The 72,089-nt window shown below is 40.0% G+C and overlaps 1 protein-coding gene and 1 pseudogene across 1 annotated transcript; one reads left to right on the forward strand and one right to left on the reverse strand.

Annotated features, from left to right (window-relative positions):
* Nucleotides 1-1,979: 1,979 nt before the first annotated feature.
* On the reverse strand, nucleotides 1,980-3,216 carry LOC130736187 (NAC domain-containing protein 83-like). Its single transcript, XM_057588032.1, has 3 exons — nucleotides 3,024-3,216; nucleotides 2,425-2,684; nucleotides 1,980-2,120 (listed from the first exon to the last, which is right to left on the reverse strand). The coding sequence occupies exons 1-3, from the start codon at nucleotides 3,214-3,216 to the stop codon at nucleotides 1,980-1,982; spliced, it is 594 nt and encodes a 197-aa protein (XP_057444015.1).
* Nucleotides 3,217-6,766: 3,550 nt separating this feature from the next.
* On the forward strand, nucleotides 6,767-42,284 carry LOC130736189 (probable 3-hydroxyisobutyrate dehydrogenase-like 3, mitochondrial; annotated as a pseudogene).
* Nucleotides 42,285-72,089: the final 29,805 nt, after the last annotated feature.

Genomic DNA, 72,089 nt, shown 5'->3' on the forward strand with positions numbered 1-72,089 from the left:
ATTTGATCACCATATTTATAAGAAATTTAATATATTAAAAATATTTTTTTTGACAACATAAACTTTATTGAATGTTATTTTAAAAATACAATGAATATATTTAATTTAAATTTGAATTATAAATATTCATGAATATATTAATTATTAAATTTATTAACAAAGAGTAATTAAGTTAATAATAATTTTTAAATATAATTCAAGTAATTAAAATTTTCGTATCAAAAAAATTTAATTTAAATTGTAAAATGATAACTTTATTTAATTTTGACATTTAGTTTTGAAATTTTTTTTTGTTATTTCTTTACAAATTTATCAAGTTAATCATAATTTTTCAAATTTGTACTTAAAAATAATTTTTTGACATTTATTTATTAATGTAAAAAAAATTAGTTATTGTTTTCCCAAAGTTGCAAAGTTAATACCTGTTAAAAAAAATTTGCAACGTTAATAATTTATTTTTAAAGTTTTTAATTTATAAATAAATATTTTTCTTTTTATCTACCAAAAAAAACTTTTTCTACTTATATATCATCAAGAAATTCATATTTTGTCTATTGTTATATCATTCCATTTTTATTTAATAAAAATTCCATAAAATAATTGTAATGGTAATAATACATTTTACTATTCTGCAACATTTAGTTGATTTTTCTTTTATAAGCAAAATGATTCATTTAAGGAGGTACTAAGGGTACCTCAACCAAAGAAAAAATACAATAGCCACCTGAACTACACAGGGGAAGCTAACGAATAAAAACCAGAGCCTAGGAGAAAACATAGAGAAGAAAACACCTAGACTGCTCAACAGATCCTAATCATGCCTACATCCTGAACTACATTTAGTTGAATTATAATTTAATGTATTTAAATGTTTCATAATATATCATATAAATATTATTTGTAAATATATTTTTTCCCAATTCTAATTTTAGACTAATTTAAATTAATTATTACTTTCAAATTTCCAACTTAACATGTTTCCAAATATATTTTACTAGTATTTAGCCCGCTGACCCGTGTGATGCACGGGAAATTTTAATTTGAATCAACAACTAATTATTATCATTGAGTATAGATGAGCATTGATATATATGGAATAATATAATGATGTATTTACTGATTGTTATTATTTTCTATTGATGTTTTTTACATATTATCTTTAGTGTGGACATTAATTGGATAGCTTTCCAACATCAATTGTGGTTCGCGTTGTGTGTTGTTTGGCACAATCTATTAGTAACATTAATTTATAAGTTTAAACATTAAATAATTTCCAAATTGATTTAATTAATATTAAGTACAACTAAAGTAAGAGGTTCAACTTACTTTAAAAATGATTAATAACTATTTAGAAATATAATTATATTTAAACTTAGAAAAATACAATTTTAGATAATATTTATAAATATATATGCTATATTTTATTTTACTTTAATTTATTATATTTATTTCAAAATTTGCAATTTGATTTATCTCTAAATTATACCACTTCCTGTTTACAAAAGTTTTGAAATGGAGGTAGTAAAAACATTTGTACCAAAAACAAATAGCTAATAATAACATCAAAAAGTATAATACATTTATACTTCTTGCGCACTACACGTATGTTGCACTAGTTTACTTATAGTTTTATATAAAACGCTTTTTCAGAAAAAAAAATGTAAAATTTATTATATTCTAAATATATAATACTTTTTTAAAAAATATGCATTACTTATTAATATTGCCATGTTTGACAAACTATGTTTAAGTGAGTGTTGGACAAACATGTATTTTAGGCATAGTAGCTCTCTCAAACCTTTTTTGCTTTAGAGGGTTGTGATTCCATTGTAATTTGAAAATTTAATATTATGTATCGTAAAAAGACATTTATTACACTAAACAATAACAAAAGATGACACCGAAAAAGAGCACATGAACAATATTTTTTTAAGGAGATTCGTTGCCCTTACTTAAGGAATGGTCATTAGGGAAGATTCTTAGAAACTGTCACCCTCAGCATAGAAATCAATGACTTCAATGCTACTAGCATTGGAGTTTTCCTCATTACACCCTCTTGCATTATTCACCTTCTTTGCATCCTTATTCTTTAAGATGCGGTAAATAGCCAAATTTATCATCTGCATTTTGAGTAAGAAACTTTAGTGACTAATGATGAATAGGACATAAAGAAACAACTAAGATAATGACATATCTACCTACACACCAACCATTCTCATGATAATTTAAAACACATTACTCTAAATATCTGCTCAACTGTCGTTAATTAAAATAGGCAATTTAAGAATTCAAGTTAGGTCTAATTGTACTCCAAAATATATGTTACAGGTGATGATTTCTCTACCCTTTATAAAGATTCATTTGGTTGTGTCTCTAATTAATGTGGAAATATAACTGTTAGTAAGACACTATTTTATTCTTTACCTTAGATGGGTTAGCAATTAACGCAAGACGGAACTCATGCATCACCCATTTAGTCCTCCTAGCATAGGCTCCTTGCACTTCCCAAAAATTCAGGGTGTTCCTCTTCCCAATCACCTGATTGTTTTGGGGGATAGGAATATCTTTGCTTTTTTCCATAACTCTCCATTGGCCACGCCCAACAACTCTTATGTCAATGTTCTCAAGATTACGACCCATGGTGTTGTAGAAGAAGCACTTCCGTTCATTGAAAATATTTTCATCTACAAACATAAATTAAATCCAAAACACCATCTTGGTTCAATTTCCACTTGAAATTAAACAACACATAAAACATTCATGGGACTTGGAAATTTTGATTTTCTTTCTTGTGATATGACACAATGCCTATTCTATGTAGAACAAGGGCCCTAAAAGATTAAAGGGCTCATGCAATAGTAAAAAAGATTGTTCCATTTCTAATTTATTAGAGCCCATTTGATTTTCAATCAATAAAAGAGATTATTTAAAAGAGAGTGTTAAAGTGAGAGTTGATAACACTTCTTGACTCATGGAATAGTGAAAAAGGAGATATTTCATTTTAAAAAAATCATTTCACCAACCTCCTCCTGGAAGGCCCCAAGGCTCAGTTTGAAACACATCAAAATCTAGGATGATGTGAAAAGGAAGAGGTTGAGCAAAGACCCTCCTCTTCATGTAAAAATCCACAAGAACCTCATCAGTAGGATCAAACTTATACCCAGGCAGAAACCTAACACTCCCATCATCATCAACATAAGTTATGAGGTCCTCCATGTCCTCAAGGATATTGATGTTACCCCAAGTGAAGAAGCGGCCGTCTGAACTCTTTGGGTGAATAGCTTTTGTAAAGTCATGTGGTTTGGACATCAACTTATAGTATATTCTTTAGCAATTATTGTATATTCTTTAGAAAAAACAATTATTGTATATTAATGTGCCAAATAAAGATGTCCAATAATAGTGAAAATAATTTTATTATATCTCTTAAATACTATAACAATTCCTTAAAATTATAGTATTTTGAAAATTCAAAAAATGTCTTCAGGTTGATTATTGATTATAATGTACTAAAGAAAAAGTCAAATTTAATTTCTTTAGAAACTATTGTATATTCTTTAGAAAATAATTATTGTATATTAATGTGCTAAATAAAGATCTCAAATAAAAGTAAAAATAAAATTATAAATTCTCTTTAATACTTACGTAATTCCTTAAAGTTTTAGTATTTAAAAAATTCAAAAAAAGTCTTCAGGTTGATTATAAAGACCTAATGTGCTAAAGAAAAGGTAAAATTTATTTCTTTTAGAAATTATTGTATATTCTTTATAAAAGCCAATTATTGTATGTTAATATGCCAAATAAAGATGTCAAATAATAGTTAAAATAAAATTATAATTTCTCTTTAATACTAACGTAATTCCTTAAAATTATAGTATTTCGAAAATTTCAAAAAAAGTCTTCAACGTTGATTATAAATACCAAATGTGCTAAAGAATGAGTAAAATTTAATTTCTTTAACAATTAATGTATATTCTTTAGAAAAAACAATTATTGTATATTAATGTTCCAAATAAACATCTAACAATATTCATTGCACCTGATTATTTTCTTTATTGTCATTTATTTCTTTGTTTTTCCAAAAACCCTAACCTTATGATTTCTCTTTGCGAAAAATAGCAAAAGCATCAAACTTAGGAAGGAAGTGAAGCTCTACCAATTTTGATTCAAATTACCTACTAGGTTTGTCACTTTCTTTAACTGTTACTTTCTTTTAATCTCTTCAAATTTTGAGAACATTTGATTAACTATTAATGATATATATATTTTTTATTTATTTACCCCTTTAATTCCAGCCGTGCATTACACGGATATAATACCAGTTAGTTGTAAACATATTTATTTAAAATTATAATTTTTGTTTAGCCTAAATTAATTTTCTAAATTTTCATATTAATTACTTTCCAAATATATATCAATTATATAAATTATAGTTTTCCAAATAATGTTTTTTAGCTTAGGCCCACCCTTTTCACCAAAAAATTTATTTTATTCTATAATAATATAATTACTTGAAATTTAAATAAATTAATAGATTTAATTTCATTTGAAAATAATTTGAGTTTAATATAAATGTAAGTAAATTTAAATATCCAATAAGTATAATCTTTACATTGTATTTATTCTTTTTTTGTTTCTTCTGAAAACAATTATTGTATCCAATCTAAACTCTAAAATGAATTTAATTTTCATTATATATATATATATTTATCAAATGAAAAATTTATTTATTTGCAAATTAAATTTATTAATGATATTAATTTATAATTTTCCAAATTTACTTATTGCCAAATATATTTAATGTACATCGAAACAATTTTAATTTTCTAGAAATATAAATAAATTTGAATTTCAAAATAATATTACATTTAGGATTATTTATTTATGTATAGAATCAGCATTATTTTTCTATATTATATAATTTATTAAATTATAAATGATTATTATAATTATTAGTTTTTTAAGTGTATTTTACTGATAAATACAAAATTAAAATTACTAATATATACTAGAGATTTTGCACGTGATATGCACATGTTTGTTGATTTATTATTCATGTTTTTTGTTACATCGGAAAATAATTGATTTATTATTCATAAACTTTCATGATAAATTTAAACATATGTAAAAAATTTTAATTTTTTAATATACAAAAAACATGAAAGAAATAGATTTTATGAATTATGAAGTAAAATGAAATCAAATATAGTTATATCGAAATGTTTTATTCAATAATTAAAACAAATATTCCAGAGGAAAAGCTTCTACATTCTATTCAGGAGCATCAGAATCTTCTGTTGCAGGTTTGGTCTTCTTCGCAGCCTTTTGCTCAGCCTCAGATGGTGTCTTGAACGACTCCTGTAGCCCCCGCGGTTGCTATTAATTGTGATGGCAGCTCTCTGGGTGTGTCGTTGTGTTCGGGTTTTGGTGGGTGCATTCGGACCTCTACCAAAGTTTGGCTTGCTGGTTTTATGGGATACGGTGCTCAAGGCTCAGTGTTTCGAATGGAACTTCTAGCCATCTTACATGGGTTGAAAATAGCTTGGAAACTTGGGGCATCGTCAGGTAGAGTGCTTCTCTGATTCGTTGTTGGCTGTCAACTTGATCAAACAATCTCCATCTCATTTTCATGTGGAAGTTGTCGTGGTTCGCAACATCTTGAAGATGTTGAACCAAGAATGGACTGTCCGGGTGGCTCATGTCTTGTGTGAAGGCAATGCGTGTGCGGATTTTTTGGGCTAAAGCGGGTACTTCTCAGGAGCATGCTCTTCTCCTCCTTCAGGACCCCCACCTAGAATGGAGGCCTTGCTTCTGGCTGACTCTTTGGGTTTTGTAACAGTTAGGCCGTAGGGGTTTCTTTGTTTTTCTGTTTTCCTTTGTTCTCTTTGTCGTTTTGCATAAAAAAAAAAGTTTAACAAATTTTTTTGGTTATTTAATGCATTTTCATTCAGAATAAATATTAATAATTTTTATTTCAAAAAAATTAATATTAATAATTGTTGAGTTCAAAAAAATATTAATAATTGTTAGTTATTTCGTAAAGAAAGTATTAAAAAAATATAATTTAATAGATACAAGTATACAACTATGCTAAATAAAACTGTTCAAAAAAAAGGAGATAGGTGTAGCGATGGAAGTTTTGACAGGGAAGTATTCCGTCACAAATTAGCAAAATGATCATCAAGCCGTAAAAAAAAGCAAGTCGTTTCTTGTAGCGAACAGATTGATTTCCCTCTCTAAACTATTAGAACTGGCGACAGAAAAGTAAGAGGATACTAATCCGTCGCTAATGAAGACGGATTTACCCACCTTGTGAATCTGTGACGGAAAAATGTCCTTTCTAAAATGTCGTCGCTAACTCCACCTCTTTCTACGAGTAGTTTTATTATCCTTTGTTTGAATCTTATGATTCAAATCTAATACTCCATCCGCCCCTAATTATAAGCTAAAGTTGAGACTTATGTTTTGTCACTAAATATAAGCTAAAGTTGTAAAAGCTAATATTTCTTTTCATATTTACCCTTGCATTTATTGGTTTTTTTAATTCCAACATTTTGAAATTAATACTCGCTTTTACTCTCTTTCCTCCTAGTCTACCCACTTAAATAGGCGTAAACATAGAATATTGTATAATTTTTTTAAAAATCAATACATCAATTAAAGCTTTCCTAATAAGCATGACTTTACCAACTTTAGCTTATAATTAGGGATGGAGGGAGTACTATCAGTCATTGATCAAAGGAAAGCGATTCCACTAGTGTGATGGAAACTTGTTATCCAAACTCCATTGCTCCAACCAAAACCCGTCACCATCTACGCTCGCAACCCATCAAAGTGTCTTCCCTTACAATCCCAAGGTGCCCATGTTGCCAATTCCCCATCACAAGTTGCACACTCCAGCGATGTCGTTGTCACCATGTTGGGTCACCCACCAGATGTTCGATCCGTGGACATGACCAGCAGCCACCCTGATCTTGCCAGGGAGATATTCACAGCAGCACGTGCGATCACGGTGCTAGAGATGGAAAGTTGGCAATATATGCATCTGGGGGGAGTGTGCAGTGCTGAAATGGTTACAGCCCTTGTTTGAGATTTTGGGGAAGGTTACTGTTTACGGTGATATTTGGTAAACAAATTGTAAGATCAAGATTTGGTCATGTGGTACAACTCTATGTTTTGATGATAACAAGTATTTATTTGTGGATGAACAACTATGATACTCTAATGTTTGTCTTGAGTGTTTTGACAAACAGGTTCTGATTCTGACACCAGAAGATATATTCGTCAGAAGTTCTGAAGATCAGAAGATCAGAAGATCAGAAGATCAGAGGATCTGAAGATCAGAGGATCTGAGGATCAGAGGATCTGAAGATCAGAGGATCTGAAGATCAGAGGATCAGAAGATCAGAGGATCAGAAGATCTGAGGATCAGAAGATCTGAGGATCAGAAGATCTGAAGACCAGAAGCTCTGAGGGACCAGAGGCTCTGAAGGTTCAGAAGCTCTGAAGGTCCAGAAGCAGAAGTTACGAAGGTCAGAGGATCCAAGCATCCCTCTGACTCTGATCACCAAGCTTCACAAGTTCCAACACGAAGCATAACTCTGATCAGAGGTCAATGGTTAAAGGCAAAGGTCTCTATCAAGAAGTACAAGAGCAGTGTACTATTCTGAAATGCCTACCTACCAAGGTTCAGCCACAGCAGGTTCTGGAAGTTCCAGAAATGCCCTCCAACGGTCATATTCTCTCAACAGAAATATCCTTTGCACCTTGGACTATAAAAGGCTGAAGAAAAGAAGAAAGACTAAGAGAGCGAGAAGAGCGAGAGAAAACAAAGAGCTGCAATACAAGAAAAGATTCAAGCCTCTACTTTCTTCATCTATTCTTATTTGGTTTACACTCAGCTTATTTAGAAGCAAACCTTTGTAAACACCAACCTCAAACAGTTGTTTGATTTTCCTTAAGGGACCGGGTAGGTCAGTATCCTTAAGAAGACTAAGAGAGTGAATCTTAGTGGTGATTCCTTTAGGAGATCAAGGTTGATCGGATCCTAGAGAAGACTAAGAGAGTGAATCTTAGTGATAGCTAAGTCAGTGTATTGTTAGTCACTTGTAGGTTTCAAGTGCAGTTGTAACAATTATCTGATTAGTGGATTGCCTTCATTCTAAGAAGGAAGAAATCACATTAACGGGTGGACTGGATTAGCTTGAGGGATTTATCAAGTGAACCAGGATAAAATACTTGTGTGCTTTTCTCTTCTCTCTATCTTTATCCGCTGCACCATCTATCTTAGAGAAACCGAAAAGATTTACTTTAAATCTTAAGGGGAAAGTTTTTATATTGAAAACGCTATTCAACCCCCCCCTTCTAGTCGTTTTTCACACCTTCAATTGGTATCAGAGCGCAAGTTCTGATTACCACACTTAACAGTGTTCAGTAGATCCGGGCCAGTGTGAAAAACTCATGGATTCCACCACTACTACAAGCAAATATCAATACAGTGCAAGACCACCTATCTTTGATGGTCAGAGATTTGATTTTTGGAAAGATAGAATCAAAAGCTTCTTTCTTGGCTTTGATCCTGATCTTTGGGATTTTGTTGTTTATGGCTACACCCCTCCTGTTGATGAACATGGTGTAAAAATCCCAAGGGAGAAGATGAGTGAAGATCAAAAGAAGGAGTTCAGAGATCATCACCGATCAAGAGCTATTCTACAAAGTGCCATTTCATATGAAGAATATGAGAAAATTACTGATCGTGATTCCGCCAAGGGCATCTTTGAATCCTTGCAGATGTCTCATGAAGGAAACAAGAAAGTGAAAGAGACAAAAGCGTTGTCTCTAATCAAGCAGTATGAATCCTTCCAAATGGAACCTGACGAATCCATTGAGGATATGTTTTCCAGATTTCAGTTGCTCGTAGCTGGAATAAGACCCCTCAGCAACAGCTACACCACTGCGGATCATGTCATGAGGATCCTTAGAGGTCTTCCTGAAAGCTGGATGCCTTTGATAACTTCCTTGGAGCTAACTAGAGATGTTGAGCAGATGAGTTTGGAAGAACTCATAAGCATACTGAAGTGTCATGAATTAAAGCGTGCTGAACATCAAGATCACAAGAAGAAGTCTATTGCCTTGAAATCCAAATCTGAAAAGGCTAAGACTCTCCAAGCTGGAACAGAAGAATCCGAAGAAGCATCAGAAGATTCTGATGAAGATGAGCTGACTCTGATATCCAGAAAGTTCAACTGCATCTGGAAGCACAGGCAGAGCAAATACAAAGGTTCATCAAAGGACGAAAAGTCAAAGAAGCATTTCAAACCAAAGAAAAGTCTGATGGTGACTTTTGATGAATCAGAATCAGAGGATGTTGACTCTGATGGTAAAGTCCAAGGACTCGTGGCTATTGTCAAAGACAAAGGAGCAGAGTCAAAGGAAGCTGTTGACTCTGACTCAGAATCAGAAGGAGATCCAGACTCTGACGATGAAAATGAGGTATTTGATTCTTTCTCAACTTCTGAACTTAAAGATGCTTTGTCTGAAATTATGGATAAATATAACTCTCTCTTGACTAAGCATAAAAGGTTGAAAAAGAATTTCTCTGCTGCCTCTAAAACTCCTTCTGAACATGAGAAAATCATATCTGATTTGAAAAATGATAACCATGCTTTAGTTAATTCTAACTCTGTGCTTAAGAATCAAATTGCTAAGTTAGAAGAAGTTATTGCCTGCGATGCCTCTGATAGTAAGCATGAATCTAAGTATGAAAAATCTTTTCAAAGATTCCTAGCTAAAAGCGTAGATAGAAGCTTAATGACTTCTATGATCTATGGCGTAAGCAGAAATGGAATGCATGGCATTGGCTATTCTAAACCAATTAGAAATGAGCCCTCTGTGCCTAAAGCTAAATCTTTGTATGAATGCTTTGTTCCCTCTAGTACCATATTGCCTGACCCTGTACCTGCTGAAGCTGCTAAACCTCCTCTTATAAAAGGAACTTTCTCTATGTCAAAATATCATGCTAAAATTCCTTTATATTATCCTGTTGAAAGACCCAAAGTTGTCAGAACTTCTGGGCTAACTAACAAGAAAGGACCCAGAAAGTGGGTACCTAGGGATAAGATTATATATGTTGCAGATATCTTCAATAGGTCCATCGAAACTCCAACCGTGGAACCTGGACAGTGGATGCAAGCAACACATGACGGGAGAAAGGCATATGTCCCAAGATCCAAAACTTGAACCTGAAGGTGAAGTTGATCTTGGAGGCATCAGTAGAGCAAGATTTGGTCAAGGAATCATTGGTTTTTGATATGAACCCCTCTGTTGATATTCTGAACGCTATTCATGTTAGAATTAATGATAAGCTTGACTCTGACAAGTCAAAGCTAGCTGAAAAAGCTTGCAGAGATGAGCATGACCGTTTCAGAAAGAAACAAAGACTCAGAACTTGACGAACCAGAAGCAACAACATCAGAAGATGCTACTACAACTTCTGACTTGCGTCATCAGAAGAAGAGTAGGTTCCTAGCTTCTCATTCTGAAGTATCTGAAGATGAAATTTTGTCCAGAACGGAGATGTCACCAGAACCACACTTCTGCTCTCATCAGAAGATATGCTAATCAGAAGCCAAGTATCCCTTGGTATTACTTCTGAGGGGGAGTATTTCGTCTTTTGCTCTTACTTTTTTTTTTCCACCTTCATTCTTTTTGCTTATGACAAAAAGGGGGAGAACTTCTTGACAACTCCTATATTATTTAGCTCAGAATCTAGATATTACTAACGTTGATATTAAGTACTAGATTCAGGGGGAGCTTAGCACAGAATCAAGCACGAGTCTTGGATTCAGAAGGAGCAAGATAAACTATACACATCAGGATAAGTTTTAACTCTGATACCTTATATTCTGAGTGTATTCAGTTTATTTGTTTAGAGTTGTTCATCAAAATACATGGTTTTGTCATCATCAAAAAGGGGGAGATTGTAAGATCAAGATTTGGTCATGTGGTACAACTCTATGTTTTGATGATAACAAGTATTTATTTGTGGATGAACAACTATGATACTCTAATGTTTGTCTTGAGTGTTTTGACAAACAGGTTCTGATTCTGACACCAGAAGATATATTCGTCAGAAGTTCTGAAGATCAGAAGATCAGAAGATCAGAAGATCAGAGGATCTGAAGATCAGAGGATCTGAGGATCAGAGGATCTGAAGATCAGAGGATCTGAAGATCAGAGGATCAGAAGATCAGAGGATCAGAAGATCTGAGGATCAGAAGATCTGAGGATCAGAAGATCTGAAGACCAGAAGCTCTGAGGGACCAGAGGCTCTGAAGGTTCAGAAGCTCTGAAGGTCCAGAAGCAGAAGTTACGAAGGTCAGAGGATCCAAGCATCCCTCTGACTCTGATCACCAAGCTTCACAAGTTCCAACACGAAGCATAACTCTGATCAGAGGTCAATGGTTAAAGGCAAAGGTCTCTATCAAGAAGTACAAGAGCAGTGTACTATTCTGAAATGCCTACCTACCAAGGTTCAGCCACAGCAGGTTCTGGAAGTTCCAGAAATGCCCTCCAACGGTCATATTCTCTCAACAGAAATATCCTTTGCACCTTGGACTATAAAAGGCTGAAGAAAAGAAGAAAGACTAAGAGAGCGAGAAGAGCGAGAGAAAACAAAGAGCTGCAATACAAGAAAAGATTCAAGCCTCTACTTTCTTCATCTATTCTTATTTGGTTTACACTCAGCTTATTTAGAAGCAAACCTTTGTAAACACCAACCTCAAACAGTTGTTTGATTTTCCTTAAGGGACCGGGTAGGTCAGTATCCTTAAGAAGACTAAGAGAGTGAATCTTAGTGGTGATTCCTTTAGGAGATCAAGGTTGATCGGATCCTAGAGAAGACTAAGAGAGTGAATCTTAGTGATAGCTAAGTCAGTGTATTGTTAGTCACTTGTAGGTTTCAAGTGCAGTTGTAACAATTATCTGATTAGTGGATTGCCTTCATTCTAAGAAGGAAGAAATCACCTTAACGGGTGGACTGGATTAGCTTGAGGGATTTATCAAGTGAACCAGGATAAAATACTTGTGTGCTTTTCTCTTCTCTCTATCTTTATCCGCTGCACCATCTATCTTAGAGAAACCGAAAAGATTTACTTTAAATCTTAAGGGGAAAGTTTTTATATTGAAAACGCTATTCAACCCCCCCCTTCTAGTCGTTTTTCACACCTTCACAAATATTCTCCAGATTCGATTGGAAAAAGTTTAAGATTAAGGGGTTCTTTTGGGAAAACGTCTTGCCAAAGTGTTGTGTGTGGAACGTGATTTTCGACAAACAAGTGTCAAAGGTTGAGTTTGTAACTTAAAACAAATATTCAAGATTACTGGAAATTGAATTTCATTAAACAAAGGGCAAAGTACACAAATAAAGTCGAAAAACTGAAAATTACATCAAGTGAAGAAAATCGACAGGATGGTTGAAAGCATTAAATGCAGGAATGGTAAATGGCTGGTTCTGCAACATACTCCCTCATGATCACGTTAGGCTCTTGGAGTCTCTTTGATGCGGACATGTGAGCTTTTTAGTGAATTTTTGGAGTTAAGTGTGGAAGCCCTTCTTCTGAATGATCTTCTCCTATTTATAGTGCTCCATTGCCTCACATGTCCTTGGCGGTTTTCTCCTCTGCTGGACGAGTTAGTGGGCTTGGTGATCCACGATCTCTTACTTGCTCCAAAAGCTTCTTGCATTGTGGGGGAGGGGTGCACTTCAACCGTTTGCCTACATCGTGGGTGAAGGTACACACTCTTAATCGTTTTTGTTGCATCGTGGTTTTTTGCACGTGCTCACAACTGCCCGCTTTTCCCGTAACTGCTTCAAGCATCATGTTTGTCGAATTCTGCATTCAACTTAACTTGTATTTTTCTGGCTCCTCCTAGACCAATTTTCGACAAGCTTGTGTCGACAAACCTTAAGCCAAATTTTGGGTTAACAGATCCTCCCCAAAAATGTTGGTCTTCGACTACCATACTTTAGAGAAACCAAGCATTTTTTGAGTCTAGCACTTTGATTAACTTGAATTCTGGAAATTCAAACGTCTTGCAATCCTGACCATTCATCTTTAGGTCCACTCAACTGTCATAACGTCTAACTTTCCTGCTGACATTCTTAGCCTTTTTGCTAGGGCCATGATTGCACTTTTGCCTAAAAAATTGGATAATGGCAGTTTTAATAATAAAATAACCGTTTGGACCTCAAATTTTATACATTCAGGCACAATGCGGCTTCAATTCCGCTTCTTCTTCAAGCCTATAAATACTCCATTAAAGCTCTTCTCAAGCTTTACGCATTTCAGACTTTCCACTTCCTCTTGAAATTTCCTGCAACTTTTATTCTTTGCCTTCCTCAGCGACTCTTTCAACCGTTCCTCATGGCTTCTGATCCCAGCAAGGTTGTTCCAATGGCTTCTGAACTCAAGCTGAGTGAATCTAAGCGTGTACCCATCCCCGATCCACCAAATGAAGAGGAGAAGAGGACTATCTGGAAATCTCAGGTACTGATTCCTTTCTCTATTAATGGTACTTTACGCGCCGTTTTAGGTCCTTTGAAAGTAGTGAAGCATGATAAACCCAATAGCCTTCTTGATGGGCATGAATCATTTCACCCCAGTATTCGAGGAGATGAGCTTATTTTAACTTTCCGATCCTCTTATCGTATGCCCTTCCTGACTGACCCTAAGAGGGATTTTCGTTCTGCTCCTCTCAATCCAACTGCCAACGAAGGAGCCTATCTCAAATGGCTTGATAGGGTAGAGGCTCACAAAAAGCAACATTGGAAGAACGTTGGGATTTTCGATTTGATCCAGCTGTCGAGATCGCCTATCTCGTATAACCCAGCCATGTTGTTGAGTTCGTTTTATTTTTTGGGAGAGGTTCACCAACTGCTTTCATGTCCCTTTTGGTATGATCACCCCAACCCTCCTTGATGTAGCTGTGATTGCTGGCCTATGGCCAATAGGCGATGACTATCACTCCACTCCTGCCCCAACTGAGCCAATTGCAATTTCGACTGAGAACGTTTCTTTTAGTCGATTTATTAAAGAGCATTGTGTCGAAGAGGGTGAGGTATCTGATGCTGAACATGTTGCCTTTCTTTTATACTGGCTCTCTGTTTATGTCTTTTGCACCAAATCTTTAAGAATTCCTGCCAAACTCTTACCTTTAGCCAACTTTCTTAACGAGGGTCGACAAATTGCTATGGCTAGGCTCGTTCTTGGCAATCTTTACCAGATTATAAGTGAAGCTGTAGCGGATCTTCAAAATCCTAGGGTTGCATCTTTGAATGCAGCTGGCCCTTTGTGGCTGCTTCAACTCTGGTTGAATGCGGTTTTCAAATCTTTCTTGCCAGTAAAGAAAACCCTCATGCAGTTTCTAACACCAGGATTGATGCCCACCGTCTTGAGACACTGACTCCACCTTATGATGCGTCTAACTTCAAAGCGGATTTTAGGAAGTACTTTACCATGTTTCTTGAATTGAAGCACTACCGGTCTAGTTTTTCTCCTTACAGCAGATCAACTCATGGCCCGTTTTGGCTGAGGAATTCTTATCCCAATATTTATGATCCAAAGCCACCCACAAAGCATCACATTGCACTTGGGCAGACTATCCTGTCTCCTCGAGTTTTAACCATAGGTTTCGCCAGTAGTGATCACACCTTGTGTGGCTATAACCCTCAATTGGCTTCTCGACAATTTGGATTAAGCCAAGCTTTGCCTAACACCCTATTCGATAAAAGCCTTGTCCTTTATCCTGACGTCATTACCAAAACCAGTGTTTTCGACACCACTATCCATTTCTACAACAAGAAGCTGCTCAACCTCAGTCCTTTTCCTTATACCCCTTCATACTACGTCACCAAAGCATTTAAGACATGGTGGTCTGAGTATTGGACCCAGATTTCGAGGCCTCTTGTGGATTGCCTTCAGTGCATTACCAATGCTTTTCTTTTGCAGAACCAAGCTTTGAAGAAGACCAGAGGTACGCACTTGGCTTAAATCAACGCTTCTCAAGAATTCTTTAGTGTGCTATATTTTCCAGGTCTTCGCCCTGAGCTGACATCTCGACAAGCAAGATGAGGACATATGAGTGGGTGGTCATGCCATTTGGATTGAAAAATGCTGGCGCGACCTACCAAAGGGTAATGAATACCATTTTCCATGACTTTATTGAAACTTTTATGCAGGTTTATATTGATGACATAGTGGTAAAATCTCCATCGAGGGATGACCACCTGTTGCATCTAAGAAAATCATTTGAAGGAATGAGGAAGCATGGTTTGAAAATGAACCCCCTCAAGTGTGCTTTCGGTGTAATTGCAGGTGATTTTTTGGGCTTTGTGGTGCTCAAAAAGGGCATCGAGATCAACAAGAACAAAGCCAAAGCTATTTTCGACACGGGTCCACCAACAAGTAAGAAGCAGTTGCAGTCATTGCAGGGGAAAGTCAACTTTCTTAGAAGATTCATTGCCAACCTCAGTGAGAAGACCAAGACTTTTTCCCCGCTTCTTCAACTTAAGAAAGAAGAAACAGGTCCGGTGGGAAACGGAGCACCAGAAGGCTTTCGGCGAGCTCAAGGAATACTTGTCAAGCCCACCGGTGATGATTCCACCCATAAAAGGAAAGTTGATGAGGTTGTATATTTCAGCCATAGACGAAACCATTGGAAGCATGCTGGCTCAAGAAGATGAAGATGGCATCGAAAGAGCCATATTTAATTTGAGTCACGTTTTAAATAACGCAGGAACTCGATATACTAGGATTGAGAAACTGTGTTTGTGCTTGTACTTCTCTTGTATGAAGTTGAAATATTATATAAAGTCAATCGATGTAATGGTTTTCTCTCATTATGATATAATTAAGCACATGTTATCCAAACCTATCTTGCGTAGTCGAATTGGTAAATGGGCTTTAGCCTTAATCCGAATGCTCACTAACTTATGTCCCTCTAAAAGCAGTCAAGGGGCAAGTAGTTGCAGATTTTCTGGTGGAACACACTCTGCCTGGAGAAACTATAACTTATGTGGGAATACAACCTTGGAAGCTATTTTTCGATGGCTCAAGCCATAAGAAAGGATCAGGGATTGGAATGTTCATAGGTTCCCCACGGGGCATCCCTACTAAGTTCAAATTCAGGATTAAAGATAATTGCTCGAATAACAAAACGGAATACGAAGCTCTGATTTCTGGCCTCGAAATCCTATTGGCTCTAGGAGCTAAGAATGTTGTTATAAAAGGAGATTCTGAATTGGTAATAAAACAACTTACCAAAGAATATAGGTGTGTTAATGAAAATCTAGCAAGGTATTACGTAAAAGCGACTGGCCTGTTGGCCAAAATCGATGAAGCCGGGATATGGCACGTACCTAGGATAGATAACCAAGAAGCCAATGAATTGGCACAAATTGCATCTGTGTACATGGTAGATAAAGTTAGGTTGAAAGAATTGATCGAGGTTAAAGAGAAATTGAATCCTTCGGATCTCGACATCTTAGTTATTGATAACATCGCACCCAATGATTGGAGAAAGCCAATTGTCGATTATTTGCAAAACCCTGTAGGAACCACCAACAGGAAAATCAAGTACAGGGCCTTAAGCTATGTCATCATGGGCAACGAGCTATACAAGAAAAACGTCGATGGAACGTTGTTGAAGTGCTTAAGTGAAGATGATGGATTTGGGTGATGGTTCAAATTCACATCACTCTTTCTCTCTCCGCGTGGGCCCCACTCCCACCAATCAGATTTAATTATTTTCCTCATTCTCCTCACTCTCTCACCATTCACTCTCCCTCATGCTCTCCCTCTTCCACTCTCGACATCTCTCTCTCTTTCTCCTTCTTCACTTCTTCTTCTCCATTTTGTTTCCTCTGCAACCCTAAGCCACACAACACCATCTTCTTCTTCATCCATGGCTGAGCAAACGCCGCCAGCAACCAAAACCGCCACCACCGCGTGCCAAAACGCCACCACCTCGTGTTTTTCCTCTGGATCCTAACGCACCACCACCATCACCTCCTCTGGGCCAAACCGCCGCCTCCCCCCTTCGTTCTCTCTGTCCAGAGCCGCGAGCTCCTCTGCCCTGTTTCGCGAGCCCCGCCGTGAAGGTATGAAAAACGGTAGAAAAGGGGGGGTTTGAATAATGTTTTCAGAATAAAACTTCCACCTTAAAGATTTTAACAAATATTTCGAGAACAAAGTGCTTAAGATAAGAGATAGAAAAGCACACAAGGATTTTATCCTGGTTCACTTGATGAATCACTCAAGCTAATCCAGTCCACCCGTTAAGGTGATTTCTTCCTTCTTAGAATGAAGGCAATCCACTAATCAGGTAAATGTTACAACTGCACTTGAAACCTACAAGTGACTAACAATACACTGACTTAGCTCACACTAAGATTCACTCTCTTAGTCTTCTCTAGGATCCGATCAAACTTGATCTCCTAAAGGTAACTAAACAACTGTTTAAGAAAGAATGTTTACAAAGAATTTGCTTCTGAAAAGCTAATAGTAAACACAATGAATTCAGATGAAAGAATGCTTAGAAGGTTTGAATATAGCTTGCGCGTGTGAGATTCTTCCAACCGCATCTTTCAATCTTCAGCCTCTATTTATACTCCAAGGATTAGGGTTTGAACGCTGCATGGGAATGCTACCGTTGGAGGGCAGTTCTGGAAATTCCAGCTTCTGCTGTGGCTGAGAATATTAGGTAGGTCGTCAGGATAGTACATTTGCCTTTTGTACTTTGGAAAGTGTCTTGACCTTTAACCTGGTAGACTTCTGATCAGGGGTCAGGATAGTACATTTGCCTTTTGTACTTTGGAAAATGTCTTGACCTTTAACCTGGTAGACTTCTGATCATGGGAATGCTTCATGTTGGAACTTGTGAAGCTTGTTGATCAGAGTCAGAGGGAAGCAGAGATCCTCTGACCGTTGTACCTTCTGATTCTGAACTCAGAGGGAAGTACTTGGTCTTCAGAGCCATCTTGCTTCTAGACATCAGAGTCTTCACTTTTCAGCTTCTGGATCCTCAGAGTCTTCTACACCGTCAGAACATCTGAACCTTCAGACTGTCTGGGTTGTCAGAACGTCTGGATCTTCAGAACTTCAAGTGACTAAGTCCATATCAGAGCTTGATATACTTCAGATCTTCTGAAGCTTTTCTACTGTTCAGACTGAACATAGATGTTGCGAAAGCGTTGCTTGGGTCACTCTTTAAGCACAGTGCTTCTGATTTGTGTGAGATAATATTGAGGTCAGAGCCTGTAAATAGCACACTCAGAAAAACACGTTAGAGTACCATAATTGTTCATACTAAAATGTTAACTTGTAATCATCAAAACATAGAGTTGTACTACTCGATCAAAACTTGATCTTACAATCTCCCCCTTTTTGATGATGACAAAACCAAGTAATTTGATGAACAATTCTTAAACAATAAACTGAATTCACTCAGAGTTTAGAGAAAAGAATTAGACTTATCCTGATGTGAATAGTTTATTTTGCTCATTCTAAATCCAAGTCACAGCTTGATTCTGAGCGTAGCTCCCCCTGAATCTAAGACTTAATGAAAACGTTAGAAAAGTCTAGATTCTGAGCTAAATAATATAAGAGTTTAGAGTGAAAACATATGACATATATGAATTGAAATAATCAGAGCGCATAAGTCTTCAGAGTCAAATAGAATCATTTCAGAAGAAGTGAAATGTATTCCTTGTATTTGTCCAGTGACACATCTATGGTCATAAAGGTGGAACTCTTAAATTCTCCAAAAGAAAAAATAAATCACACTAACACAGCTTACACATAAAAAACTGGGTGTACTCCCCCTTTTTGTCATAAGCAAAAAGCATGGGGTGTGAAAAAACTTAGCTTGAAGTACAAGGTACTCCCCCTTAGAGAAGGTCTAAGTTTCAAAAGGATGGAGAAATAAACGATGCATGAAGGAGAATTAAACGAATTAAAGAAGGGAGTTAATGCAAAAGAAGAACGTTTACCACCGGTCACGGGAGTAAAGAGAAGCTTCAGTTACCAAGGACTTAACCTCGAGAAACTGTATGAGCAATAACTTCCAAGGAGAGAATGAAGCTTATATAAAGCGATGTAGAAGAGGGTAAGCTTCACAACTCGATTAATACCAATTAAGAGAAAATGGCATCATACAGGATTGCATTAGAAGAACTCAGAAGGAAGGCTTTTGAGGAAGATATGTTCCTCAATATAAGGCATCCTGATGGTACAAAGACCATACAAGAGCTGACGAAGACACTGCTGGAAGAAGATCTTGGTCCAGAGATGGAGAAAGATCTGAAGGAGTTCCTCTGCTTCGTGGAGGAGATTCAGGAGCTGTGCCAGCTTGAGCTGAATCTGCTGGAAGAGAAGGAGACTGTTGAAAAGAGACTCAAGACGACAGAAGATAGTCTGGAGAAAGATGAGCTGAGCATCAAACTCGACAACATAGAGTATTCACTGGATCGTCTGGAGAAGGAGATAGTGGAGCAGCGCCAAGAATGCAGAAGAATGAGGAAGGATCCTCCATTCTAGATATAGGGGATAATGTATGATGTAATAAACATGATTAAAATGAATAAAGAAAAATTTTGCAAACACAATGTTATATATACATGCAAGAAGAAACGACGAGTAAGCAAAATATAGCAAATATCTTAAATAAAAGGTAAAATAAAGTAAGAAAGAAAAACGAAAGAAATCCTAAAAACTAGGGCTTGTCAGAGCGACGCAGAAGTTCTTGAATAGCTCGATTCATTTCCACAGCAGCAGAGTCTCATGAGAGTTGAGACGTTGTTCCATGATGTCAAGTCTAGAAGAACTTGGCTGTGTAGAGGTAGAGGGAACATCCTGAGCAGAGTGAGGAGCTTGAGTGGAATCAGAATTAGCATGTGTGAAAGGCACTGGTGCAAGAGCTTGACATCTGAGAGCTTCAGCTTCAGCTAGTAGTCTCTCAGCTTCTAACCTTGCATTTTCAACTTGTGCAGCCTCTTGACGTGCAACTTCTTCTGCTTGTTCTTGCTTTCTTCTTGCTTCCTCAACAGCTTCAAGTAACTTAGTTCTTTGCTGTTGTTCATGCAGAGCAACTCTTCTGTTAAACCGCTGCCCAGCAGCCTCAATCCTCTGATCCCTTTCCGCAGTGAGATGACTCATCATAACAGGAACTTGAGCAACTAACCAATTACTCAGACGATTCCATTCTTCAACAACAGAGTCAGAGTTCTCACTAAGGTCAGTGTGACCTTGCACATTGTGAATCATCAGTGATGCTTCATGATTAAAGACACTGATGCACTCAAGAAGAGAGTTTGGCTTGAGGTAGGTATAGGGAACAATGGAGAGATTGGTTTCAGGAGAAGTGGGGTGGTTGCTGCTATTGGCCTTAGAGGCATCTTGAGGAGAACCAACATCTAAAGTTTGGACATTTGAGGTGTGGGTCTCAAGGTTTGGTTCAGAGGTTTCAACCTGAGGGATTGGTGATCTAACTGAAGAAGGGTTAGATACCGAGTTTTCTGGTTCTGGTTGAACAGGTTGAGCTAAAGGGTCAGCTTGGATAGGATGATCTGGGTCAACTAGACGTTCTGGTCTAGTTCCAGGGTATCTCCTTGGGCTAGGTACTGTGTGGTAGTACTCAGGAATGACAGACTCTTTCTCTTTCGCAATTTGAACAAATTTGCGAACAGACTCAGAGTTGTTGGAGGGTGAGGAGTCAGCAACATTGGTAGGAAAAGATACAGAAGTATAGGGAGTTGAAGATCATGTATTAGTGGTTCTGCGAACAGGACGTTCTGATGCTCTGGGAACAGAGTGATTAGAAGTTCTGGGTTCAGGTCCAGATTGTTCGAGAATAATGGGTTCAGAGGTTAGTGGGTTGTATTGAATAGTTATGGGTGAGGTTGGTTCAAAGGGTCGTGGAGTCTGAAGCATGTTCCAAAGAGGTGCTTCTTGTTGGGAAGGTTGGAAAAATGAAGATCTAGGTGAAGTGGGTGGAGAGGTGGTTTGGTCAGCTGGTTGAGACTCTGGAATAGGAGTGAGTTGGGTGGCAGTGCGGTTAAGGAGTGCAGAGATGGGGAGTGCATCAAGCGAATTTAAATCATCATCAGATTCAATAACAACAGACTTACTTGATGATCGCACGGCAGACCGAGTAACTCTGGCAGAAGTCTCCATTCACCAAGAACCTGGAGTTCTTCAGGAGCAAAGACGCAATGAACGGAACAACCCCGTTCTGCAATAGGAATCATCTTCTCTTGAGCTTGACCTTGACTTTGAGTTTCAGGACCCGATTGATCTGTAGCTTGACCTACTACCATAACCGAAAATCTGGTTGCATCTGCAGTCTCACTTCTGTTGGGTCTTACCATCTTGAAGGCGATTGAAGGTTTTGGGTAGAAAAGAATAGGATGAATAGAGAGAGAGAGAGAGAGATCGTGGGGATAAGGATTTGAAATACTGAGGAGAGAGAAGGTAAAACCGTAAGTGTAGGAGAACGTGTGTGTATAATGGGTTTTTGAAAAATAACCGTTGTTGATCAAAAAGCAAATTAAAATCAACGGTAAAAAGTTAAAGACATCATAGTAACAGTTAATACACATATCACACGAAGGAGAGAAGCACATCAACACTCATTACGACAGACTGTCAGCACGGGCACAAGGAACTATGTATCAGAGATACTGACACATGTTTATTGTCTCAGCTTCAGAGTCAGCACCAATGGGTACTTAAACTCTGATAGAGTTACCTTCTGAACTAGACATCTTCTGATAAAGAAGCATCATAGTCAGAGGTTCTGATCCATCTTCATGCTGGACAAAAGTCCATATTCAGATTTTTCAGAATGAAATTAAATCTATCCTCTGCTAAGGGCTTTGTAAAGATATCTGCCCATTGATGGTCAGTATCAACAAACTTTAGAAGAAGTACGCCCTTCTGTACATAATCTCGAATAAAATGATACTTTACCTCAATGTGTTTTGCCCTTGAGTGTAAGATATGATTCTTACTCAATGAAATTGCAGCAGTGTTATCACAATAGATTGGAATATTGCTCTCAAGGATTTGATAATCCTCCAGCTGATGTTTCATCCAGAGCATCTGAGTGCTACATATTGCTGCTGAGATATATTCTGCCTCTGCAATAGATAGTGCAATGGTTGATTGCCTCTTGCTTGCCCATGAGACTAAGTTGCTTCCCAGAAATTGACAATTTCCAGAAGTGTTTTTTTCTCTGTTCTATCTCCTGCATAACCAACATCACAATAACCTGAAAGCTTATACTCTGATGTTTTCTTATACATCAAGCCAAGGTTAGTGGTACCTTTCAGATATCTTAGGATCCTCTTAACAGCAGTTAAGTGGGTTTCCCTTGGATCTGATTGGAAACGAGCACATAAGTGAACACTAAACAATATATCTGGCCTAGATGCAGTTAAGTATAGAAGTGATCCTATCATACCACGATATAGCTTCTGACAAACTTTACCACTTGCATCTTCTTTCTCCGCATGTAGGATGCATTGGAGTCTTGGCAACTGTAGATTCCAGCATATTGAACTTCTTCAGAAGTTCTTTAGTGTATTTGTTCTGATGGATATATGTTCCTTCTGGTGTTTGATCAACTTGTATTCCAAGAAAGTACTTGAGTTCTCCCATCATACTCATCTCAAATTCAGCCTGCATCATCTCAGAAAATTCTTTGCATAGAGATTGATTAGTAGAACCAAATATAATATCATCAACATAAATTTGCACAATTAAAATATCATCTTTGTAAGTTTTGCAAAAGAGAGTTGTATCTACTTTACCCCTTACAAACTCATTCTCCAGAAGGAATGAGCTGAGTCTCTCATACCATGCTCTAGGAGCTTGCTTCAGACCATAGAGAGATTTCTTCAGCTTGAAAACATGGTCTGGGTTCTTCTCATCCTCAAAACCTGGGGGTTGGTGAACGTAGACTTCCTCTGATATGTATCCATTTAGGAAGGCACTCTTAACATCCATCTGATGTAGAATTATATTGTGATTCACTGAGAAGGAGATCGGCAGTCTGATTGCTTCTAGTCTTGCTACTGGAGCAAATGTTTCAGTGTAGTCTATTCCTTCCTGCTGACTGTAGCCTTGAGCACCTAGCCTTGCCTTGTTTCTGACTACATCACATTTCTCATTCAACTTGTTTCTGAACACCCATTTGGTTCCAATTACATGGACACTTTGAGGTTTCTTCACTAGGCTCCAAACATTATTCTTGGAAAATTGATTCAGTTCTTCTTCCATAGCCAGAATCCAGTCCTTGTCCTGAAGAGCTTCATCAATTGACTTGGGTTCAATTAAGGACACCAATCATTTCAGACTAAGCAAGGTCTCTTCAGAGGGTCTGAATGCTGAACTGGTTATGACTGGTTCATCTTTGTTGCCCAGAATCAATTCCTTAGGATGAGCCGCAGTGTTTCTGCTCTTCTTCTGAGATTGTGAATAAGAGGGACCAGCTTCTTCTGGTTCATCTTCCTCTGGCTCAACTTCCTCTGGAGCTTTGCCTTTGTCAGAAACATTTATGCTTAAATCTGCAAACCTTTCAACTAGCTTTGACTGATCAGAGTCAAGCTTATCATCAAATCTAACATGTATAGATTCTTTAATTGTTTTAGCATCAGTATTATAAAATCTAAAACCTTTAGATCTATCAGAGTAACCAAGTAATAGACATTTAGACGATTTAGTATCAAACTTATGCAATCTATCCTTAGTTTTAAGAACATAACAAACACAACCAAAAGGATGAAAGTAAGAAATGTTGGGTTTTATATTCTTCCACAATTCATAGGGAGTCTTATTCAGAATTGGTCTCACAGAGATTCTGTTCTGAATGTAACACGCTGTGTTTACTGCCTCTGCCCAAAAGTGCTTAGCCATGCCAGTTTCTTGGAGCATGGTTCTAGCCATCTCCTGAAGAGTTCTGTTCTTCCTCTCAACAACACCATTTTGTTGAGGAGTTCTGGGACAAGAGAAATCATGTGCAATTCCATAGGAATCAAACAGACTCTCAAACTTGTCATTCTCAAACTCTCCACCATGGTCACTTCTGACATGCACAATCCTACAAGCCTTCTCGTTTTGCACTTGGGCTATGAAGGTAGAGAACACAGCATGAGACTCATCCTTGCGGGTTAGAAATTTTACCCATGTCCAGCGGCTATAGTCGTCAACAATGACCATCCCATATCTCTTGCCACCTATAGACTCAATTTTCACTGGTCCAAACAGGTCGATACGCAGAAGTTCCAATGGCCTTGAGGTTGAGACAACATTCTTTGCCTTGAAAGGGACTTTTGTGAATTTGCCTTTCTGACATGCTTCACAAAGAGTGTCTGAAGAGAACTTCAGAGTGGGAATGCCCCTGACAAGGTTTAGCTTACTCAGTTGAGAAATATTTCTCATACTGGCATGCCCTAACCGTCTATGCCATACCCATTGCTCTTCATTAACAGACAGAAGGCACTTCACATTCTGAGCCTCCAACTCAGATAATCTAATCTTATAAAAGTTGTTCTTCCTCTTTCTGTTAAACAGAACAGAGCCATCGATCTGACTTACAGCCCGGCAGGACTTTTGATTGAAGATAACATCATAACCCTTGTCAGCTAATTGACTTATAGACAATAAGTTATGAGTTAAGCCGTCTACCAATAAAACATTGGCAATGCATCTACACAAATAATACTAGTACCAACAATTTTACCCTTTTCGTTGCCACCAAAGCCAACTTTGCCTCCAGGCTTAAGTTTTAGCTCTTGGAACATACGCCTTTCTCCCGTCATGTGACGCGAGCATCCACTGTCCAGATACCATGATTGGTGTTTCAGTGGAGTTATCAAGGATATCTGCAACATAGATAATCTTATCCTTAGGTACCCACTTTCTGGGTCCTCTCTTGTTAGTTACCCCAGATGTTCTGATCACCTTGGGTTTCTCAACATGGTAATGTAAAGGAATTTTTGCATGATATTTAGACATGGAGAAAGATCCCTTTTTGAGAGGGGGTTTAGCAACTTCAGCAGGTAAAGGGTCAGGCAATATTGTACCAGAGGGAACAAAGCATTCATACAAGGATTTAGCTTTAGGCATAGGAGGCTCATTTCTAACTGGTTTAGAATAGCCAATGCCATGCATTCCATTTCTGCTTACGCCATAGATCATTGAAGCCATTAAGCTTCTGTCTACGCTTTTAGCCAGGAATCTTTGAAAAGATTTTTCATACTTAGATTCATGCTTACTATCAGAGGCATCACAGGCAATTACTTCTTCTAACATAGCAACTTGATTCTTAAGCACAGAGTTAGAATTCATTAAAGCATGGTTATCATTTTTCAAATCAGAAATGATTTTCTCATGTTCATAATGAGTCTTAGAAGCAGCAGATAAGTCCTTTTTCAACTTTTTATGCTTAGACAATAAAGAGTTATACTTATCCATGATATCAGACAAAGCATGTTTCAGTTCAGAGGTTGAGAAAGAAGCGAATACCTCATTTTCATCGTCTGAGTTAGGATCTCCTTCTGATGCTGAGTCAGAGTCAACATCATCCTTTGACTCTGCTCCTTTGTCTTTGACAATAGCCATGAGTCCTTGAACTTCGCCATTAGAGTCAACATCCTCTGACTCTGATTCGTCAAAAGTCACCATCAGACTTTTCTTGGTCTTGAAGTGCTTCTTTGGCCTCTTGTCCTTTTTCAGTTTTGGACAGTCACTCTTGTAGTGCCATGATTCTTTGCACTCAAAGCATGTGACTTCCTTAATCGAGGACTTCTTCTGGCCTGAGGATTCAGACTTTCCTTTGGCCTTTCCAGAGCCTTTGTACTTGCTCTGCCTGTGCTTCCAGATACGGTTGAGCCTTTTTGAAATCAGAGTCAACTCATCTTCATCAGAATCTTCTGAATCTTCTGATGCTTCTTCAGATTCTTCTGCTTCAGCTTAGAGAGCTTTTGACTTCTCAGATTTAACCTTCTGAGATTTGGATTTCAAGGCTATAGATTTCTTCCTCAGATCTTGCATCTCTGAGCGCTTCAGCTCATGACATTTCAGTATGCTGATGAGTTCTTCTATACTCATATGCTCAACATCTCTTGTAAGCTCTATTGAAGTCACTAAAGGCATCCAGCTTTCAGGAAGACTTCTGATGACCCTTATGACATGATCTTTTGTAGTGTAGCTTTTGTTGAGAGGTCTTATTCCAGCTACCAGCAACTGAAATCTGGAAAACATGTCCTCTATGGACTCGTTGGGCTCCATGATAAAGGACTCATACTTCTGGATCAAAGACAACGCCTTTGATTCTTTGACTTTCTTGTTTCCTTGATGAGACATCTTCAGGGATTCAAAGATGCCCTTGGCAAACTCACGATCTGTATTCTTCTGGTACTCTTCATAGGAAATGGCACTCAGAAGAATAGCTCTAGCTTTGTGATGTTGTGAGTAAAGCTTCTTTTGTTCAGCAGTCATCTCTGATCTGGAGATTTTCTTGCCTTCTTCATCAACTGGACGCTCATAGCCATCCACAATAATATCCCAGAGATCTGCATCGAAGCCCAGAAAGAAACTCTCAATTCTATCTTTCCAATATTCGAACCTTTGACCGTCGAACATGGGAGGCTTTGCATTGTAACCATCTTTTTGCGTTTCACTGGTGGTAGCCATTGTTTTTCACACCAGCCCGGATCACTGAACACTGTTAGGTGTGGTAATCAGAACTTGCGCTCTGATACCAATTGAAGGTATGAAAAACGGTAGAAAATGGGGGGTTTGAATAATGTTTTCAGAATAAAACTTCCACCTTAAAGATTTTAACAAATATTTCGAGAACAAAGTGCTTAAGATAAGAGATAGAAAAGCACACAAGGATTTTATCCTGGTTCACTTGATGAATCACTCAAGCTAATCCAGTCCACCCGTTAAGGTGATTTCTTCCTTCTTAGAATGAAGGCAATCCACTAATCAGGTAAATGTTACAACTGCACTTGAAACCTACAAGTGACTAACAATACACTGACTTAGCTCACACTAAGATTCACTCTCTTAGTCTTCTCTAGGATCCGATCAAACTTGATCTCCTAAAGGTAACTAAACAACTGTTTAAGAAAGAATGTTTACAAAGAATTTGCTTCTGAAAAGCTAATAGTAAACACAATGAATTCAGATGAAAGAATGCTTAGAAGGTTTGAATATAGCTTGCGCGTGTGAGATTCTTCCAACTGCATCTTTCAATCTTCAGCCTCTATTTATACTCCAAGGATTAGGGTTTGAACGCTGCATGGGAATGCTACCGTTGGAGGGCAGTTCTGGAAATTCCAGCTTCTGCTGTGGCTGAGAATGTTAGGTAGGTCGTCAGGATAGTACATTTGCCTTTTGTACTTTGGAAAGTGGCTTGACCTTTAACCTGGTAGACTTCTGATCAGGGGAATGCTTCATGTTGGAACTTGTGAAGCTTGTTGATCAGAGTCAGAGGGAAGTAGAGATCCTCTGACCGTTGTACCTTCTGATTCTGAACTCAGAGGGAAGTACTTGGTCTTCAGAGCCATCTTGCTTCTGGACATCAGAGTCTTCACTTTTCAGCTTCAGGATCCTCAGAGTCTTCTACACCGTCAGAACATCTGAACCTTCAGAGTGTCTGGGTTGTCAGAACGTCTGGATCTTCAGAACTTCAAGTGACTAAGTCCATATAAGAGCTTGATATACTTCAGATCTTCTGAAGTTTTTCTACTGTTCAGACTCAACATAGATGTTGCGAAAGCGTTGCTTGGGTCACTCTTTAAGCATAGTGCTTCTGATTTGTGTGAGATAATATTGAGGTCAGAGCCTGTAAATAGCAAACTCAGAAAAACACGTTAGAGTACCATAATTGTTCATACTAAAATGTTAACTTGTAATCATCAAAACATAGAGTTGTACTACTCGATCAAAACTTGATCTTACACGCCGCACCACCACAACGTCCAGAAGCGACGAAGAGTTAGAGAAAAACAAAACCCTAGAACCGCCGCCTTCAAACTCCGATCTCCGGCGAACCGCTCATCGTTTTGGGAAACCAACACCACGGTTAGACTCCCCTCGAAGCCAGCTTCAAAACCCCTAAATCAATTTTGGATTCTGACCATCTCCGCCATGAGCCACCGCCGGAGGAGATTTCCGGCGAGTCCGTTAACCTGTAATCGGCCATAACTCTCTCCTCCGACCTCTGTTTGCAACGAGACCACCACCATCGTGTTCTACGTGAAGAGGAGTACAAGACCCTTTGTCCCTTTCTCCTCCGGCGACAGCGCCGTCGTGCACCGCCGTCTTCTCCGGTGAGATCTTCGCTAGAGAATTTCCAGAAGGTTGTCCAGTGAGTTTTGACCTTCCTGAACTCAGTTTTTGGAATCCAAGCTTCGTTTTATGAAGGAAAAATAATGTTTTCGTTGCTGTGATTTTTTATCTTAGGTGTTTGACGAGTTAAAGCTTGTGAGCCATGCTATACCCTCAAGAAGGAGATGGTAAACCCATCTGTATGTCTCTGTTGTATTGTTGTTGCTGTCACGCAATTGTAGTAGCTGCTGATCTGTTAAATAGTTAGGTTTAATGAACGAATTTGAAGAAGTAGTCTTCATAAAAAATTGTAGTCTTTTCCGTTAGCAAACTTTTGCCGCAAGTTTCATATCATGCCGATATTTGTAGCTCAGGTTATACGCATTTTAGTGAGCACGGGTTAAGCTGTCCCGTTTCTCACGAACTGCTGTAGTATTTGATTTTTCGTGAATTTTGTACTTTGAATTTCGGCTTGAAAATTTACGAGGATTTGCAAAACTTGTGGATAAAGCCATGATAAAATTATTAGATTTTTAGGAGGTTATTTGACGTATTTAAAAATTATCCAAAGTCGCTGTACAGTTTATAATCGTTTGACAATATTAGTTATTTCAAGTGAAAAGAATTGCTTTGAGAAATAGATGAAAAAACCTTTTATTAGGCTTAATTCCAGTTTAAGTCCCTGATGTTTCAAGAATGGGCATTCTGCACCCCCCATGTCTAAAAGTTGCGGTCAAGGTCCCCTTTGTAACAAAACTGTGCTAACGAAGCCCTTCCGTTAGCTTCCGTTTGGTCACGTTTGTTGACCAAACGGAAATGAGTTCATTAATTGACGTGGCGGCCACCTGTAATTATATTTTCTTTAAACATTTTTTTTCTTTACCCTTTCCTCTGCAACCCTAATAATTTCACAGCTTCATCTTCAAAACACCAGATCTACTATAGCCCCCATTTCACAGCTTCATCTTCATCTTCTGTACCAGATCTTATTTTTCTTTTTCGATTTCAGAGGCAAACCACGCATCTTGCTCCTCACCAGATTCTGATTTTCGTTTATCTTAGTTGAGGTTATGTCTTTTTTTTTCACCTAAAACAGATTCAATTTTTCTTCTTTGGTTTATGATTCTAGGTTTTGTAATAGGAAGTGTTGCAGAGAGGGGATGGAGGTGAAGGTGGGAAGGTTCGAGTGGCAGTGTAGGAGATCTGAAAGCAATCGGAGGTAGGAAGGTAGTTTCCTACAAATACGCATGCCTGAGGTTAACGGTGGTGGGAATTCGATTCCGCTGGAGGAGGAATCGAGTTGGGAAAATTTGGAGAGTGATCTCGGTTGGCTTCATATTGAGGATGATTAATTCAATGGAAGCAGAGGTGCGTGGCGAGCCAAATCCCTTTTGCTCTGAACTTATCCTCTCTCGTGAAGTAAGGCGCAAGAACTTCCTTCCACGGTGGCAGTTTGTGATTGTCAAGCTCTTGGGTATAATGGTGGGTCACAAGTTCATGACTATTAGGCTTCATTGTCTGTGGCACCTGAATAGCACATGGAAGTGATTGGCTTGGATATATGATTTTAAAGCTTGGATGATCTGAAGCGGGATTTTAATGGAGGTCCTTGGTTGATAGTTGATCAATATATGAAATTTGGAAATCTGGTTGTGATGAAATCTGATGATGTTCTTGCAATTTGGGGATGAAATTTTAGAATTTTTTTAATTAATAAGAGAAAGAAATTTACACTTTTACCCTTTTATGCACTGTCAACGAGTTCCGTTTAGTCAACTGACAGAACTTAACGGAAGGTTCTCAATAGATCATTCTGGAATCATGAGGGATGTTGACCGCACATTTTAAACACAGGGGGTGCAGACCGCACTTTTGTGAAACATTAGGGACTCAAACTGGAATTAAGCCTTTATTTTAAAATGATATTCCATGCTTTGGAGTAGGAAAACATCTTTTAAATCTTACTTACATACGTTGTTTATTCGTTTATGAAAATCAAGAACGTTTGAGTCTTTACGCACATTTATTCGTTAAAAAGCGATTGCAAAAAGTTTTGAATGAGTAAGTGTTCGAATATTACCCATTTGTTAATGGATGTTTAGGAATAACATGATTGGATAGAGATAGAACAATTAAGTTTGGATTTCTGAGTGAGTAAACAATATCAATATATATTAGAAAAGAACAACTTCTAGCATGACGTGTCGCTCTCACAGGCCAAGTTAGTGACGTGTCGCTCCCAGATTAATTCTCACCTAATATTTTACATGTAAGCTCTTTCTCCTTGGCCCCACTTGCCACATGTGCCCTGATTTTTCCTTACCTTATTTCTCCTTAATAAAAAAATACATTTTTAAATTTTAGATTTGATTAGGATTTAGGTTTTTTATTTCTTGATTTTATCTTAATTTATTTTTGATTTATTTTTAGAGTATTAATTAATTTTTATTGTATTTTTATTGAATTTTCGGATTTTTAATTAATTCCGAATTTTATGAGTTTTTATTGTGATTTGCTAGATTTTGATAGTTTTTATCTATTTTTATTTAGTACATTTTTAAATTTTAGATTTGACTAGGATTTATGTTGTTTATTTCTGTATTTTATCTTAATTTATATTATTATTTATTTTTAGATTATTAATTATTTTTTATGGTATTTTTATTGAATTTTCGGATTTTTAATTAATTCCGGATTTTATGAGTTTTTATTGTGATTTGTTAGATTTTGATAGTTTTTATCTATATTTATTTAGTACATTTTTAAATTTTAGATTTGATTAGGATTTATGTTGTTTATTTCATGATTTTATCTTAATATAAAATCTGTGATAAGTGATTTAAATAAATAATACATCCCATCAGCAAAAACCCTCTTAAAACTCTGCCTACCTCCACTATCTCCTCCATGGAATTCATCCCCTCCATGCAATTTTCATCTCATCTCTCCACTGAACGGAACCACCCCACAAAATCGTCTCATCTCTCAACGGAACCACTTTGCCATCGACTTGCAATCGCATCCCTCCGATTTGCTGCCTTGGACTGATTGGGAAGGTTGCAGATGGAGGTTTCAAATTATTTTCTTCCTTTGCTTGCATAATATGTTATGGTTTGTTTGAATTTTTATTTTACTTTACCTTTAACTTTCATTCACTCATGTTTGACTTCAAGGTCAATTTCGTTCATCACTTGCCATGTTAATTTCAAATTCTTTTCTTCAGGCTTTTTTTTTTATAGATATTCCACCAAAAGAGATTCTTTGGAAGCCATGGATGGTGAATCCATTTTATATTCTATATGGAATTTTGCAATATTTTGATTTGTTTTTTATGTTTTCTGATTCTCCTTTGTATGTGATTCTATTTTATTCGTTTTTCTTAATTTGCATCTAAAATTTGTGTCCTATGTTATAGGAGGTGAAACATTGATCTGTGTATGTTTTGATTAACCTAATCATTGTCAGTGAAGTGGATTGAGGGAGTGAAAGAATTGAGGGGAGAGAAAGGAGAAGTTGTAGATTTTTTTCCTTGCAACTTTTTTATTTGGTAATTTTTTCTTTTTGCCTGCTTCTTGCACCGAGGAAATTAATTATTATTGTTGGTGCTTGCCGTTACAACTACAGAACTACATATCATGGATGAGATTTTACTGCTTATCTTTGTTCGCTCAAGCTATACTATTGAGGTTAGACTTTTAAAACTGGTGCTATCCTTTCTAATATGCTAAACGCCTAAACCAGTGTTCTAACAATAAATTGATTTCCTTGGCTTCCCTGGAAACATTTGACATGAATTTATCCGTAGGTACAGAACGACAATGAGGTGCATACCTCTTTCTGACTACACTCTCTGATTCTCAGCTAGCTGAAGATAAACATGATTGATGACTCAAGATCTTATCTTGCTCTCATTTCAAGTAAGCCACGAAACATGTGAGACCAGTACTCATGGAGGTTTTTCTCAGTCCATTATATGTATATATTCACCAGATAAGAGATAGAGATGAGTGTTTGGTGTTGCACTACTGTGATGCATATGTATATTTTCACCAGATAAGAGATAGAGATGTGTGTTTGGTGTTGCACTACTGTGATGCATATATAGTTTTTCTGACTTATTTCATCAATTCTACATCTATCTATCATCATTACATATATTAAGAGTCACTTTTCGAAGGCAATATTAGATTTTATAATTAATCATTGTTCTACTATGGTTCAATTAATCAAACTTTAGTGTGATTGGAAGTCTTGCTTGCATGAGTGTGTAATTATCACATTACGATTTAGTATCAGCATATGTTTTTGATTTGGTTATTGTACTTTCAACAACAGTGCTACATAAAGCAAAGAGTTGTTTTAGCCGTTCAACAAATATAATGGGTCTAAAATTTCTAGAGAGGTTTTCTTCCATTCATCTTCTTTAGTAGCATGTGATTAGTTTCCCCTTACAAATAGATCTGATTGGTTATGGAAACCACTGGAAGGCCATAGCCAAAAAGTGGCTTCAATTCATTCTTTGGCTTTCATATCTGTCTGCAAATTTGATTGCTATCTTTGCACTATCATAGCTAGATTGATGTTGCACATATTGCTATTATGTTTGGTGGTCTTTAGTCTATCCTACTCTAACATGTCTATCAATCTCACTTCATGAGTTCTTGATTTTCTGTTATTTAGAATGCAGATACGGCTGGAAGCTGCTGATTTGGAAGCAAGTTTCATTTGAATTAGCATGAGTTCATATTAATTCATGTTAAAGTTGGACAACAATGAGGAATAACACCTAGGATTGCTGCTGATTTGGAAGCAAGTTTCATTTGATTTTTTTTATTAGAAATAAATATTTTAAAGATTTAAATTCAAAATGTGATACCTTCTTACTTTATGAAGTGCTTTTTTATGCCAGAGAACAGACTCTGGTTGTAGTGAAAACAAAATTTGCATATGATGTTAGGTACTGTGTGGAATTTATGAGTGTGTTTGTGGATAATTTATAAGAAAAACGGTGGTGATAGTGAGGTAGAGAAATCTGAGAGAGATTTTAATGTAAATGGAGATTTTTCTTTCTTATGAGATTTGACTTTTAACCCTTATCCACACCATTCGAAATTTTCATTACTATTATTTTCGACACTTATGTCACTGACAAATAATAATTAGGTTCTGATGTAATGTATATTCTTTGTAATGGAGAATTAAGTAGTTGTTTTTAAGAGTCTTTTATATATAATTCGGATGCAAATAGTATGCACTCAGCTATCACTTGAGCAATAGAGCAAGTAAAGGGAGCATACTACGACTGCTTTACTATTCTGAATTTTTTATCGCAGAAATGCTCCGGTAAGTACAACAAGCTCAAAAGCAGAATAGCATGATGAAACTACTAGATATTATTGATGAACCAAACCTTTCAGTTCCAAACTGTCAAGACCTTCGCTAGAAATTTGTTCTAAAGTACGCCTATTAGTACTACTATAAGAGCAAAGCAACATGCTTCTTATATTGGGAGATAGACAAAAGCAGAGGTTGCCTTAGTAAGCTTTCTCACCTGGATCAACAGAAAAAGCAACTGAAACTCGATCGATGAAAGTTGGAATGACAAGGTTTACTCTTAAAGTCTTCGGCAGGAGGAGGATACAAGAGATCAACCTTGAAGCAAGCAAGGTATGGTGGGTGTCATCATCTTCATCGATATTACCCACCAGATAGACTTGAGAAAAGACTTTCAGGCATCCTGAGAGTAAGGAGAAGCTGGATCTAATTGTATTAGAAAGAGCCTAAAAGCTTTTATATATAGGAAGAATATTTTACATGAAAATACTTCTACATAAAAATAAATGTTAATAAGATTTCATCGGAATTTTTTTTTGTTACAAGAAAAACATAATATAATATAGTTTGATGTTAATTTTTTACTACATAATAATATAGTCCACTTTAATTTTTTTGTACAAATTATTATAGGAGTTAAATTCTCCTACGGGAATAAATATATTTTAACAAGAAAGTACCTTCATTAAGTATTAATTAATGTATCAAATACAATAACAAATTTCGCGGTACATTCTTTTTTTTTTCTAAGATTAAAGTGTGTTCTGAATGCTTTATTGGCGATTCTTCATATCTATAATTTGTGTTATTGTCTTTAGGCTCATGAAGAATGTGAAACGACTTCATGTTGATATGGGTCAAACTTAGTTTATTTTATTGTGTAAAAAATGAACTCGCATAATCACGTACATAAAGAATCTTTTCTCTTTTTTTCATTGTAGATTAAATCAGCTATTGTTTGTTAGCCATCATTAAACCACATCCCCTAATATGTTTTGCATAATTTGAGATTTGGTTAACCAATTTTTTTATTAGTTGTTCAATTGTACGAAGTTCAATCTATGCAATTAGGGTTTTAATTTAACACTTTTTGTCCACTTTGCTCATCATTCATACTCTTCTATTTCATCATTTGTTTATTATATTTTTAATGATTAAGGTATTAATTGACCTATCAAATATAATAGATGTATTCCCCGTGCAACGCGCGGGTAAAAACACTAGTTAGACTTCGAAAGGTATTAATTAGAATGGATTAAGTTGTAATGACAATCTAGATGTTGAAAGATATGACTTAGGATTGAATCTTAAATTTCAAGAAGTTGATGAGCTTTACTATAAATACTTGATTTTAGAAGGTCTAGATTTGAAACTTTGGAAGTTCGAGGACTTAGACGTAATTAAGGAATTAATTGAGGACTAGAAGCTGTTTCTTAGAGATTGAGGACTTATCTATAAGTTTGGGAATTTTGTAGAACCAAAGTGGAGTTTCAAAGAGACTAGGGTCTTTGTCTAACGAGATATCACGAGTTTAATTTTAAGAGAAATGATTTGATCATTTTGAAGGAGCTCATGAGTCCTGAATAAGTACATAATCATTAGATAAGTATAGTTATTTGTCTTGGAAGTTAACTGTGGTTTACGGATTATTTGATAAGGGTTAGTGGATTTGATAAGAATTGATAATGATACAACGTTGGCTTGAGGAATAGATTGTGAGAGCGAGTTGAGACATTAAGTTGTTGTAAGTGACTCGATAAGTAAGTATTCTTTATTTGCTTTTTCTATTTTAACAAAGATATGAGTATTTGGTTTTAAAGCTAGTTTACTAAGTCAAAAGATTTTGAAGCATTGTTATTGTTTTGTGGTCATTATGATGACTTGTCTTAATTTCGGTGATTGATCCTAATGGTTTATAACCATTGCGAAGATTCAGTTTAACTTGTGTTTTCTTCGAGTCATTTGCTTGAGGTTGTAGCTCTAGACTTAAGTAGTAAGTAGCGCGGTTAGTGATTTTGTTTAGTATGCTTATGAAAGGTACGAAGAACGGAAGCACCTTGCATCGAAGCTACACAATGGAATAAAGCGAGTCTACACGGGAAAGCAAAAATGTGATTGGATTGGAGTTGCAGCTTAGTAAGGGAGTTGGCTAAGGTTAGGGCAACTTACTTACTAGCTATTTTATTGTAGGCGTCGATAAATTCGACTTGAACATTGCGTTGATATTGAATATTGTTTATCGCTTTATGGGAAAATGTTTTCTGGAGGCTTCGGCCGAGTGAACTTATATGAGACGTGTGTCTCCGTTTTCTGAGAGGCTTCGGCCGTTTACTGGTTTCCGTCTTATGATTTCCGCACATAATTATTGTTATATTGCTTCTTATAGTTGAGATATTGATATTGTTATTGAACTGTGCGTATTGACGCGATTGCGGAGCGTGGGACATTTGAATTGATCCTTTGGGTTGAAATGATAACCCTAGGCAGGTTCTGACGGGGGTCTGAGACCTAGCCCTTTTTTTGAACGCTTAGACTATTCCTGGGGATTATATTTGGGGGATTCGGGAAACTTTGATTAGTTAGAACATGGAACTTGATAATTCATGAAACTTGAATTTTGACAATAAACATCATAATTGAATTAACTCAACTTGAAACACTTTAATTAATTAACGATGACCTTAGGGAAACTTAGGAAATGGAAATGATTGTGAAATACGGGAATAAGTCGACAAGCCATGCTTTGAGCAAGAAACTGAGCGTGGGTAATAATACCCTTCTCGCTCGTTGAGTTGTTTGCTTGACCGTCAAGTGGATGAGTCAACATGATTAATAAGGGAAATAAGTGCTTCCTTGCACTTCTTGAATAATTTGGTGGATGCCACGGGGGTGATCCACGGTGACGAGAGGAGGTCACTGAGGACTCTAGTACTCTTTTGTTGGGTTTTATGACGTCAGGGTCGACATTAAACACTTGGGCTTTTATATTGAGATTTGTAGTCAAACACGTACGTGCGAGGACGATTCGATGTTTGGCTAACCATATTGCATCATGCATACATTCGAGGTTGGGACGACCGAAAGATCGGACCTCGGTGAAGTTGGGACGACTTCGGTCGGCTTCACGAAGGTTGGGACGACCTTCATCGGAAAACACCAAGAGTGTATCTTCGACATAGCAGGTAGAGTGGTTCAACCTAGGCTGGTTAGAATTGACCCAACTATGCATGGGTTGTAAGTGACACCCGAACGGAGTTGTTAAACACTAGGTCGGTGTTAGGATTGACTCGATGGTGCCCATCCCAAACAAACTATCCAGATCATTTTGAATTGCATTGCACGCATACATGCACCCTAACTGGAATTGTGTTATATTGTCTATTGAATTGTTGATTAGAGCCTTGATAACATGCTAAGTATATACCTTAGGATAGGCAACTGAGAACCTATTTAAGTATATACCCCCCTGTGTCACATGTTGATTGTATATCTATTATATTCTGTAAGTTGACCCTAGTGTCTTGGCTTTGTTTGTATGTTTGTGTTTGGGCGGTCGGCCTGCTGCTAGAGCACGAAAGGTGGCGATGTGAGCAGATGCTACTCCATGTGGAAGAACTATAGAAGACTCGAAGAATAGAGTCGGGCGTAAGGCTAGAGCCTTTGGGTAGAATAGCTTACTGTTATTGGTTTAAGCTTGTAGGATCATTTTATGATTTGTATTTGAGGTTTTGGGTAGGTTCTGGTGCATTGCTTTCCTATGGTTACCCAGTGTGGAAATCATAGGGAGTATATCGGATCTATGGAGTCATTGCATAGTGGGTCCGTTTGTTGGTTTTCATTTTATTTGTCTTGTCTTTTATGTTGTGTCTTGGTCAAGGCCATATGTAAATTATTTATGGTTGGGAGTATGCATTACATGTTTTAGAAATGCTTCAAAAAGGAAAAAAAATAAATACTCACATTTATAGATCCCTTTTGGAAAATATTGCATATTTACTTTTACATGTTACTACCGTGGCACCCGAAAATCGGGATGTTACAACCATCAACTAAAACCTTGTTAACTCCCTTCTCTTCGACCTTAGCCCATACAAACAAAGGTTTCAAATGGCTTTTCATGTGGTCTGAAGGCCTTTGGAAAATAGCTCTTTCATCCTCGACCGCCCCTTTCTACATCACATAATAGCATAGGGGATTGTCATCCGCTTCTTCTTCGACGTAATAGTCCTCGTCCCTTTCGGTCACTTCTGATATCTTATCGAAATCAACAGGCAGAATTGATACTACACATAGTATGTTGAGATCTTCTCCATCGCTATCGTCGAAGTCTTCAAGCATATCTTCATCTTCATCCTCAGCCGCTACCTTCGTTTTTTCTGGACTGGGTCTGGCGCGGTCTTCCCCTGCTTGATAGCATGGTCAAGTTGATTAATGATTGAAGCCACACTTGGCTTGTCATCTGTGGGATCTGTTGGCTTTATGTCCCATAGTGAGCGAAATTTGCCACCCCTTTCTATCTCAGCTTTCCTTTTTCTTAAGAAGCGTCAAAATTGGGTCCTTGTCATCTGCTCCGAAGCATAATAATTTTTTGAACCATAGGAATAATTCCTCGACACCTGAGAATTGTTAACATAAGAAGACCCTTGACCTATGTCGATCCTCTGCCACTTCTGTCGTGGCTTCGGCTTGGGAGGCGCCGGCCTGAACCACTGGTTCTTGGGCACACCAGCATTAGGGAGATAGGACTTGCCTTTCCCTTTTAGATCTTGGCCTTTTTTGCCATGGTGCTCATGTGTAGTCTCTACCAGCTCTTCATGAGGGTACTTCAACCTCCTGACGACAGGCACCTTCCTTTGATAGTGTTTCTTCATTTCAGAGTCCTGATAAGTCTTCGTTGTTGACTTATCCAACACGGCGCTGCATCTAGGGCACAACATGACTTCTTTCTCTCCATCTTTGCTTCAAGACAAGAATTCGATGATAGTTTCCCCAGCTTGAGGATAAACATCATCTAAGCCCACATCTTCTTCCACTGTTGGCTCCTCGATCGCCCCATTTTTGGTCTCTGGCTCTCAGATCTTTAAACCCAAATCGAGTTTTTCAGAGATATCGACCATGCAGATGTGGAGAGGTTCCACCTAGTTGGCTTCAGCTTTTTGCAGTGGATCCGAGTCAATCTTCATCTGACCTTTGGCCTATTCATCGTACTTGAGCCTTCCAAAATCCAACGCTCACTGAACAAGGTCCCTGAAACGAACACACTGTGAGGTCCAGTGACCAAAAAAGTTATGATACTTACAATACTTTTTCCCTTTCTTTTGTCTAAGAGAATGAAGTTTTTGGTCTTTAGGGACCACAATTAAACCATCAGACACAAGTATATCATAAATTGCATCACACTTGGTCACATCAAAAGTGTAAGTTTTCACCACAGGAGTGTTCTCCTTAGGAGACTCTTCTCCAACTTTGTTTTCATAAGGTCTTAAAGCCCTACAAACATAAGGCTCCCCTAGCTGAAGTTCAACCAAATTGATATCGTTAATATCAACTTTTGGAGAAGTTTCTCGATAAACACATGGATTTCGACATACTGGTTCAGTGTCAATGTACGCTACTTTCTCTTTTTTAGGCCATTTGTTAGTAGTCTTAGCCTTTTCCTCAGATTTCTCAGCCTTCAATAACTCGACATGCCTTACTCTATCTGCAAGTTGTGACATATCTCGAATATATTGTGTATCGAGTTTCTTCCTAATGGAATATTCTAAGCCGCCAGCGGCTAAGAAACCTAGCCCATGCTCTGGAACGTGAGTGAAGCATCGAGATTTCAGCATTCTGAACCTATTCAAATAGTCATCAATAGACTCAGTTGTTTTCCTCTTGACACTAGCCAGATCCTCCAGGCTCACCTTGCATTCTCCCTTAAAGAATTGCTCATGGAAAATCCTTTCCAATTGAGCCCAAGTGTGAACTGACCTTGGGGCGAGGGTTGTGAACCATGTGAATGCGTTCTTGGTTAAAGAACTGGGAATGTATTTCATTTTCAAATTTTCATTAATGGTTACATGCTCAATAGCCTCAATTTGGTACCTAGCTACATGCTCAACAGTGGACTCTCCAGAGTCTCTTGAGAACTTGGTGAATTTAGGAACTTTCCAGCCTCGAGGAAGCTCTACTTCGAGAACTTCTTCAGTAAAAGCTGAAACAAAATGGGGTCTATTTGCAAAACCCACATTGAAACCATGTTGGTTCAACAATTGTTCGACAACAGCAGCAACATTTTGTTTCCCTCCGGCGTTCTAGTGTCGAATTCTCTCTAATACTCCATCAGCGTGTTCATTCATGTTCACCATGTACAGGTTCTGGGGTGGTTGCTGCACTCCTTCATTCTCCTCGAACAGAGGGTTTTGCCCCATGTTTGGGAACGGCAGCACGGGTCCGCGCACAGGGATTGCGACATGCGGGATTGGTTGAATCCCTAGTAAGGGTGCAACTTCGACTTGAGATCCTAACACTGTAGCCAACCGCCCCATTTGTTGGGCTAACTATTGGTTATTGGCATTGGTTTTTTGAATCAAAGGGTTAATAATCTCCCCCATCTGTCGAGATAATATATTAACCATTTCATGGTTGCTATCGTCAACTTGCTGCCTGATGGCTTGAAGTGACCCTGAATTCATGCCTGTAGGCAAGTAAACCTGTTAACTGGGCCCTGTAGTAAAGCCAGGAGGGCTCACGCGGCTTCCTAAGTTCATCATTGTCCCATTTGCTCCAAAAGGGGGTATCCCAAAGGGAAGGACATTTTCAGAGAACGTTGAATAATTGCCTTGCAGACCCTGCATCAAGGATGTGGGCATGCCAAAAGGCATGTCTCTCGCGGGTAGGGAGACATTTGGCATGAACGAGGATTGAGGTGCATTGGCTGCTCCTCTCATCACCGTTGGAGGTGTCACTGCTTGAACCGTCGTTGGAATGGGCATCCCCGCTACTGCAGATACTTCTATACTCTGGGTTGGCACGGTGGTACCAGAACTCATCCCATAAGGTATTTCTTCATTATTGTTACCACTGCTTCCGCCAGGGCTGCTTTGATTGACCACGTTGGATCCTTGGGGGGAGGTTCTGCCTCGATTGCTTGTCATACTCACAGTCTTACCACTTCTCAGGTGCATATAAGAAACAAATCACACAAGCAGGTAACGAGTAACATGTAACAAGTAACATGCAATAAACAAAAAACACAAAGCACTTCTGTAAAACTTAGTTTTCACAAAAATGGTCCCACTGGGCGTGCCAATTTGTTTACGGTGATATTTGATAAACAAACATTCTCCAGATTCGACTGGGAAAAGTTTAAGATTAAGGGGTTCTTTTGGGAAAACGTCTTGCCAAAGTGTTGTGTGTGGAACGTGATTTTCGACAAACAAGTGTCAAAGGTTGAGTTTGTAACTTAAAACAAATATTCAAGAGTACTGGAAACTGAATTTCATTAAACAAAGGGCAAAGTACACAAATAAAGTCGAAAAACTGAAAATTACATCAAGTGAAGAAAATCGATAGGAATTCAAATGAACAAAGCAACAAGTTTGAAAGCATTAAATGCAGGAATGGTAAATGGCTGGTTCTGCAACATACTCCCTCATGATCACGTTAGGCTCTTGGAGTCTCTTTGATGCGGACATGTGAGCTTTTTAGTGAATTTTTGGAGTTAAGTTGGGAACCCCTTCTTCTGAATGATCTTCTCCTATTTATAGTGCTCCATTGCCACACATGTCCTTGGCGGTTTTCTCCTCTGCTAGACGAGTTAGTGGGCTTGGTGATCCACGATCTCTTACTTGCTCCAGAAGCTTCTTGCATCGTGGGGGAGGGGTGCACTTCAACCGTTTGCTTGCATCGTGGGTGGCCATCGTGGGTGAAGGCACACGCTCTTAACCATTTCTGTTGCATCATGGTTTTTTGCACGTGCTCACAACTGCCTGCTTTTCTCATAACTGCTTCAAGCATCATGTTTGTCGAATTCTGCAATCAACTTAACTTGTATTTTTCTGGCTCCTCCTAGACCAATTTTCGACAAGCTTGTGTCGACAAACCTTAAGCCAAATTTTGGGTTAACAGTTACCTACATGGGTCAAGCTGGTTGTGGGCAGAGCTGCAAAATTGTGAATCAGATCACCTTCCCTTTGAATTTGGTTGGTTTGAGTGAAGGTTTGGTGTTTGTAGACAAGGCTGGGCTTGATTTGAAGCAGTTTTTGGGGGAAATCAGACGTGGGGCTGCAGGGTCTAAAGCTCTGGATTTGTTTGGGGAGAGAATGATTGAGAAGAATTGGGGACGTGCGGGTGTTGGGTATATGATGAAGGATTTGCGGATCGGGGTGGATATTCTTGAGAAAGGTGAGGATGATAAGGTTGTGGTGCTGCCTGGGGCATCAATGAACAAGTAACTGTTTTCTAGCATGGTAGTAATTGGAAATGGAATGCATGGCCCTCAGGGTTTCATCACTGTGATAGAGAGAATCAATGGAAAGTGACCTGTGCACTCAATTGGGAAACCCATAAATGACTTACCCAAGCTTCTTCCGAGAATTGATTATGACTTCAAAATCAATTGTACAAGGGTTTCCATCCACATGCACATTTTTGCTCATACATTAGAGGACCTTAGTATTGAATTGTCATTCAGTTTTTGTAAAAATTATATTGAGATTCGTTATAAGTTGGATATCGATATATTCAAGTTTGTTGTGTTGTAAAAACTGTTATGCGAGCTATGTAGTTTGTAACAGTTTTTGTACTAGCTGGGTTGGTATATTTTCTTGGTTGTTTATGAGGTCCATACTTGGGATTGAGTACTCTTTTTCGTTCACTAGGGTTTTTTCCACTAGGTTTTTTCTAGGAAGGTTTAATGAGGTTCATCTTCAAGTATTTTGCACAATAGAGGACGAGACATGTCATGTCTATTTGTCTGGATTTGGTTTTGAATTGACCATTTTTATAAGAGGGTTTGTTCTCATGTAATTCTTCCTTTCAATAATATTTTCAGTTTAAAAAAAAAATCCCAAATCTTACATTTTCATTTAGATGTACAAGTAAAGATCATGAACATCACAACTTGAAGTGGAGCCTTGTGTTGTTGCATTTTTCTTGATGAGGAAAGAACTAATGTAGCATTTGAACTGAAAAAAAACTATAGTATATGATCTGCTATATGGGTAAAAGACCAGAAACTAAGGTAGTATTTGAATTGATTTGAACATTTTCCTTATAACAGAAAAATAAATATCAACGTTGACAAGGAGCTAGTTTTTAAATAAATTATTTTAACGTCACTCTCCATTAAAAGTTTCACAAAGCATTTCATGAAAAACATGAGGATAAGCAATTCAATATCTCTGCTGTTGATCGAATCTTGAAAAACATGAGGATACTGTCCATTTACACTTCATTAGACTGATAGGGCATCGAGCCATGGTGGAAAAAAAATCAATTCAAAAGAAAGTTGGGGTAGGAAGAAAGAAAATCTTACAATTCAAGTCAGGAAACATGGATAAGTCTGGCAGCAGCAGCCAGCTTGATCGAAACTCGAGTATCTAGTTTCTAACAGAAACTTTGCATATATCAACTCAAATAAATCATCATTTGTCTGTGTTCAGCACAAGTTAGTTACCATATCAATAATTAATTAGCCTAAGGAAAAGCTAATCCTAAAAATAATAAGAATATGAATCATGTATAAACATTGAAATACCCTGATTATACGCCCCGAGGTGGCCAATGGCATACGGGCATTACTGGGGGACGAATGACCATTCTCTACATTTCAAATCTAAAATAATTAACAATACTCTAAACTTAGAATTGATCATGCAAATAAAAATAAACAAAAATTAACATTCATAGTTTCATACACACTTGAATTTTCAGAATTAGCATAAATTTATTAAAATCTTAGTAAAATAAAATAACAAGTCGAACTCTGTTCCAGAAAGGGGGACAAAAATGGAAGCAGGGAAGGCCAATGCCATTCAAAGCTACAATCTCTCCACGATCATCTCCAAAACCTTCCGCACCCATGAACTACGTGTCGCAGTTTTTCTCATCTCCCGGATACTCACGCGCTTCCCCTGCGTCCCTTATAAAATGATCTCATGATTCAGGTTTGATAGTCTAACCAAATGGCATTGATTGTTTCTTTTGGTATTATAAAACAAATTTTATATTACTATCAAGAGAAGATCTTAGACCCAAAAAGATAATATAAGACACTTAAACATTAGACTACAATATAACAAAAAGCAGTTTTACCGGCAATAAATATTGCCTTTAACCGCAATAAAAATGGCCGCAACCACGTTTACCGGCACCTGTATCTCCGCCATTGTATTGCTGGTCGGTAAAGGCTTTACTAGCGATTATGGTCACATAATAGCCTTTCTCTCTTCGGCACTCCCTTTTTCACTGAGAGCGTCGACCGACTCCTCCCCCACATCAAGTCCCTCATCCGCCACCGCACAACCGCTCTCGCTGCTCTTGACTCTAGCCTCTACACAGAGGCCATCCTCCAATTCTCAAAAATCATCAGCGACCATTTTTGAGAACGTTGTGCTAAGGATCTGTGCATGTAGCATGATGCAAGAAAGCCTTGTGGGGTGACGCAAAGGTCGTTGATGATTTTTGAGAATTGGCGGATGACCTCCATGTGAAGGCCACAGACAAGAGCTGCGAGTTCGATTGTGCTCTAGCGGAGGAGGGACTTGATACGATGTAGGAATCGGGCGACGCTCTGACTGGAAAACACCTAAATCGCATGTTGCTATTTAGGCCAACTATAAGATGTGGTGATTCTTCACCAAACAAGGAAACACCTTGCCAGTGCGGCGTTCCAGCGAGAGAGCGTGTGTTGGTCAGATGACAACCTTTCTCTCTTCGGCACCCACTTTTCTGATGACAGCGTCACCGGACTCCTCCACCGCATCAAGTCACTCCTCTGCCACCGTGCAACCGCTCTCGATGCTCTTGACTCTTGTCTCTACACGGAGACCATCTGTCGATTTTCAAAAATCATCAACGACCGTTGCGCCACCCCAAAACGCTTCCTTAAATAATGTAACAAGCACAGATCCTCATCACACCGTTCTCCAGGTCGAATCGCGGAGTCCATTACAAAATTCAAAACTGAACAACACGCGAATATTTTTCATTGCAAATTTGCAATGGACTCCCTGATTCGACTTGTAGAACGTTGTGCTAAGGATTTGTGCATGTAGCATAAAGCAAGAAAGCCTTGTGGGGTGGCGCAAGGTCGTTTATGATTTTTAAGAATTGGCGGATGACCTCCATGTACAGACCACAGACAAGAGCTGCGAGAGCGATTGTGCTCTGGCGGAGGAGGGACTTGATGCGATGTAGGAGTCGACCGACGCTCTCACCGTAAAACACCTAAGTCGCATGTTGCCATTTAGGCCTACTATAAGATGCGGTAGTTCTTCTCAAAACAAGGAAATACCTTGCTAGTGCGGCGTTCCAGCAAGAGAGCGTGTGTTGGTCTGATGAAAACCTTTCTCTCTTCGGCACCCACTTTTCTGGTGACAGCGTCACCAGACTCATTCACCGCATCAACTCCCTCCTCCGCCACCGTGCAACCGCTCTCGATGCCCTAGACTCTAGTCTCATTCACCGCGCGACCGTCGTGCCAGCCTACAACACATCCTTGAATAATGCTTCATGCACAGAGCCTCATTACACCGTTCAACAGGTCTAATCGCGGAGTCCATTACAAAATTCAAAACTAAACAACACGCGAATATTTTTGTTTGCAAATTTGCCATGGGCTATATGATTCGACGTGCAGAACGTTGTGCTAAGGATCTGTGCATGTAGCAATATGCAAGAAAGGAATGTGGGGTGGCACAAAGGTCGTTGATGATTTTGTATAATTGGCGGTTGGCCTCCGTGTAAAGGCCTTAGACAAGAGCAGCGACAGCGGTTGTACTCTGGCGGAGGAGGGACTTGATGCGATGTAGCAGTTGGACGACGCTCTCACCAGTAAACACCTAAATAGCATGTAGCCATTTAGACCTACTATAAGATGCGGTGGTTCTTCTCCAAACAGGAAAACACCTTGCCAGTGCGGCGTTCCAGCTAGAGAGCGTGTGTTGGTCAGATATCAACATCACCCGACTTCTCCACGGCATCAAGTCCCTCCACCGCCCTCGCGCAACCGCTCTCCATGCTCTTGACTCTTGTCTCTACATGGAGGCCATCCGTCAATTCTCAAAAATCATAAACCACCGTCGCGCCACCTCATAACTCTTCCTTAAATAATGCAACATGCACAGAGCTTCATCACGCCGTTCTCCAGGTCGAATCGCGGAGTCCACTATATAATTCAAAATTGAACAATACGAGAATAGTTTTCATTGCAAATTTGCAATGGACTTCGTGATTCGACGTGCAGAGCGTTGTGCTAAGGATTTGTGCATGTAGCATTATGTAAGAAAGCATTGTAGGGTGGCACAAAGGTCGTTGATGATTTTTGATAATTGGCGGTTGGCCTCTGTGTAAAGGCTACAGACACGAGCAGTGACAGTCGTTGTGCTCTGGCGGAGGAGGGACTTGATGCGATGTAGAAGTCGGGCGACACTTTCACCAGAAAACACCTAAATAACATGTAGCCATTTAGACCTACTATAAGATGCGATGGTTCTTCTCCAAACAAGGAAGCACCTTGCCAGTGCGGCATTCCAGTGAGAGAGCGTTTGTTGGTCAGATGACAACATTTCTCTCTTCGGCACTCCCTTTTTCGATGACAACGTTGCCCGACTTCTCCACCGCATCAGCGCAACCGCTCTCGATGCTCTTGACTCTTGTCTCTATGTGAAGGCTATCCGTCGATTTTTAAAAATCATCAACGACCGTCGCGTCACCCCATAACACTTCCTTAAATAATGCAACATGCACAGAGGCTTATCACACCTTTCTATAGGTCGAATCGCGAAGTCCATTACAGAATTCAAACCTGAACTACACGCGAATACTTTTTATTGCAAATTTGCAATAGACTCCGTGATTCGACGTGCTAAATGCTGTGCTAAGTATCTGTGCATGTAGCATTACTGTCGCGCCACCCCAAAAGGCTTCCTTGAATAATGCTACATGCACAGAGCCTCAGCACATCGTTCTGCAGGTCGAATTGCGGAGTCCATTACATAATTCAAATCTGAAAAATACGCGAATATTTTTCATTGCAAATACGTGAATATTTTCATTGCAAATTTGCAATTGACTACATGATTTGACGTGTAGAACGTTGTGCTAAGTGAAGATGTGAAAAACGGTAGAAAGGGGGGGGGGTTTGAATAACGTTTTCAAGATAAAATATCTACCTTAAAGATTTTGGCAAATCTTTCAAGAACAAATAAGTGCTTAAGATGAGAGATAGAAAAGCACACAAAGATTTTATCCTGGTTCACTTGATAAATCCCTCAAGCTACTCCAGTCCACCCGTTAAGGTGATTTCTTCCTTCTTAGAATGAAGGCAATCCACTAATCAGGTAAATGTTACAACTGCACTTGAACCTTCAAGTGACTAACAATACACAGACTTAGCTTACACTAAGATTCACTCTCTTAGTCTTCTCTAGGATCCGATCAACCTTGATCTCCTAAAGGTAACTAAACAACTGTTTAAGAAAGAAAGTTTACAAAAGATTTGCTTCTAAAAAGCTAGTTGTAAACACAGTGAGGTCAGGTGAAAGAATGCTTGGAAAGTTTTGAGTATAGCTAGCGCGTATGTAATTCTTCCAACCGCATTCTTCAAACTTCAGCCTCTATTTATACTCCAAGGATTAGAGTTTGAACGCTGCATGGAAATGCTACCGTTGGAGGGCAGATCTGGAAATTCCAGCTTCTGCTGTGGCTGAGAACGTTAGGTAGGTCGTCAGGTTGGTACAGTTGCTTTTGTACTTTGAAAGTGACTTGACCTTTAAATCTAAGAGACTTCTGATCAAGGGAATGCTTCATGTTGGAACTTGTGAAGCCGGTTGATCAGAGTCAGAGGGAAAGCACAGATCCTCTGACCATTGTATCTTCTGATTCTGAACTCAGAGGGAAGTACATGGTCTTCAGAGCTTCCACTACTCAGCTTCTGGGTCTTCAGAGTCTTCTACACCATCAGAACATCTGAACCTTCAGCGTTTCTTGGTTGTCAGAACTTCTGGATTATCAGAGCTTCTAGTGACTGAGTCCATGTCAGAGCTTGTATAACTTCAGATCTTCTGAAGCATTTCTACTGTTCATAAAGAACATAGATGTTGCAAAAGCGTTGCTTGGGTCACTCTTTATACACAATGCTTCTGATTTATGTGAGATTGAATTGAGGTCAGAGTCTGTGAATGGCACACTCAGAAAAACACGTTAGAGTACCATAATTGTTCATACTCAAAAGATAACTTGTAATCATCAAAACATAAGAGTTGTACTACTAGATCAAAACTTGATCTTACAATCTCCCCCTTTTTGATGATGACAAAACTAAGATTTTGATGAACAATTCTTAAACAATAAACTGAATTCACTCAGAGTTTAGAGATATAGAATATGACTTATCCTGATGTGAATAGTTTATCTTGCTCATTCTGAATCCAAGTCACAGCTTGATTCTGAGCATAGCTCCCCCTAAATCTAATACTTGATGAAAACGTTAGAAAAGTCTAGATTCTGAGCTAAATAATATAAGAGTTCAGAGTGAAAAACTTATGACATAGATAAATAAGAATAATCAGAGCGCATAAGTATTCAGAGTCAACGGACAAGGTATCAGAGTCTTGGGTCAGAGTCAAACTAAAATCACTTCAGAAGAAGTGAAATGTATTCCTTGTATTTGCCCAGTGACACATCTATGGTCATAAAAGAGGAACTCTTAAATTCTCCAAAAGAAAAATAATCACACTAACACATCTTACACATCAAAAACTGGGTTGTACTCCCCCTTTTTGTCATAAGCAAAAAGCTTGGGGTGTGAAAAACTTAGCTTGAAGTACAAGGTGAATTAAAGGGAAGAGTTAATGCAAAAGGAGAACGTTTACCACCGGCCAAGGGAGTAAAGAAAGGGGTCAGTTACCAAGAACTTAACCTCGAGAAACTGAAGAAGCATTAACTTTCAGAGAGAAAGTTAAGCCTATAAAAAGCGATGGAGAAAGAGGGTAAGCTTCACAACTCGATCAATTTGAAAAAAAATGGCATCATACAGGGAAGCACTTGAATAGCTCAGAAGGAAGGCCTTTGAGGAGGACTTGTTCCTGAACATAAGGCATCCAGAGGGTACAAAAACCATTGCAGAGCTAACAAAAACACTGCTGGAGGAGGACCTGCGTCCAGAGTTGAATAATGACTTGAAGGAATTCCTGGCCTTCGTGGAGGAAGTGCAGGAACTCAGCCAGCTTGAACTAAAGCTGCTGGAAGAGAAAGAAATCATAGAAAAGAAGCTCAAGACTTCAGAAGAAATTCTGGAGAGGGATGACCAGATCGTCAATCTCAACAACATCCAGTATTCACTGGATCGTCTGGAGAGGGAGAGGTCAGAGCAGCGCCAGGAGTGCAGGAGAATGAGGAAGGATCCTCCATTCTAGACTTTAGGAAAAGAAAGTATGATGTAAACATAAAAAGATTATGAATAAAAAGATTTTTGCAAACATATGTGAAAAAAAAATATATATATATATATAGATATGCATAGATAATCACAAACGAACAAAGTAGAATAACTAAAGAAAAAGAAACAGAAGTTAACAAAATAGAACAAGGAAAAGACAAACGAAGAGATCCTAAAACTAGGGTTTATCAGATCGACGCAGAAGTTCCATCATCATGTGCTTCATTTCAATTAGCATGGATTCATGAGTGTCAAGACGTTGTTCCATGGTGTCGAGTCTGGACGAGCTTGACTGAGTAGAACTGGAAGGAACATTCTGAGCAGCTTGAGGAGCTGGAATGGAAGCAGAAGCAGCAGGAGTGAACACTACTGGTGCAAGTGCTTGGCATCTAAGGGCTTCAGCCTCAGCTTCAAGTCGTTCTGCCTCTAATCGGGCTTGTTCAGCTTGAGCTGCTGCTTGACGTGCAGCTTCTTCTGCCTGTTCTTTCTTTCTTTTGGCCTCTTCAATAGCTGCAAGAAGCTTATGTCTTTGTTCTTGTTCATGAAGAGCCACTCTTCTTGCAAACCTTTGCTTTGCAGCCTGGATCCTCTGATCCTTTTCAGCAATGAGAAGACTCATCATAGCAGGAACCTGAGCCACTAACCAAGTACTCAGATTATCCCATTCCTCAGCAACAGAGTCAGGACTCTCACTCAGATCAGTATGTCCTTTGACATTGCGAATCATCAGTAAAGCTTCATAATTAAACACACTGATGCACTCAGACAGGGAGGTTGGTCTTAGGTGAGTGTAGGGAATGATGGATAGGTTGGGTTCAGGAGAGGTTGGATGGTTGCTGCTGTTTGCCTCAGAGACACCTTGAGGAGAACCAATGTTAAACATTTGAGCATTTGGTTCAGAGGTTCCAAGGTGAGGTTCAGAGGTTCCAAGGAGTGGTTAGACACAGATTGTGCTGGTTCTGGTTGAACTTGCTCTTGTTGCACAGGGTCAGGTTGAGCCTGTTGAGCCAAAGGGTCTGGCTCATGTAAGGGATTGGCCAAGATAGGTTCATCTGGGTCAACTAGACGTTCGGGTCTAGGTCCAGGATATCTCCTAGGGCTTGGACAGGTGAGGTAATACTCTTCTAGGGTAGACACCTTTTCTTTTCTAACCTCCATGAATTTTCTAATGGATTCAGAGTTGTTGGAGGGAGAGGAATCAGCAACATTGATTGGAAAAGAGACAGGAGTAAAGACACTTGATGAATCTGTATCAGTGGTTCTGGCAGCCAGACGTTCTGAAGCTCTGGGGACAGAGTGATCAGAAGTTCTGGATTTAGGTTCTGGTTGGTTGAGTTCTGGTTGATCAGGGATGATGGGTTCAGAAGTTAATGGGTTATATTGGATGGTAATAGGTGAGGTTGGATCAGAGGGTCCGGTAGGTTGGTTCTGAAGCATATTCCAGAGAGGTGCTTCATTTGGAGAAGGTTGGAAAAATGAAGACCTTGGTGAATTGGGTGGTGAAGTGGTTTGTGTGGCTGGTTGGGACTCTGGGATAGGAGTGAGTGGGTTGGAGGTATGTTTCAGCATAGCAGAGATGGGGAGTGCATCAAATGTATCTAAATCATCATCAGAAGCAATAGCAAACTTACTTGATGATCGTGCTGAAGACCGAGTCACCCTGACAGGAGTCTCAATCCTTCTGATCACTTGAGCAGCAGGTTCCACCCTTGTAGGCTTCACCACAAGTCTGACTTGTTTCTTCTTCTTCTTGGGAGGAGAAGGACCACCATCATTATCACCATCATTACCATCATTACCATCATCTGACTTGCTGGTTTCATCATGTTTCCTCTTTGGCTGGTCAGCCTTCTTCTTCTTCTTCTGAGGGCCATCAGATTCCTCAGAGGATTCTTCTAAGACCATCTTCCTCTGAACTTTCCTCTTGCGAGGAGAGTCAAACTCTTGAGCTGGCGGCATTCTTCGGAAGAATTCATCTAGATCAATTTCAAAGCCTTGAGCCCTTAGGTCTTCAACATAGCACCTAATAGCTTCAGGGTTGTCAGCTTGTGTCCACAGAGGGTAGTCATTCAGAGGCACCCTTCTCTTTCTGATTTCAGAAGATGTATCTTCATGAGCTGGGGCAATTTTCTTCTGGACTAACCCCATCTTCTTCAGAGAATTTGCAGTGAAGACATCACTGACAATGGTGGTCAAATCCTCTACACATCCAGCATTGATCAGATCTTGCACCAGGTTGCTCTCAATGAAGAGATCTGATAGCAACCTCCCAAAAGGGATATACTTGATTGCTGACTTGATGGAGGCAGTAGTTCTGGACTTCTTGATACACTCCTTTAAGTAAGAGAACAGGAAGTAGGGAAGGCAGATCTTCTGCTTGGCTTGGATGAAGAACAGCATCGCCTTCTGGCTGAAATTGATGTAATCTGGGGAACTGCCCTTTGGCCTCTGGTTGATACAGTGCAGCAGAATCTTGTGCCAGATTCTGAGCTTGGGATGAAGATCCAACACCTTGTAATCAGTTTTGCCCGGTTTATATGTGGTGTACAGGGCCTTGTTGGTCTCATCCTTCGTTTTGGGTTTCAGCTTCGATTCAGTGAGTTGAAATCGATATCCATGTGCAGTCTCTGCACCCAGTAGGTTCACAAATGACTTCTCTGTAATTATGATCCTCCTTCCAAGAATGTGGGATACCACCTGAGTGTCATCGCAGTCAGCGTGCTTCCAGAATTCCTTGATCAATTTGTCGTACACCGGTCCTCGAAGCCTGTTGAAGTAATTTTCCCAGCCTTGAACACGGACTTCAGGACGAAGATCATACCCATTTACAGCAAGATTGTCGAGGTCGAATCTCCATTCTGCCAATACTTGAAGTTCTTCAGGAGCATACACACAATGAACGGCACAGCCCCGTTCTGCAATCGGAATGACTTGCTCTTGAGCTTGACGTTGACTAGGAGCTTCAGGACCCATTTGGCCTGTAGCTTGACCCACTACCATGTGAGGGAAACTTGTTGCTTCAGCGGCTTCATTTCTGGTTTGTCTCACCATTGTTGGAGCGGATGAAGGTTTTGGGTAGAAGATGAGGGTTGAAGATGAATAGAGAGCGAGAGAGATCGTGGGAAAGCGGTTTTGAAAAAAAAACAGAAGAGAGAGAGTAAAAACCGAAAGTGTAGGAGATCGTGTGTGTATAGTGGGTTTTGTCAAATAACCGTTGTAGATTCAAAAAGCATTTTAAGATCAACGGTTGAAAATTAAAGACATGATAGTAACAGTAAATACACATATCACACGCAGGAGAGAAGCACATCTACACTTATCATGACAGACTGTCACAGGGGCACAAGGAACTATGCATCAGAGATACTGACACACGTGTTACTGTCTCAGCTTCAGAGTCAGCACCAATGGGTACATACACTCTGATGGAGTTACCTTCTGGACTAGACATCTTCTGATCAAGAAGTATCATAGTCAGAGGTTCTGATCCATCTTCACTCTGGACAAAAGTCCATATTTAGATTTTTCAGAATAAAATTAAATCTATCCTCTGCTAAGGGCTTTGTAAAGATATCTGCCCATTGATGGTCAGTATCAACAAACTTCAGAAGAAGTACGCCCTTTTGTACATAATCTCTAATAAAGTGATACTTTACCTCAATGTGCTTTGCCCTTGAATGTAAGATAGGATTTTTACTCAATGATATTGCAGCAGTGTTATCACAATAGATTGAGATATTGCTCTCAAGGATCTGATAGTCCTCCAGCTGATGTTTCATCCAGAGCATCTGGGTGCTGCATATTGCTGCTGAGATATATTCTGCCTCTGCAGTTGATAGAGAAATTGTTGATTGCCTCTTGCTTGCCCATGAGACTAAATTGCTTCCCAGAAATTGACAATTTCCAGAAGTGCTTTTTCTCTCTGTTCTATCTCCAGCATAATCAGCATCACAATAACCTGAAAGCTTATACTGTGATGTTTTCTTATACATCAAGCTAAGGTTAGTGGTACCTTTCAGATACCTTAGGATCCTCTTAACAGCAGTTAAGTGGGTTTCCCTTGGATCTGATTGGAAACGAGCACATAAGTGAACACTAAATAATATATCTGGCCTAGATGCGGTTAAGTATAGAAGTGAACCTATCATATCACGATAGAGCTTTTGACATACTTTACCACTTTCATCTTCTTTCTCCAGAATGCATGTAGGATGCATTGGAGTCTTGGCCACTGTAGATTCCAGCATATTGAATTTCTTCAGAAGTTCTTTAGTGTACTTGCTCCGATGGATATATGTTCCTTCTGGTGTTTGATCAACTTGTATTCCCAGAAAGTACTTGAGTTCTCCCATCATACTCATCTCAAATTCAGCCTGCATCATCTTAGAGAATTCTTTGCATAGAGATTGATTAGCAGAACCAAATATAATATCATCAACGTAAATTTGCACAACTAAGATATCATCTTTGTAAGTTTTGCAAAAAAGAGTTGTATCTACTTTACCCCTTACAAACTCGTTTTCCAGAAGGAATGAGCTGAGTCTCTCATACCATGCTCTGGGAGCTTGCTTCAGACCATAGAGTGATTTCTTCAACTTGAAGACATGGTCTGGGTTCTTTTCATCTTCAAAGCCTGGGGGTTGATGAACGTAGACTTCCTCTGATATGAATCCATTTAAGAAGGCACTCTTAACATCCATCTGATGTGGAATTATGTTGTGACTTACTGAGAAGGAGATCAACAGTCTGATTGCTTCTAGTCTTGCTACTGGAGCAAATGTTTCTGTGTAGTCTATTCCTTCCTGCAGGCTGTAGCCTTGAGAAACTAGCCTTGCCTTGTTTCTGACTACTTCTCCTTTCTCATTCAACTTGTTTCTAAATACCCACTTGGTTCCAATGACATGGAGGCCTTTGGGTTTTGGCATTAAAGTCCATACGTCATTCTTGGTGAACTGATCTAGCTCTTCTTTCATTGCTAGAATCCAGCCTTTGTCCTCAAGAGCTTCATCAACTGATTTGGGCTCAATGAGAGAGACAAGTCCATTCAGACTCAGAAGACTTTCTTCTGAAGGTTTGAGCATTGACCTGGTTCTGACGGGAGCATCTTTGTTGCCGATAATCAGTTCTTCTGGATGAGAGACGGCTATTCTTTTCTTCTTCTGAAACTGATCAGAGGTTGTTGGAGCAGCTTCTGGTGCTTCTTCCTCTGGAGCAATATCCTCTGAGCTAGTCTTTGGTTGATTTGCTTCCGAACAATCAATGCTTAAATCTGCAAATCTTTCAAACAGCTTTGACTTTTCTGAGCCAAGCTTATCATCAAATCTAATTTGAATAGATTCCTCAACAGTTTGATGAATAATATTATAAATTCTAAAGCCTTTAGATCTTTCAGAATATCCAAGAAAATAGCATTTTAAAGCTTTGGAATCGAATTTACCCAAATGCTCCTTAGTATTGAGCATGTAGCAAGTACTTCCGAAGGGATGGAAGTAGGAAATGTCTGGTTGTCTTCTTTTTCATAGCTCATAAGGAGTCTTTTCCAGAATAGGTCTGATGGAGATTCTGTTTTGGATGTAGCAAGCAGTGTTGATTGCTTTTGCCCAGAAGTGCTTGGCCATACTTGATTCTTGCATCATGGTGCGAGCCATCTCCTGAAGTGTTCTGTTCTTTCTTTCAACAACTCCATTTTGTTGGGGAGTGCGAGGACAGGAGAAGTTGTGAGAGATTCCTTGAGAGTTGAACAATTCTTCAAAAGCTTTGATTTCAAATTCTCCACCATGATCACTTCTGACAGTAATCGCTGAGGTTTGGAACTCCTTCTGAACTTGAGTAATCAAGTTGGTAAATATAGTATGTGTTTCATCTTTATGCCTTAGAAACTTTACCCATGTCCACCTGCTATAGTCATCTACAATAACTAACCCATACTTCTTTCCTCCAATGGATTCAGTTTTCACTGGTCCAAAGAGATCAATGTGAAGTAGCTCAAGGGGCCTTGTTGTAGATACCACATTTTTTGCTTTAAAAGGTTTCTTGGTGAATTTTCCCTTCTGACAAGCTTCACACAGAGCCTCTGATGAATATTTCAGACGAGGCAATCCTCTGACGAGATTTAGCTTGCTGAGTTGAGATATCTTCTTGAGGCTTGCATGTCCTAGGCGTCTGTGCCAGATCCATTGCTCATCATTTACTGACATGAGACACTTGACCTTCTGAGATAGCAGTTCAGAAGATTTGATTTTGTAAATATCATTTCTTTCTCTTCCCAGAAAACAAGACAGTTCCATCAGTTTGACTGACAGCTTTGCAGCCGGTTTGATTAAAGATTACATCATAACCTTTGTCAGCAATTTGACTTATGGAGAGCAAGTTATGCAATAATCCTTCCACCAGAAGTACATCATTGATAACTGGAATTTTTCCATCTCCTATGGAACCTTTTCCAACAATTTTTCCCTTCTGGTTTCCTTCAAAGCCAACGCCTCCCCCTGACTTAAGCGGTACAAGCTTTTGGAATATAGACTTTATGCCCGTCATGTGTCGCGAGCATCCACTGTCCAGGTACCATGACAGGTGTCTTAACTGAGCTGCATAAGATGTCTGCAACAGGGATAATCATTGTCTTAGGTACCCATATCTTGGGTCCTTTCTTGTTAGTTTTCCCAGAAGTTCTTGGAACTTTGGGTGCAACAGGTGGATAATGCATAGGAACTCGATTGTAATACTTAGACATGTCAAGTTTAAACTTTCCCTTAGGTTTTACCACTTTCGGTGTAACCTTTTCTGGGATGATAGTGCCAGCGGGAACAAAATGCTTATGCAAAGGTTCGCGTTTGGGCTCAGATGACTCATCTCTCATGGATTGAGAGTAGCCAAGGCCGTTGTTCCCATTTTTGCTTATGCCATAGATCATTGAAGCCATAAGACTTCTATCTATGCCCTTGGCAAGGAACCTTTGAAACGCTTTCTCGTATTTTGCCTCATACTTAACGTCAGATGATGCAAGTTGATCTTCTAGCACAGCATTCTTAGCACGAAGAACATTGTTATCATTAACCAGAGTATAGTTTTCTTCCATGAGTTCAGAGACTGACTTCTCATGAACATCTGAGGGACTCATTTTAACAACATGTTTCTTTTTAAGTTCTCTATATTTACTTACTAGAATATCATGTTTCTCCATTATTTCAGATAAAGCAGTTCTTAGCTCAGATGGAGAAAAATTAGAGAATACCTCATCGTCATTTTCTGAGTCTGAGTCATCATCTGAGGCTTCAGCACCTCTGCTGGTGGTAGCCATCAGAGCCTCCACAGCTCCATCTTCTTCTGACTCAGCTTCATCAGAGTCAGTTGCATCAAAGGTCACGAGAGCTTTCTTCTTAAAGACTCTTCTTGGTTTCTTGTCCTTATTTAGCTTGGGACAGTCACTCTTGTAGTGTCCAGATTCCTTGCACTCGAAGCAAGTGACTTCCTTTGCAGATGATTTCTTCTGACCAGATGAAGACTCATATCTTCCTGAACTTTTCTTTGGTCCTTTTCCTTTGTTGTGTTTGTTCCTCCAGAGTTTGCTTAATCTCTTTGTGAAAAGAGATAGCTCTTCATCTTCAGACGCATCTGATAGCTCTTCAGAGGAATCTTCCTCTTGTGCCTGATAAGCTTTCGCTTTGTCAGACTTTGACTTAAGAGCAATAGATTTGTCTTTCTTTTGCGGCTTGTCCTCTTTGAGTTCAATCTCATGGCTTCTGAGATGACTCACAAGTTCTTCAAGCTTCAACGAGTTCAGATTCCTGGAGAGTTTTAATGCAGTGACAAACGCTCTCCACTCCTTAGGAAAACTTCTGATGATCTTCTTGACATGATCGCCAGTAGAGTAACTCTTGTTTAGCACTCTGATTCCAGCAATCAGAGTTTGAAACCTTGAGTACATCTCCACAATGGTTTCACCAGATTCCATCTTAAACTGCTCATATTGTTGTATGAGAGCAAGAGCCTTGGTTTCCTTGACCTCTTCATTTCCTTCATGCGTCATGACCAAGGAATCAAAGATGGATTTTTCCGTTTCCTTGTCAGAGATCTTCTCATACTCAATATATGATATTGAGCTGAACAGCATAGACTTCGCCTTGTGATGATCCTTGAAACGCTTTTTTTGAACGTCAGTCATTTCCGAACGAGGGATCTTCATTCCTGAAGCATCTACTGGATCAGTATAGCCTTCAATGACCATATCCCAGAGATCTGGGTCCGTGCCAAGGAAATAACACTCTATTCTATCTTTCCAGTACTCAAACTTTTCACATCAAAGATTGGTGGTCTGAGTTGATTGTTGTTGTTGTCAGCGGAAGTATTGGCTTGGGCCATAGTTGGTTTTTCACACAAGGTTCAGGATCACTGAACACTGTTAGGTGTTTAAATCAGAACCGGAGCTCTGATGCCAATTGAAGGTGTGAAAAACGGTAGAAAGGGGGGGTTTGAAAAACGTTTTCAAGATAAAATATCTACCTTAAAGATTTTGGCAAATCTTTCAAGAACAAATAAGTGCTTAAGATGAGAGATAGAAAAGCACACAAAGATTTTATCCTGGTTCACTTGAAAAATCCCTCAAGCTACTCCAGTCCACCCGTTAAGGTGATTTCTTCCTTCTTAGAATGAAGGCAATCCACTAATCAGGTAAATGTTACAACTGCACTTGAACCTTCAAGTGACTAACAATATACTAACTTAGCTTACACTAAGATTCACTCTCTTAGTCTTCTCTAGGATCCGATCAACCTTGATCTCCTAAAGGTAACTAAACAACTGTTTAAGAAAGAAAGTTTACAAAAGATTTGCTTCTAAAAAGCTAGTTGTAAACACAGTGACGTCAGGTGAAAGAATGCTTGGAAAGTTTTGAGTATAGCTAGCGCGTATGTAATTCTTCCAACCGCATTCTTCAAACTTCAGCCTCTATTTATACTCCAAGGATTAGGGTTTGAACGCTGCATGGAAATGCTACCGTTGGAGGGCAGATCTGGAAATTCCAGCTTCTGCTGTGGCTGAGAACGTTAGGTAGGTCGTCAGGATGGTACAGTTGCTTTTGTACTTTGAAAGTGACTTGACCTTTAAACCTAAGAGACTTCTGATCAAGGGAATGCTTCATGTTGGAACTTGTGAAGCCAGTTGATCAGAGTCAGAGGGAAAGCACAGATCCTCTGACCATTGTATCTTCTGATTCTGAACTCAGAGGGAAGTACATGGTCTTCAGAGTTTCCACTACTCAGCTTCTGGGTCTTCAGAGTCTTCTACACCATCAGAACATCTGAACCTTCAGCGTTTCTTGGTTGTCAGAACTTCTGGATTATTAGAGCTTCTAGTGACTGAGTCCATGTTAGAGCTTGTATAACTTCAGATCTTCTGAAGCATTTCTACTGTTCATAAAGAACATAGATGTTGCAAAAGCGTTGCTTGGGTCACTCTTTATACACAGTGCTTCTAATTTATGTGAGATTGAATTGAGGTCAGAGCCTGTGAATGGCACACTCAGAAAAACACGTTAGAGTACCATAATTGTTCATACTCAAAAGATAACTTGTAATCATCAAAACATAAGAGTTGTACTACTAGATCAAAACTTGATCTTACACTAAGGATTTGTCCATGTAGCATTATGCAAGAAAGCCTTGTGGGGTGGCGCAAAGGTCGTTGATGATTTTTGAGAATTGGCACGTGACCTCCGTGTAAAGGCCACATACAAGAGCAGCGAGAGCGATTGTGCTCTAGCGGAGGAGGGACTTGATGCGATGTAGGAGTCAAGCGACGCTCTCACCGGAAAACACCTAAACCACATGTTGCCATTTACACCTACTATAAGATGCAGTGGTTCTTCTCCAAATAGGGAAAAACCTTGCCAGTGCGGCGTTCCAGCGAGAGAGCGTGTGTTGGTCAGATGACAACATTTTACACTTAGGCGCTCTCTTTTTCCGATGACAGCGTCGCTCGACTTCTCTACCGCATCAAGTCCCTCCTCAGCCACCTTGCAACTGCTCACGATGCTCTTGACTCTTGTCTCTACACGGACGCCATACGCCAATTCGAAAAAATCATCAACGGTCGTCGCACCACCCCAAAAAGCTTCCTTGAATAGTTCTACTTGCACAGAGCCTCGTCACACCGTGCTACAGGTCGAATCACGAAGTACATTACAGAATTCAAACCTAAACAACACGCGAATATTTCTCTTTGCAAATTGGCAATGGACTCTGTGATTCGACGTGCAGAATGTTGTGCTAAGGATCTGTGCATGTAGCATTATGTGACAAAGCCTTGTGGGGAGGCGCAAAGGTCGTTAATGATTTTTGAGAATTGGCGGATAGCCTCCGTGTAAAGGCCATAGACAAGAGCAGCGAGAGCGGTTGTAATCTAGCACAGTGGAACTTGATGCAATGTACGAGTCTGGCGACACTTTCACCGGAAAACACCTAAATTGCATGTTGCCATTTAGGCCTACAATAAGATGCGGTGATTCTTTTCCAAACAAGGAAACACCCTGCCAGTGCGGCGTTCCTGCGAGAGAGCGTGTGCTGTCAGATAACAGCCTTTCTCTCTTCGGCACTCCCTTTTCCGTCGACAGCGTCTCCCGACTCCTCCACTGCATCAAGTCCCTCCCAAGCCAACCCGCAACCACTCTCGATGCTCTTGACTCTTGTCTCTATACGGAGGTCATCCGTCAAATCTCAAAAATCATCAACGACCGTCCCGCCACCCCAAAAAGCTTCCTTATATAATGCTACATGCACAGAGCCTCATCACACCGTGCTACAGGTCGAATCACGAAGTACATTACAGAATTCAAACCTAAACAACACACGAATATTTCTCTTTGCAAATTGGCAATGGAGTGAGCGTTTCTTGGTCAGATGACAGCCTTTCTATATTTGGCACTCCCTTTACCGGTAACAGCGTCTCCCGACTCCTCCACCTCATCAAGTCCCTCCTCCGCCACTGCGCAACTGTTCTCGTTGCTCTTGACTCTTGTCTCTACACGAACACCATACGTGAATTCTTAAAAATCATCAACGACCGTCACGCCACCCCAAAACTCTTCTTTGAATAATGCTACATGCACATAGCCTCAGCATATCGTTCTGCAGGTCGAATCGCGGAGTCTATTACAGAATTCAAACCTGAACAATAAGCGAATTTTTTCATTGCTAATACGCGAAAATTTTCATTGCAAATTTTCCATGGACTACGTGATTCGACGTGCAGAACGTTGTGCTATGGATCTGCCCATGTAGCATTATGCAAGAAAGCCTTGTGGGGTGGCGCAGAGGTCGTTGATGATTTTTGAGAATTGGCACATGAGCTCCGTGTAAAGGCCACATACAGTAGCAATGAGAGGGGTTCTACTCTAGCGGAGGAGGGACTTAATGCGATGTAGGAGTCGGGCGACGCTCTCACCAGAAAACACCTTAATCACATGTTGCCATTTAGGCCTACTATAAGATGCAGTGGTTCTTCTCCAAATAGGGAAACACCTTGCCAGTGCGGCGTTCCAGCGAGAGAGCGTGTGTTGGACAGATGACAACATTTCTCTCTTCGGCGCTCCCTTTTCCGATGATAGCATCACCCGACTTCTCCACGGCATCAAGTCCCTTTTGCGCCACCGCGCAACTGCTCTCGATGCTCTTGACTCTTGTCTCTACACGAACGCCATCCTTCAATTTTCAAAAATCATCAACCACCGTCGCGCCACCCCATAACGCTTCCTTAAATAATGCAACAGGCACAGAGCCTCAGCACATCATTATGCAGGTCGAATCCCGGAGTCCATTACATAATTCAAACTTGAACAATACGCGAATATTTTTCATTTCAAATTTGCAATGGAATTCGTGATTCGACGTGCAGAACGTTGTGCTAAGGATCTGTGCATGTAGCATTATGTCAGAAAGCATTGTGGGGTGGCGCAAAGGTCGTTAATGATATTTGAGAATTGGCGGATGGCCTCCGTGTAAAGGCCACAAACAAGAGCAGCGAGAGCAGTTGTGCTCTAGCAGAGGAAGGACTTGACGCAATGTAGGAGTCTGGCGACGCTCTCACCGGAAAACACCTAAGTCGCATGTTGCCATTTAGGCATACTATAAGATGCAGTGGTTCTTCTCCAAATAGGGAAACATGTTGCCAGTGCGGTGTTCCAGCGAGAGAAAGTGTGTTGGTCTGATGACAACATTTCTCTCTACGGCGCTCCCTTTTCCGATGACAGCGTCGCCCGACTTCTCCACCGTATCAAGTCCCTCCTCCGCCACCGCGCAACTGCTCTCGATGCTCTTGACTCTTGTCTCTATATGGACGCCATACGTCAATTCTCAAAAATCATCAACAATCGTCGCGCCACCCCCAAACGCATCCTTAAATAATGCTACATGCACAGAGCCTCAGCTCATCGTTCTGCAGGTCGAATCGCGGAGTCCATTACATAATTCAAACCTGAAGAATACGCGAATATTTTTCATTTTAAATACGCGTATATATTCATTGCAAATTTGCAATGGACTACGTGATTCGACGTGCAAAACGTTGTGCTAAGGATCTGTCCATGTAGAATTATGCAAGAAAGCCCTGTGGGGTGGCGCAGAGGTCGTTGGTGATTTTTAAGAATTGGCACATGAGCTCCGAGTAAAGGCCACAGACAAGAGCAGCGAGAGCGGTTGTGCTCTAGCGGAGAAGGGACTTGATGCGATGTAGGAGTCGGGCGACGCTCTTACCGGAAAACACCTAAATCACATGTTGCTATTTAGGCCTACTATAAGATGCAGTGGTTCTTCTCCAAATAGGGAAACACCTTACCAGTGCGGCGTTCCAGTGAGAGAGCGTGTGTTGGTCAGATGACAACATTTCTCTATTCGGCGCTCCTTTTTCCGATGAGAGTGTCGCCCGACATCTCCACCGCATCAAGTCCCTCCTCTGCCACCGCGCAACTGTTCTCGTTGCTCTTGACTCTTGTCTCTTCACGGACACCATACGTGAATTCGTAAAAATCATCAACGACCGTCGCGCCACCCCAAAAATTTTCTTTGAATAATGCTACATGCACAGAGCCTCAACACATCGTTCTGAAGGTCGAATCGCGGAGTCAATTACATAATTCAAACCTGTACAATACGCGAATATTTTTCATTGCAAATACGCGTATATTTTCATTGCAAATTTGCAATGGACTACGTGATTCGACGTGCAAAACGTTCTGCTAAGGATCTGTTCATTTAGCATTATGCAAGGATGCCTTGAGGGGTGGCGCAAAGGTCGTTGATGATTTTTGAGAATTAGCACTTGACCTCCTTGTAAAGGCCACAGCCAAGAGCAGCGAGAGCGATTGAGCTCTAGCGGAGGAGGGACTTGATGCGATGTAGGAGTCGGGCGACGCACTCACCGGAAAACACCTAAGTTGCATGTTGCCATTTAGGCATACTATAAGATGCAGTGGTTCTTCTCCAAATAGGGAAACACCTTACCAGCGCGGCGTTCCAGCGAGGGAGCGTGTGTTGGTTAGATGACAACATTTCTCTCTTCGGCGCTCCCTTTTCAATTGACAGCGTCGCCCGACTTCTCCGCCGTATCAAGTCCCTCCTCCGCCACCGCGCAACTGCTCTCGATGCTCTTGACTCTTGTCTCTATATGGACGCCATACGTCAAATCTCAAAAATCATCAACAACCGTCGCGCCACCCCAAAACGCATCCTTAAATATTGCTACATGGACAGAGGCTCAGCACATCGTTCTACAGGTCGAATCGCGGAGTCCATTACATAAATCAAACCTGAACAATACGCGAATATTTTTCATTGCAAATACGCGAATATTTTCATTAAAAATTTGCAACGGACTACGTGATTCGACGTGCAAAACGTTGTGCTTAGGATATGTCCATGTAGCATTATGCAAGAAAGCCTTGTGGGGTGGCGCAAAGGTCGTTCATGATTTTTGAGAATTGGCACATGTGCTCCGTGTAAAGGCCACAGACAATAGCAGCGAGAGCGGTTGTGCTCTAGCGGAGGAGGGACTTGATGCGATGTAGGAGTCGGGCGACGCTCTCATCGGAAAACACTTAAATCACATGTTGCTATTTAGGCCTACAATAAGATGCAGTGGTTCTTCTCCAAATAGGGAAACACCTTGCCATTGCGGCGTTCCAGTGAGAGAGCGTGTGTTGGTCAGATGACAACATTTCTCTATTCGGTACTCCTTTTTTCGATGAGAGCGTCGCCCGACTTCTCCACCGCATCAAGTCCCTCTTCCGCAACAGCGCAACTGTTCTCGTTGCTCTTGACTCTTGTTTCTACACGGACACCATACGTGAATTCGTAAAAATCATCAATGACCGTCGCACCACCCCAAAAATCTTCTTTGAATAATGCTACATGCACAGAGCCTCAGCACATCGTTCTGCAGGTCGAATCGCGGAGTACATTACAGAATTCAAACCTAAACAATAAGCGAACTTTTTCATTGCTAATGCGTGAAAATTTTCATTGCAAATTTGCAATGGACTACGTGATTCGACGTGCAGACCGTTGTGCTAAGGATCTGTCCATGTAGCATTATGCAAGAAAGCCCTGTGGGGTGGCGCAGAGGTCGTTGATGATTTTTAAGAATTGGCACATGAGCTCCGAGTAAAGGCCACAGACAATAGCAGCGAGAGTGGTTGTGCTCTAGCGGAGGAGGAACTTGATACGATGAAGGAGGCAGGCGACGCTCTCACCGGAAAACACCTAAATCACATGTTGCCATTTAGGCCTACTATAAGATGCAGTGGTTCTTCTCCAAATAGGGAAACACCTTGCAAGTTCGGCGTTCCAGCAAGAGAGTGTGTGTTGGTCAGATGACAACATTTCTCTCTTCGGCGCTCCCTTTTCCGATGACAGCGTCGCCCGACTTCTCCACTGTATCAAGTCCCTCCTCCGCCACCACGCAACTTCTCTCGATGCTCATGACTCTTGTCTCTATATGGACGCCATACGTCAATTCTCAAAAATCATCAACAACCGTCGCGCCACCCCAAAACGTATCCTAAAATAATGCTACATGCACAGACCCTCAGCACATCGTTCTGCAGGTCGAATCACGGAGTCCATTACATAATTCAAACCTGAACAATACGCGAATATTTTTCATTGCAAATACGCGAATATTTTCAATGCAAATTTGCAATGGACTACGTGATTCGACGTGCAAGGCGTTATGCTAAGGATCTGACCATGTAGCATTATGCAAGAAAGCCTTGTGGGGTGGCGCAAAGGTCGTTGATGCTTTTTTAGAATTGGCACTTGACCTCCTTGTAAAGGCCACATACAAGAGCAGCGAGAGCGGTTGTGCTCTAGCAGAGGAGGGACTTGTTGCGATGTAGGAGTCGGGCGATGCTCTTACCGGAAAACACCTAAATCACATGTTGTTATTTAGGCCTACTATAAGATGCAGTGGTTCTTCACCAAATAGGGAAACACCTTGCCAGAGCGGCGTTCCAGCGAGAGAGCGTGTGTTTGTCAGATGACAACATTTCTCTCTTCGGCGCTCCCTTTTCCATGACAGTGTCGCCCGACTTCTCCACCGGATCAAGTCCCTCCTCCGCCACCGCGCAACTGCTCTCGATTCTCTTGACTCTTGTCTCTACACGGACATCATACGTCAGTTCTCAAAAATCATCAACGACCGTCGCGCCACCCCAAAAAGCTTCCTTGAATAATGCTAATACGCGAATATTTTTCATTTTAAATTTGTAATGGACTTCGTGATTCGACGTGCAGAACGTTGTGCTTAGGATATGTGCATGTAGCATTACGTAAGATAGCATTGTTGGGTAGCGCAAAGGTCGTTAATGATTTTTGAGAATTGGCGGATGGCCTCCGTGTAAAGGCCACGAACAAGAGCAGCGAGAGCGGTTATGCTCTGGCAGAGGAGGGACTTGATGCAATGTAGGAGTCTGGCGACGCTCTCACCGGAAACAACCTAAATTGCTTGTTGCCATTTAGGCTTACTATATAATGCAATGATTCTTCTCTAAACAAGGATCCACCCTTCTAGTGCGGGGTTCCTGTGAGAGAGCGTGTGTTGGTCAGATGACAGCCTTTCTCTCTTCGGCACTCCCTTTTCCAGTGACAGCGTCACCCGACTTCTCCACCGCATCAACTACCTCCCCCGCCAACGCGCATCCGCTCTCGATGCTCTTGACTCTTGTCTCAACACGGAGGCAATCCGTCAATTCTCAAAAAACATCAACGACTGTTGCGCCACCCGAAAAAGCTTCCTTGAATAATGCTACAAGCACAAAGCCTCAGCTCATCGTTCTGCAGGTCGAATCGCGGAGTTCATTACAAAACTCAAACCTGAACAATACGCGAATATTTTTTTCATTGCAAATACACGAATATTTTTATTGAAAATTTTCAATGGACTACGTGATTCGACGTGCATAACGTTGTGCTAAGGATCTGTCCATGTAGCATTATGCAAGAAAGCCTTGTGGGGTGGCGCAAATGTCGTTGATGATTTTTTAGAATTGGCACATGAACTCCGTGAAAAGGCCACAGACAAGTGCAGTGAGAGCGGTTGTGCTCTGGCAGAGGAGGGACTTGATGTAATGTAGGAGTCTGGCGACACTTTCACCGGAAAACACCTAAATTGCATGTTGCCATTTAGGCCTACAATAAGATGCGGTGATTCTTCTCCAAACAAGGAAACATCCTGCCAGTGTTGCGTTCCTGCCAGAGAGCGTGTGTTGTCAGATAACAGCCTTCCTCTCTTCGGTACTCCCTTTTCCGGCGACAACGTCGCCCGACTCCACCACCGCATCAAGTCCCTCCCCCGCCAACGCGCAACCACTCTCGATGCTCTTGACTCTTGTCTCTACACGGAGGCCATCCTTCAATTCTCAAAATTCAACAACGACCGTTGTGCCACCCCAAAAAGCTTCCTTGAATAATGCTACATGTATAGAGCCTCAGTAAATCGTTCTGCAGGTCGATTCGCGGAGTCCATAACAGAATTTAAACCTGAACAATACGCGAATATTTTTCATTGCAAATACACGAATATTTTCATTTCAAATTTGCAATGGACTACATGATTCGACGTGCAAAACGTTGTGCTAAGGATCTGTCCATGTAGCATTATGCAAGAAAGCCTTGTGGGGTGGCGCAAATGTCGTTGATGATTTTTGAGAATTGGCACATGAACTCCGTGTAAAGGCCACAGACAAGTGCAGTGAGAGCGGTTGTGCTCTGGCAGAGGAGGGACTTGATGTAATGTAGGAGTCTGGCGACACTTTCACCGGAAAACACCTAAATTGCATGTTGCCATTTAGGCCTACAATAAGATGCGGTGATTCTTCTCCCAACAAGGAAACATCCTGCCAGTGTTGCGTTCCTGCGAGAGAGCGTGTGTTGTCAGATAACAGCCTTCCTCTCTTCGGTACTCCCTTTTCCGGCGACAACGTCGCCCGACTCCACCACCGCATCAAGTCCCTCCCCCGCCAACGCGCAACCACTCTCGATGCTCTTGACTCTTGTCTCTACACGGAGGCCATCCTTCAATTCTCAAAAATCATCAACGACCGTTGTGCCACCCCAAAAAGCTTCCTTGAATAATGCTACATGTATAGAGCCTCAGTAAATCGTTCTGCAGGTCAATTCGCGGAGTCCATAACAGAATCTAAACCTGAACAATACGCGAATATTTTTCATTGCAAATACACGAATATTTTCATTTCAAATTTGCAATGGAATACGTGATTCGACGTGCAAAACGTTGTGCTAAGGATCTGTCCATGTAGCATTATGCAAGAAAGCCTTGTGGGGTGGCGCAAATGTCGTTGATGATTTTTGAGAATTGGCACATGAACTCCGTGTAAAGGCCACAGACAAGTTGTAAGGCCCAAGTTTTTAAACTTATGCCAACTAAATAGAATCCTATTCACGATTAGGGTTGATGTATCGTGAAGGGAAACCTGAACTAGAGTTTACCAAATGAAATAAATATATGAAGGAGAAAGTTCAGGAAAAGTCTGAGGATCGTACCGAAGTCGATAAAAGTTATAGCACGATCGTTATACGCTTAAACCTAGGTCAGAAACCCTAGTATATAGCTAGTTTTCACTTTTAGGCACGATGGAAGTTAATTCCAAAAATCTTCAGAGAAATGTTAGAACTTCTCTTTTTCCATATATCAAAATCGTTTCGAGGCGAAACTCTAGGATCTACGAACGTCCGATTCCAATCATCGGAAGTTTGCCAAAACCGAAACCCTGGTATTTCAAAACCCTAGAATCACCCGACAATGAAGACTTTTTCTATTCGGAGCTTCAAATGAAGATTCCACACGCGTACACCCATTTCTCTTGATGATTTCAATCTTTCTTCAGAAGGAAGTTTTCTATTCCGACATCCGATGCAAAAAGCAACTTATCGGGTAAAATAGTTTTACACCGACTATGCATTAGTTGCCAAAAATACAAGGAGACCTCATTTTAGTTTTGGAATTCTTTCGCCAAAACATATCTTAGAATTCACGGAGAATGAAGCCGGAAAAATCAGATTCGCGAAACTTTCATTTTACCGTGTTTTGCCAACCTCTATATATAGCAAGAAAGATGAGAAAATCACAAAAATCTTACCCATTTCTTCCCAAGAGGCCGCGAGTTTGCTAGAGGAGGGAGAAGAAGAGATTTTGTTCAATCCTTGCTTGATCGTTGATTAATCAGTTGCTACTTCAAGGTTTCGAGGTATAGTCGCTAATCCTTACCTCTGATCGCTTTTTCCATAGTTTTTCTATAGACTTTTCTGAGCTGATAGTTTTGAGGTTTTTGAAAAACTATCCTGAATATTTCATTTTTGATTCTAAACATCTTCCTTACGTGCCCAAGATCACTTCTGCCGGATTAGTTTTTCCGTTATGTCGCCGAAATTCCACCGGAATCAATTTTAGCCTTAAATACCCATTTTTGGAGTAAAGCTTCAACCTTTAGGCTGAAAACTACCGCCTTAGCTTAGCGCTAGTAGGACTAGTTGTCATAAACGTCGTTGGTGACGTCCATGTCAAATTTGCTTTTTGGGATTTCAGTTTTGAAATTCAAGTTAAAAATCATGACCAAAATACCCCTGCGACAGTTTTTGATCCGATAATTTTTCCGAGTTCAGAATACCCTTAGTTACGGCTAATGATAGCATAGGAACCAAGTTTGATCGAAGAAAAATCGAGCCCCACAATTACCAAAAGTGGTCGAGCCCTATAGGGGGGGAGGAGGAAAATTTCCTTTTCCGAAAACTTGTCCTTTCGCGCTAGATTATCGTACCTCGGAGTATGTACTACTTCGGGTAACCTTAGTAAGTTTTGGTAGCTTAGTTTCCGATAGATTTTGATAGAATTCTGTGGTTTTACTTTAAAGGTGCTTTTAAGGAATTTCCTGAGGACAAACGCTTTGCTTGTGAGGAAGAGTTCGAAGATCACTCTGGAGAACCTACAGGTGAGGGCTACTCACTGAATCTCTAGTTAATGTTTAGGGTCGATGCTTTCGACATTGTTTACTGTTTATGCAATTGTTTGTGTTTGATTGGAAAAACGTTTTCTGAGGCTTCGGCTGACAATGTAGATGATGCATCTACTGAATGTTTTTGATGATTGACTTACATGCTACGTGCTATGTGGGTAATCTAGGATGTGTGGTGCATGCCTTATATGCTAAGTGCTATGTGGTTATTGCTTAATATGTTGATATATGACATGTTGATTGATTGTGCTGAGTTATTTATGCTTTTGCAATGAGATCTGAGATTCTGAATAGTGAGAATAGCGGGCAGGTCATGCCGATTTTATTTTGAGAGTTTTGAGAAAGTTTGATAGGACGAATGAGATTCGGACCTTGTTATGGTGTTTCATGGATCGAGACATTCTCTGGTGTCATTTGGGGATTAGGAGATCCCGAGAACTTATAAGATTTGCGATAAGACTAAAAGGATACCATTTTGTAAAGAAAACTCATAAGACATTAAACAACCTCTAAATCTTCAAATAAGGATAATAAACTCGAAAGGAAGCTTCGGATGCAAATCTTAGTTTTGGAAAACGAGAAGTGTCGTCGGATCCAAGTGTTGAGGAAGTTGAGAAGTATTGAGTATGTTGATGCTCTTGTGCTGTTGGAGCAGCTATGTGTTGTTGGGCTATCCTGGGGATAAGTCCGGGAAATTGATAGTTTCTGAGTATGTGATACTCTTGCTCGTTGAGCAGTTTGACCATCGGATTGAGATGAGTCGGATGATTTGGAGATCATCATGAGTTATGTGTTGTTGTGAAGATGTGTCTTTTGTCGCAGAATCGACTGTTACCTTAGGGTAAGCTTTTAGAGACATTAATTTAGCTAGAACATGTGGCGACGTGTCGAGTGAGATCGAAGACGTTGTTTGACTAATCATCCTGCATTCATGCAACATTAATGAGGTATTAACACAGGACGTACTCTGGACCTCGTCGGTTTCCAAAATGGTCATAAGACCCGGAATGCCGTGTAAGAGCGTTTGTAGACGTCTCTTGTAGCAGACCGAAATGGCAGACCTACGGGTTTACTGCTGATCTGACTACGTGTGGTTGTTGGAGTAAGAGGCACGCGGGCCGAAATGGTTCCACCGTGGCTGGTGTTAGGGCTGATCCGTTTGATGTCCATCCCTTTCCGGAATGCATGTGGTTAACTGGGTTAACCGTCATTTGCATATCATGCAGCATGCATACTAATTTAGTTGTCGGATGTGATTGCTATTTGTTAATCCTATTTGGAACATGTTAAGTGTTTTATTGTCGTTTATGTTATTGTGAAATATGCAACCCTAGGATGTTACCTCTAGTTATAAGCCTAAGCGGCTATTTCTTATCTGTACCTATTGGGTGTATTATCTACATAGTTCTTTGGAGTTGACCCTCGCGTCTTCTGTGTGTGTTTTGGCGGACAACGCCTTTTGTCAGATGTCCATTGCGGACTGGTTCACAATGGTCCACCCTTCGGGGGGGATCAGATATGAGATGATTGACCAGGATGACCCCGGTTCGTGGGTGGTAGACCCCGCTAGCCACCGCGCGACCTATTCCGGGAGGATCATGGAGGATAGGGTAGATAGGAGAGGACTCTTGGTAGAGGGAGTGTTGAGGAGGTGCTCCGTCAGCTTCAACTTGCCACCGGGTGTGCATTGCGGACCAGGAGCAGGAGGACCACCACCACCACCGTTGTCTTCAGACGAGGAGGATCCCTCAGAGGAGGAGCCAGTGGGCGTGACGTCTTCAGACTCCAGTTCACCCTCCGTTGCGATCATTGATGATCAGGGTTCGGGCCCTAAGCCCGTTAGTCCGGCACCGGAGCGCATTGCGGTTGCGAGGGGAGGTCGGGTAGTGTTTGTAGACTTGGTCGTTCTGGATTCTGATTCAGACGACGATCATGCTAGCACATAGTTTTGTGTGCTTGTGTGAGCACCTCGAGATAGGATTAGTGTAGGAGTAGAGTCTTAGCTCTGACAGTCATTGCTTCATTTGTTTCTTTGGGGACAGGGTAGTTCCGCCGATAGCTTTTTGTGTGGTTTCTTTACGGGAATCACAAAGAGTTGGTTGGACTTAGGAGGTCTTATTTTCAGACCATTGGGTCAGCTTATTCTCAGTTTTGAGGGATGGTGTTGCGGACACTTCACCCTTATATTTGGTTTGTACATATTGCCTACGGGCGTTACACTTTTCTTTCCGTCACTGGAGGTTACTCGTGACGAGGTTGCTACTTACAGCGGGGGCTGTTATATATATTGTATATTAGTTTTATTGCTTTTCGCATTTGGGTTTTATTTAATTCAGTATTGTCTTAGTTATTATCAAAAAAAAATATATTCACGTTTTTCCGCATTAAGTTTACTTTTGTTACTAAAGTGACGCCGCCGAAATCGGGGTGTTACACAAGTGCAGTGAGAGCGGTTGTGCTCTGGCAGAGGAGGGACTTGATGTAATGTAGGAGTCTGGCGACACTTTCACCGGAAAACACCTAAATTGCATGTTGCCATTTAGGCCTACAATAAGATGCGGTGATTCTTCTCCAAACAAGGAAACATCCTGCCAGTGTTGCGTTCCTGCGAGAGAGCGTGTGTTGTCAGATAACAGCCTTCCTCTCTTCGGTACTCCCTTTTCCGGCGACAAAGTCGCCCGACTCCATCACCGCATCAAATCCCTCCCCCGCCAACGCGCAACCACTCTCGATGCTCTTGACTCTTGTCTCTACACGGAGGCCATCCTTCAATTCTCAAAAGTCATCAACGACCGTTGTGCCACCCCAAAAAGCTTCCTTGAATAATGCTACATGTATAGAGCCTCAGCAAATCGTTCTGCAGGTCGATTCGCGGAGTCCATAACAGAATTTAAACCTGAACAATACGCGAATATTTTTCATTGTAAATACACGAATATTTTCATTGCAAATTTGCAATGGACTACGTGATTCGACGTGCAAAACGTTGTGCTAAGGATCTGTGCATGTAGCATTATGTAAGAAAGCATTGTGGGGTGGCGCAAAGGTCGTTAATGACTTTTGAAAATTGGCAGATGACCTCCGTGTAAAGGCCACAGACAAGAGCAGCGAGAGCGGTTGTGCTCTAGCGGAGGAAGGACTTGACGCGATGTAGGAGTCGGGCGACGCTCTCACCAGAAAACACCTAAATCAC

This window comes from Lotus japonicus, chromosome 2 (genome assembly GCF_012489685.1).
Source record: "Lotus japonicus ecotype B-129 chromosome 2, LjGifu_v1.2".
NCBI lineage: Eukaryota > Viridiplantae > Streptophyta > Magnoliopsida > Fabales > Fabaceae > Lotus > Lotus japonicus.

Excerpts from the sequence above, each read along its gene's own strand:
- LOC130736187 (XM_057588032.1), bottom strand. The coding sequence starts at position 3,216 with ATGGAGGACCTCATAACTTATGTTGATGATGATGGGAGTGTTAGGTTT. Across the intron at positions 2,685-3,023 it reads TTGGGGCCTTCCAGGAGGAG|ATGAAAATATTTTCAATGAA; the intron begins GTTGGTGAAATG and ends TTATGTTTGTAG. Across the intron at positions 2,121-2,424 it reads TAATTGCTAACCCATCTAAG|ATGATAAATTTGGCTATTTA; the intron begins GTAAAGAATAAA and ends CTCAAAATGCAG.